We start from the raw sequence: 67764 nt of genomic DNA on the forward strand, positions 1-67764 counted from the left end.
CGAAAACAAAATAAAAAGCAGCAAGAATACGGGGCTGCCACTCAGTTCACATAGGTTGGATGCCTAAAAATTCCCAAATCTGGCTATCGTGTATAAGAAAGACTTTTAAACCACAACTTACTACACAATATATGTTAATAGAAAATATTGTTGCAAATAGCTAAAATACGCTAAACTACTGTGTAATACATTAGATAGCAGGTTAAAAATCTAAAGCACCCTGCCGAAACAAGCTTGCTGGAATTGGGCAGCCTATGCCGGATGCCCTGAAAGTCGCCACAAAATCCCAAATGTTTGACAGCACAAATATTACATCACTTAATACTTTAAACAAGTACCTAATCATTGATGAAACCTACATTAAAACTAATTAACTACGAACAAAAGCAACTATAAGAAAATAAACATCAAAAAGCTGCAGAAAATTTACATGACTATACACTAATATATTATTAACTAATAAACATGGCATAGACACATTTACCACCTAAAATATACCTATTTTAACTAGTTAACTAGCAAAATAACTGTAAAACCTAAGAGACACTAAAATACACTAAATTAATGCTTGAGAAATAAGAAACTAAACCCCAAGAGCTACTATCCATAACCAGCAAGCTCCACCTAGCTAAGAAGCACAAAACCCCCTAAATTAACCTATCAATCACTAAGTTAAACAATTAAATATAGTAAGAAGCCACTCATCCATGCTATATCACACTAAAAACATGAAAGATTATGATATAAAATACAGAAAATTAAAGGAAAATGAAAGAGAGACAATCCTAATCACAAATTTACTAAATTTACTCTTATCTATGTTAATGCAAACATTTAGAGCAACATAAAACTATAAATCCACTTCTTTAACAATGTAAACGCCTAAAGCTATACTTTGGCGCACTAAAATACAGTAAGAAAGTGTTGTCAAATGCATGAAATTAACAGGAAACAAGAATGGACAATGGTTGGAAAAAGTCAACATGATGTTCTTTGTTGAAAATTCACAAAATCCCTAATTTCTACGATCTAGTCCTTTCAATTTTAAAAAATAAATTCAAGAATCATGTCACCTTTGTTACAACATGTAATTAATAGGAAACAAGAATGGACAATGGTTGGAAAAAGTCAACATGCTATTCTTTGTTGAACATCACAAAATCCCTAATTTCTGTGCTCTAATCCTTATTCAATTTTAAAAATAAATTCAAGAATCATGTCACCTTTGCTACAAGATGTTAAAACTCAAAATAAATATAGTACAGACGCATGAAACTAAGGCAAGATAGCAGAAAACAGCCACTGCACTCACTGGACAACTAGGGAGTTGCCGATGAGTTCCTACACCTCTTTCCACCACCAAAAATTAAATCTTATCTAAAGCACATATGCATAAAAAGAATATATAGTCTACAAATGCAATTCTAGATTGCTACAACAGGAAATAATAGAGAAATGGATAGAAACTAAACTTGAACTGCCGGAAAACAAGAAGACACATGAAAAATCAGCAAATCCACCTAATAAATATTCAACCTTCCTTGATGAAAACATGTAACATAAACATTAAAAACGAAAATGCAGCATGCTTATGACAACTCAAATGCAGCTTTATAAAAAAATGACCTAAAACAAAGGTTTACAAGCTGGAAAACGAGAAATCCTAAGAACTTGTGGTTGGACAACATGTAAAATGCCTATTCTATAATATATAAGCAAAAAAATTGTGAATACCTACCTAAAACAGGTTTTGAGCTCCTTGAATTCTGGATTGGGCACACTGTCTTGCTTCTAGAATCCTTTGTTGGCATCATACTTTCAGCACCCAGCTTGGCTACTAGGTTTTGAGAGAAATAAGGCATGGAAGAAGAATGGGTCATGAGGGGTTGAGGGTTCTCTGCATAGAGGCGTCACCTAGGCAGTCAGATGGAGCTCCTCCTCTTAAGGCATCACCAAAGAAGCTCCAAGAAGAACGAGAGAGAAGAAAGTTGTGTCTCTCACATAAAACACAAGCTAGGGATATACTTCTTTATTTTTTTCAAAACTCATGTCCAATAACAAGTTTTTTATAAAAATACCCCTATTTCTTTTCTTTTCTACTCTATTCATTTAGTTCTACATAAACTCAAATTTATTATGACAAAGTGCAAAATCTAAGTTTAAATAAATGTGAGATAGGATCCAAGGGCTAAATTCAGCCAAAAATAACTTATAGCAGATTTGATTTGACGTTTTCTTGGAGCAATACTTTGTGTATAATGGTCCTACCATCAACACCATGGTGTGGCATCTTCTCCTCACAATATACTCTATTGCCATTGGATCAGGCTCTTGTAAGGAGCCATCGATGAAACCAAGCTTGTTCTTGGCTGTTGAAGCATTACAATTGCTCGACTTCAGTGAGATAGTTTTCCCATGTCAATAGCAATGAAAATAGGATAGCACCAGAACCGTCTGAGTGATGTAGATACAGTGAGTTACTGATGCTATCGTCCAAATAAAAATGTTTCTACAACAAATTGTGTTATCCACTACACCAAATATAGCTTTTGAAGACAATTGGTTCTCAACACATACACATTGTGTCAAGATTGGCCTACTGATCCACCTCCACCATATGCAGGGTCACTAATAAACTATGATTACTTATTGAGACATTGGTGCACTTTTCCTTTCCTATGTGGTAAAGATCGACTTTCATGCTTCATCACAATACCCCTCCTCCCCAAACACTTGAAAATTTTTATAGCCAATGTGGATTGTAAAGATACCATGAGCACCATTCATTCCTCTCTCCCTCTCTCTTTAATCGGCAGTTAGTCTTATCCCCTTTGGAAGTGATACACTCTTTGTTGTTTCATCTCCCAATTGTCGCTTGGTGAGCAGATAAAGCATGAGCTTTACAAAACAAGAACTAAAGGCATCCTCTAGCTACAGGGAAGGATGAACCGGTTGATTAATTAGCCTCACTCACTTTCCCGATCCCCAATAACCTCTTTGCTTCTCTTTCTTTGTTTGTCTCTTTGATTTTCCTCTCTCTCTATCGATCAATTGATAGATTTCATATGTTTCTTTCTCCATCAATCTATCAACGGATTTCATGGCTACTCTTGCTAATGATTGATCAAGATGTTTAGTATAAAAACTATGTCTAACAGGCCACATTTTCCATGAACTTTTTACCTTCAACTCATCAAGTTAACCTACTTGCTTGTTTGTTTCTAGCTTAGGTTTCAACTTTCTACTTAGGGCATTCACATGGATTATTAGGAAATTATTTTGTTTATTGTTGTGATTTCTCTTCAATTGACATATGAAACCCCCAAAAAAAATTGTGCTAAAGTACATAATTTTGTGTGCAAGGGATAAGCTCAAGCAAGGAAGGGATATTCATTTCAAACTCCAGAATTGGAATCATATGAGAAGTTTCGTCATACTTTGCTACAAACAACTAGGTGGGATGGGACTGGTTTGTCCCTCAAATGGCTACCATGTTTGTTGTTGCATCTTATTTAAGTTGGATACTGATTATCGATTAGTTCAACATATTAAAGAGAGGGATTTGTGAATAAGAGCAAGGGACTAACTCAATTTGTAAGCATGAAGCAATGACTATTCAGGATGCTAGATTTTCTTGCACAAGTTTTTCGGTTTTTTACTTTTCCAAGATTTTTATTCTAGAAAACAATGTCATGCATGAATTAATTCTTAGATTCTTTTTCTTGTTTTCATCAGGCCGATCTATTACTCTACAGTATCAAATATTTGTTTCTTGTTTAGTGAGTGTTGTCACAGTCAAAGAATGACAAAGATAAACAAATTATTAGTATTTTTTCCCATTCAAATTATGGAAGATGTGTGGGCAAGCTGAAATGATGGAATGAGTTTTGTGTTCGGCAAAGATGGGGTGCAATCAGCAAAGAAACATGGCAAAAAAAATTTAGTTGTTCCCTATAGCATTTAGAAAAAGTAGAGGTAGTAATTCATTGGAAAACTTATGGCTTTTACACATTATTGCTTTTTCTTAACTGAGGAATGTAAGCTATTTAAAAGTTCAGATTTCATGTGAATTTACTAATGTTAAAGCCTAAGTTATTTATGGATGCTGCATGTTTAGAATTGTGGGCTGGATTTACATCACATTTTAGTACATGTCCTAGACGGTTATGTATAGATGTCATTCTTATTGTATAATATATTTTTACAGTTACAGATTCTAAGCTATTCAAAATTCTCAGCTCAATCTATATTTCATTTTTCATGTCAAATATGTTTATGTTCTCAAACTGACCACAAGTGAGTAAAGCTGGCCTCTTCTCCACCTGGTCTGAAAATTCGTAGTGTAAAATATGGCCCAAATAAGCTTAGTTGGTTCAACAGATACTCGCTGTAATCACCCTAAATTTTTCAAAATCAATGTTCAGTATTTTTTCAATCATTTTATAGTAAATTTAAAATAAATTTCAAATATTTTTGTCTCAAATGTTTCAATTTCCCCTAATGTCGATCAATTTTGATCATTAGGCAAATTCAAGACTCATTTGGATCTTATTTTGGACTTTGAACCCAAACTTAGTGTGAAAACCCAAAATTTTCACATGTCTAAATGACCAATTTACTCTTCACCAAGAGATTTTCAAATTGGTTTTCGAAAAACCGAATTTCAAGATCAAAGGTCATTATTGAATGACACAAGCACAATTTTGTTTCAGCATTGATATACCTAGATTAGGATCACCTAGGTTGCCACTGCTATAAAATGACCATTTTGTACTTGCATCCTATCAGCCCGACCTAGAAAGTAAGAATTTTCACTAGAACGCTGAGAATTGTCTATCGTTTAAGTAATTAGGTCATTTCTTAGCTTTACAAGGCCTCAAGAGTTATTAGAGTTATCTTACTGTGGTTTCTCAACTCAAAACCAGCTCACTCTAACCTAATCAGCTCACTAAGACCATGCACCTGCCAATTTTGAAGCACCAAAGCTATGTCAAGCCAAACTGAGCTAAACATAAGCTCTTCTCAATACACAGAGAGTATATTTTCTTCAGTTACTTTCAGTTCTAGAATCCAGTTTTGAGTTCTAAAGCTTTGTCCTAAAACCAGAGTGACATTGTCTCACCAGCTCTAGCAGGTTCGAGCTGAAATTCTATTAACCAAAAGTCCCAGACCTTGTCAGCTCCTGAGCTAGGACCATACTTTTTGGTGTCTAATATGAGTATTTCAAACTTTGATTTTAATTCATTCATCCATATTTGAACTCAATTTTAATTTTACAAATTTAGTAATGTTGGTCTAGTTTTGAGCATCTAGTTACAATATGGTATAATCTTTAGAGCTGAATTTTAATCAATCATAGAATCAATATCTCAATTTCTTCACATCGTTGCAATCAGCAATGTTTCAAGACAGTGTTTCCAGCTTCAGATTGGATGGACAGCCCAGATCAAAACTTTCCATTTTGCACTTGTCCAGGCTTCAGAAAAGTGTCATTTTGACATCCATACAAATTAAATATTTTTTTAGTTTGGGAGGGCACGAACATTGTCATTTTTCCATCAAATTTCAAATGATGCTTTATTTTTACGTTGTGCACATCTCAATGTGGTCAGCCTGCCTACGCGACCTACTGATTTTGATTTTGATGTCAGAGTATTTGTGGTCTTTTGTCGCTATGTGCATAATATTCATAAAATCTAACTTAGGAGCTACATGAACCCAAATTAACATTTCATACATGTTAACATGAACCTAATAGGCTCAAGCACAAGCTCAGCCCAAATCAAGTTTTCACTAAATCAAGGTTCTTGAAAAGAGCAGCTAGGCTGACTCGAGTAAACTTGCGCCCAACCTAGGTCTGAACCCATTTACAAATTTGAACCCAACCCAGGTCCAGTACAAGTAATCAAGCCTAAACCCACCTAGCCCAAATTGAGTCTGGATCAAGTTCACGCAATTTTTAGATCTCAATTCCAGATCCAGATCTCATGTCCAATTTTCATGTCTGGATCTCATATCCAAATCTCATATTTGTGATTTGTCTTTATAAATCTGGATCCATTATTTTAAATTTCAAATCTTAGTACCACATCATGATCCAGATTTTCATATCATATCCAGATTCATCTTCTAGAATCTTCTTCAAATCTAGGCCAAGATCTAAGTCCCAGTATCAAACCTAGATGTGGCCTACATGTGAGCTTATTGCACATTCTATTCAATAATGCATCATGAATTTCTCAGTATGGTTAATGTCAGATCATATGAAAGGGCATGAATCATGTGAAATTTTTTTGTGAAGCACTTCGTATGAGGTCGAAATGTACATCTTTCTCTAATATGTATGTTTTAATCTATGTTCTATATTCATGCATCATTCGTTCTTCACGCTTAATGTCAATTCAAACCTTTTATCAAGAATCAAACGATACTTCTTCTATGCAAGCATTACTTTTTGTGGAATTGAATTTGAATAAAAAATGAAAGCACAATAAACATTTTTTTATTGAAAACATGTTTTACTATAAAGTTTTGCGCTTTCAAGAGGAGGAGAGGGACTAAAAGTTTAGTTACATCTCAATCTCCCTTTGGGGAGATTGACCCCCTCATCCACTGTCTGTCTCCCTCCCTCTACACCATAGAGCTGCCATAAACTACAATAATTTGATAAAAAGTTCAAAATCGTACTTGGATTGGCTTGGCTCAATTCAATTTAAATATTTTAGAGCCTTTGGTCTAAATCTTGGTTTGGTTTGCATTAGCACTTAACCTAGACCCACCAGGCTTAGTGTAGAGGTCGAAGGAGTGGGCTTGGTCAGGTCTCCAAGTTTAGGTAATTGCTTTTTCCCCTCATCTTTCTTTGTTGCAATTTGGTGTTGCTTTTCTTTTCTTTCTAGCTATTTTAGTTTTTCCTTTCGCTGTTTGCATGCTTAGCTTAGTTTATTTCTTGCTTAGCTCCTACATTTTACTTGTTTGCTTTAGTAATGCTATATTTTAGCTTATTTACTTTCCTACAATAGATTTAACTTAATGTCTTTAGGCTAATCAGGTTAGCTACGCCCCTCTGGTCCCTTCCTTTTTTTAATTTTATACTTTTGCTTAATTAGTTCTTTTAAATCATGCATATAGTATTTTCTTTTATTCTTCCACTAGCCTTGCATTGCACACATATTTCGACATGCACCTAAAGCACCTCTCACCCGCATGCACCCCTATCTAAAACTAGATTGGTCAGCCTAGTTGCATGCCTGTGGCATTAGCCCTAGCATGTGAACACCTAGACTCAGTCATGTTCTCACGCAGGGCCACTTGCAAAAACATAGTTGTTCAAATTATTTCAAACACCAACTTCTTCAAATGATTTCAAAAACGCTAGGTATTGTAGACTTGGAGTCTAACCCTACTTTTGTTCTCTAGGACCTCACTTAAATCAGTTTTAGAACCCACTACTCAAAACCCAAACCAGGCCAGATCTAGCTGATCCCTACGAAACCTGCACCTATTCAACATGAAATCTAGACTATAGACAACATGGTTGGTAAGTTTCAAGTTAGGAATGTCCCATAAACCGAGCCCCATCCAGCTAGGTTCAAACACTTATGCCTAGTTCCCTAGCCGACCTACCCTTAGTCTATTCAGATCTTTGATTTCAATTGGATCTTCATCATGAACCTTATGGTGATGTAAACCATGATACTAAACCCATGTCTAGCACACTTGGATTTGGATGTCAAGTATTGGATTTTGGATCTCAGATTTTAGATTGTGAACATTGAGTATTAGATCCTAAACCGTAGGCCGATTCTCATAAGATTGGATCAAAAATCAAAGATTTCAAATCCTGATGACCACTAAACTCATACCTATCTTATCTGAATTTAGATCAAAGTACAGAATTTATTAGAATTTGGATCTTGAAATTTGAATTGTGAACTCTAGGTATCAATTCCAGATTATAACATTTTGGATCTCTATGATAGCTCCCATTTCAAACTTAGAACAAGAATCACATGAAAATGAGAAGAATCAAATTAGAATCTCTTCAAATCATAATTATAAGTTTTTGAATTTGGATCTAATTTATCCCAGGGATAGATATGGTACATGATATGTCATAAACCCCAATAACGACAAAACTCCAAGTCTACATGGCCTAGTTTTTACAAGCTCCATTTTAGATCTAGTCTGTCATTTTGCATAGATATATGATGATCCAGACATGAATAGACATCAAACAAATTTCTTCTTGTCCATATGTCCCTCTTTGAAATCCACTTAGAATTTAAAGACCTGCATGATTTCAAAATTAGGGCGTGTTTGCTTTCTTAGGTTTGGGATGACATTTAGACGTAGAAATTGAAACATTTAGTCCAGTCATTGCTCTAATGACCCCTAGTAAAGGAGCAGTGAATGTTCGTACCTCGTATTGATAGGTCAGGTCCCATCTCTTTGATTCTCACTCATGGAAACACTTAGGACTTCCATTAAACTCAAAACCAACTTTAGTGCAAATGTAGAACTGTCTTATAATTCGAGTATAAGGCCTAGATTCAGACCCAAATCCCCGTTCCAGATCCAAAATGAGCCTTAGGTCTAGTTCCAAAACCAAATCCCAGCTCTAGGTCTAAAGCAGAGACTTAGATCTAGATATGGATACAAATCCTAGCTCTAAAGCCAAAATAGAGCCATAGACCTAAATCTGGATCCAAATACAAACTCTAGATTTAAAAATCCTATTTCAAGATCCAAATTAGAAATAAAATCGAATCTAGATTGGAACCCTTGATTCAGATCCGATTCTAGATTCAAATTCCATGTTTCTATCTTGATCCATATTCAAATGTAATCTTTAAAACCAAATCCACAGTTCTAGGTCTAGTTAAAGATTTTGATTTAGATTCAGATTTGACCCTAGATTCTTATTCAGGTCCAAATCCATGTTCCAGTTCCATATCCTGAATCTGCACTCATTTGCCAATCCAGATTCCTAATCTTCACATGTCTCGATGTTTGGATCTAGAACAAGATCCAAATGTCAGCCCCAAATCCAAACTACACTCACCTCATTGTTCGAATCTAAAATATTTTTTTCATTTTTTTAAAGAAAGCTTAATGAAAGCTCTATATGTTGACTTGGTAAACCTTTCACTTTGAGAAAATTATAGAATCCAAATGAGATTTTGCAACTTTAATAAAACTGTACAATAATTTACAAAATTTTCAAACAAGAAGTTAAATGTTCCATGAAAATATCAAGACTCTAGTCTGTCCTCTTTTGAGATTTGATTTGAGTTTTTCTAGATTGGGTAGGAAGTCAAAGAGGTTATGGAGAATTCAAAAGATTTGGAAACTTAGCACAAGAATAGAAAGATTTAGTAAGAATGCCTTGAATCTCTCAATCCTTGGAGCTCTCACCATCAAAATCTATAAAAACCCGTCATGCCAATCAATATATAAATACCCATTAATATAGTTAGCATACTTTTCCCTTTTAGGAATAGTTAGAAATGGCCTTCTTTAGTTTTATAACTATTTTTTAGTTAGTGCATTATCCTTTGTCATTAATTACTATTTAGTAGTTTAGTTCATTTAAGTTTAAATGCAGCAGTTCTTCAATTAGAGTCAGTGTTTTAGGTTGAAACTTTTGGTTCAATTCTATATGTTTCATTATTAATTCTGTACAATTTGATGAGTTCTTTTGTTTCATAATACTCCTTCGTTGTGTATTACGATTACATGTTAAATTCTACTTTAGGATAATTTCAGTTCCTTTTTAAATGAAATTATTGAAACTTTCTATATCATATGCTTACAGTTATGCTGCTAGCTATATTTTAGCAACAATGAGTAGCAACATGGTAGGTCATGTGCCTCATCCTCCTCTTACAAGTGGGTGCATCCCTGTAAGGACGAATAAGAATGTGAGGGATGTGAACAAGGTAGAGAATAATGCTTGGAGGACCAGTTTGGCATCGCCTACCATTGCATCCATAAAACAAATTCGCCTTCAAGATTGAGGGATATGTGAATTAGGATTTTAATTATATGCAGTGCCATGCAGCATATTAAAATCAGCAATTAATGGGACTACTGGACGTGTAGTGGGATTAGTTTAAGAATTACTTATTGAGGTTTATAATTAATTATACTATTGAATTATGATTAGGTGGGTTGGCACGTGAAACTACATTCAAAGACGTGCCCGAAGATCATACTAAGTAGAACATTTTCATGTCGATAAGCAGATTTTAATATAGCTAAAACTGTCATGCATTTTCTTGATTTGCTTGGTCTATTGATGGTTAGACAAATACATCAAATTTTTTGTTTAATTGTATAGCTGAATTTAGTGTATGTCAAAGATTTGTTTGTTAGTTTGGTTATAAATGATGATAATATATATATATATATATATATATATATATATATATATATATATATATATATATATATATATATATATATATATATATATATATATATATATATATATAATATATTTGATTTGGTTGATATTTTTCTTAACTTTAACTTGTTCATTTATATGCTTGACGGTGCATGAATCTATATGCTTATAGCTGAATGAGATTGTTTAGATTATCTTTTATGATTAAGTCTTGATTCTCATGCTTTTCATGAGTAGCCTATAACTATTTGATCATCTTATCTATGATTGATTTGCTCATAGCAAGAATTAGACTAAGGTAGAAGCTGGATTAGAAATTGTATCTAACTATGCCAGATTATATCATATCATGGTGGTTGACATGTTAAGAATGAGGTGTTTAACAATTGAGATAGATGTTTCTAATTAACGAAGGTTGCCATAATTCATGGTAAGCAATTACAATGAGGAGAGAAATTTATCAGAATATTAACAAAATCTTTCAGCAAGTCTCTAGGGCTGCCTAAGGATAGTAACCACCATGATAGTCCGTAAGGGATATGGCCCGCATGGGGTGATGAATGAGTCCACTAAGCATAAGATTCCATGAAGGAGCAAGTCCTTCTAGTGTGGAGCCTCAAATAAAGAGCGAGTCTCGCTTGAGGCAATAGAGTGAGCTCTAAAAAAGTACTCTTATACGAGAAGATAAGAGTTCAATAATAGATAATTGAGAACTAAGCTTAAAACAAGTTTAAAAGAATCAAGCTTGACTGTGTGTCAATACAGCGTTATCTATTGTTTGTTGTAATCATGTGTTTGTCTTTGATTGGTATGGTCATCACTGTAACCTGCTCACTGAGTCAATAGGGCACATCCCTCTTGTTTTTTTTTTTTCAGCTGAGCAAAATAGAGCTTCTAGGGAAGGCGACTAAGCATCAGCTTATATCGAGTTTCCAACTTTCTAGTGTAATTAATGGATACTAGCTTTGTTTTTATTTGATTATGTATTTGCATTGAATGTAGAAAGAGCATGGATGTCTTCTCAAGACAAAAATAGATAGTTGTACTCTTGGTTTGAGAATAAGGAAATAGCCATTACATTTTAAATTTTCAATCCATATTATAGTTTGAAATTGGAATCCTGATCTTACTAGTGAGTAGTTCATATGCAAATCCGTTCCCAAGCGGAAGATCATCTGCACAGTGGATTATGATGACATCCAAAGAGGTGTATTCTTGATCACCGCAATGCCATCATATAGGCACCTGCCAGGACGTTCTCTTCATCCACCTCATTATGGAGCTCTTTGCTAGTGTGAACTCTTCGACAAATTATCTAGAAGGGATGCTATAGCAAGTGCAAGGCGACCGGCCTCATCTAGACAATTGTCAGCATCATCGATGTGTGCCATTCCTTTGATGTCATGCACGAAGACCTCAAGCCAGATAAGTTCTCTTCATGCAAGTGACTCTAGAGGAAAGGGAGAGATCTTTAGCATAATAAGCCCTAATTTTCCAAGCCGTTTCATTTATCCTAATAGAGAGGGGTGACAAATTTTCTATTACACCATGGAAATGGATGGAGTCCAGCAAGAGCAAAGTGGTTGGATCCACTGCTAATATGCAGTGGCAATAGTTTCAACACCTAGTGTCTCCTTCCTTGTGTGAGAGGAGAATTTTTTCGGTGTCCTTTCTCTCACAACGTTGGAGGAGAAGGCATTTTCATAGGAAGATGAAGGGTCAAGCAGGTGAGTGAATATGATGAAAATTTTCTTCTTCTAAAATGTATGAGCCGACCCATTTGTTGGGTCGACCTGCCACTGTAAGACAATTAACAGAAGCAATGGATCTAGAACCGTTCCTACTACTATAATCTTTTGTAGTGGGTCCCTCTATGATTATAGGTGTATTAAGTCTCCTTCTAATCTCTGTCAAAGGAGTCCCAAAGAATTTGGTCCTTGTGGAATTTTTCAAAACTAAGGTGAGAGTACTGAATTGAAGAAGATTGATGCCTAGATCCACCAGAGGTGCTAGCCTGAGGAACGATGACAAAACAACCAGTCCTGGAGAGCATATGTGCAGTCCTCAACCATGGATGATTCACTTATAAGGAACGGGGTCAAGCCTCTGCAACACAAGCCTAACTTCTAAACCAGGATAATCCTAATCTCTGACACAAATCCCGAGCCACAGATTTGACATCCTATACCAAGGTCTCATAACCACTCCTAATCCAAACTAGAAACAGATCCAATGTCCTAAAGCTAGATCCTCGATTCAGCACACTCCAAACCTTTAGAGACTCATCCACATATCATACAAGTTTGCTACACTCTTCTTTTGCACCCATGGTTTACACAAACGCCTGCATCTACCACGTTCTCCAAAAAAACAGTTTGATAGATATCTGGATCATTGACTGTGTCATTAAAACCGACTGTAGGATATTGCAATCTCTATGTTCCAGAGGATGCATCTTGAGGCATTTCAAAAGGATTTTCATAAAACCATCGTTGTGCATTCAAATTTTGGAAATTCGTGGGCTTTAAACTTTTTTCTTTGAAATTACATCTTGTTTGATTGCATTTTTTAAAGAACCCTTGATAAAAGCACAATTTAACCATTGATCTAATGGTTGGACTTACCATTTTAAAAAAGAAAGGCGAGTTATGGCTTAAAATTCTATTTTTCTCTCCCTTGTTTTAAAGGACCTCATTCGTGTAGTTTCATGCAAGCAAACGAGATTTGATAGAGTGGAAAGGGAGAGGGGAAGGGAGGGAGGTAGGGCGAGAGGCCGACATAGCTCTCACCTCCACCAGATAAACAGAGAGGGAGAAGGAGAGAAAGGAATAAAGATTCATATACCTGCCTTCTAGGGTTGCTGAGGAGGGAGGGCAAGTGAGACATATGAATCAGAGCAAGAGAGAGGGTGACAAGATATATATATATATATATATATATATATATATATAGAGAGAGAGAGAGAGAGAGAGAGAGATTCACATACCTGGTCACTGGGGCTATAGAGGAAGGGGGGCGAGTGATACGTATGAAAGAGAGGAAGTGAGCGGTGATGACTACGTTGGCCATGATCGATGCAGCTGTTGCCTCCACTGAAGAGAAAAGGGAGGAGGGGAAGAGAGATTCATAGACCTGAGAGAAAATACAAAGGCACTGCCGAATAGCCATACTCGGTCAACAGTGCCAGTCAGTAGAGGGGGAGTATAGATGAAGGGAGAGAGGGATTAACTGCAGGGGAGAGAGGGAGAGGGAGAGATTGTGGGAGGAGGTGCGGGCTGACAGGCATTTTGTCTACTAGTGTTCCACGATATAGAATGCCTGTCACCTTTATACGTCTCATTCCCTATCAATGTAATCGAGCTGAGGCATTGGACGTCTGTGTCACATTCACGTAAAATGGAACAACCTATTCTGTTATGTGGTGTTCGAGTGGATTTAAATGGCCTCTAAGGAATTGCAAACTTGTGCATGTACCCTCATTCCGGAAATCTCATTGAATAAGGACCGGTTGAAAAGAACAAGATGAAGTAGTGCTCCTTATGAAACACTTTATCTAAGATTTTGTGCGAATTTTAATCTAGATTCACTCCTTCGTAACCCAACCCTAATAGAATCGATGTGTCACCCTTCATAACTCACACTCGATCTATATTTCCAAATCTTATAACTTTTCATGTGCTGTTTATATTATTATACTGCATTGCACCAACCACATGTGATCCATGGCACTTCAGCCTTATGATATGGTATACTTCATTCAGCATAATCATCATTTCAAAATTAACGAACTAGAATGTGTTGGTGTATAGGTTTTAATATTGGTACAACAAATAGCGAGTGTAGTTATCCATATTATTCAGTATTTTGTCTAGAATACTGCCAAAATATGTTGCCATTCAATCATACCTTCTACGACTTTGATAGTTTTGAATACCACTAATGGGCTATAGTTCAGCTGCGTCAAACAACAAAAGGGCCTTGCACTTATAGCAATATGAGAACAAAGAAAATGCATTAATGAATTCTTACTCTAGCATGCAACACTGAATCCTAAACAACAAAAGGGCCTTGCACTGTGAATTCATTGGGGATATGTCTATGTTAGTTCAAATCCAACTTGGCCGGAGAACTCATTGATCCTTAAGGATGATATAACCAATTCACACTCCAAAAGTACATGATGATATAGAGGAATAAAGAGTCAAATTGATACTATCTGTTCCTCCATGTTCTGATGCTTCTAACAATCCTTATGATCATCTTGTTGATTTTCTTTATATTCCACATCATTATTTTCTTCATTCTCATGTTTTCGTGATCCAAACGCATAAGGCGTTCTCTAGTTCTATTCTTCTTTTCCTTCTTTTCTTCTTCATTCAATTTTCCTCTTTTTTTCTCTATGTGGAATTCTCCGCTCGTTGTAACTCTCTTCACCCATTTCATGGATGCTTGAAAGATTTTCGTGACAAACATTAACCCTTTTCTGTCGTCAAAGGTAAACTCACCAGTAAAGAATCGATGACCCCTTCCTGACAAACATGTTTTCTCAAATTCACCTAACAGTGTCTCGTGTTCAGTGAATGAAGCCATGCTAGCCATAGACAAATGATAATGATGGCGTTTCTTCTAATTACATCTGAGCATCCACCGATGGTATGCTTTGATCATGAGATGACAACATATCTTCGCTATTGAGGATGGAGAACACCTCTAGTTCTCTTGCTCATCCATGTGATTTTTTACAGGATGGCAACCCTTCATCCTATTATATTTCTCATGCGCCATCATTAGTTCAACGGCTAGAGAACTCTGACTAGGGTTTGGCTGAACAAAATTGTCCACGGTTTCCGTGCAGGAAGGGCAGGTCTATCCTTCCAATATGGCAGCAGCGGTTGTGGGCCCCATCTCGAGTCCCCACCAAATGGGGACGTGGCGTCCATGGATGGCCTTCTGAATCGTTTTACTTCGATAGACCTTGTTGTTGAATCCCTCTTGCCACACCCCTTGCATCGTCTGCCGTGAGAGCTCATCCATGGCGGCAGCTCCACGTCCCTTACACTAGGCATTCACTCACACACCGGAAGTAAGAGGAGAATGGAACCCATGAAACTCTGCAACGTCCCAGGTAGCGTACCCTGCTTCCAAGCTTTCCAACTCCCCTCCCACTCCCTCGCATCCAAACGCTTTTTTCCCGCCGGGTCCCGGCGACTTCCCAGCCGTTCATGGAGCCCCTGCAGCGGATACGGCGGTTCTCAGGGGATGGTGGCGAAGAAGAGTCAGAAAGAGGCGCATGCGAAACCCCATTTACTCAGAGGAGAAGATGGAGAGCAGATCGACCTTATGTCGTGGATGCACAGCCAGGGACTCCCGCCCTGCAGGGTGAAGCTCAGGGAAAGGCCCTCCCATGATCCGAAGCACTTCCCCATTCGTTTTGTCGCTGCTAGTGAGGATCTTCAAGTATGTATTTTCCCTTCTTCTTCCTTGTCCGGTTTTGGATTAGTGGTAATATGCTTTCTTATACTTGTGTATGTTTGGTAGTCTGGGGACGTGGCTTTCTCGGTGCCAAATTCTCTTGTTGTAACGCTCGAACGGGTATTAGGGAATGAAACAATAGGTACGCCTTTGTGATTCACTTCTTTTTGATATATTTATTTTCCTTCTCTGTTTTTCTTCAACTGGTGAAGATTTTTTGGGTTCATATTCAAGGTTTTCCCCTGGTTTCTTGTCATGGATATGTGATTTTCCTTCTCTTAATGTTAAATCATTGCTTCTCTGGTGGGATTTGCCAAGTGTTTGAACATTTCTAACTTTTCCTTGCGTTGGAGATTGTTGGTTCTGCTGAATTTGGTTGTCATGCATATTTGAAGGGAGTCTTCTTCTTTTCATTGTGTCTATTGGAACTTGAAATTCCGGTAGTCTTACGTAGTTTATACTTTGAATTATTAGATTACAGGAAGCATGCGAAAGTTATTGTTCGTACAGCAGTTAATGAAGCAAAGTCGGTGAGGTAATCGGTCTCGTTGTAAAATTTTCAGTCAGAAAGGCAGTGTTTGTGTGTCACTGTCAGTTTGGTGAGTGATTTAAGTATTTCCTGGAAATGTGCGGGCAAAAGGAATCTCGTACTGGTTTTGCTGAAAGTGTATAGCATGTGCCTTTGATGTTTTTGCTAGTTGCAAGGCTGATTTTAGCATCAAAGAGAACACTGCTAGCACAGACTCACCCTAACTGCAAGAACAAGAATAATAAGCTAGACGACTCTGACCTATATGCTTTAAAAAAAAACAGAAATTCACTCCTCTGTAAAACTGTAAGGTAGATAAGAACTGACACCTGAAATTGACACCGCAAGAAAACTGAAAACTGAAAATATAGAGGCAGCTAAAGTAGTCCCGACTAAAGAAAGAAAAAACTTTAGCAGTGTATATGCTTTAAACCTGCCCTAAGCTAAACATATTCTGTTTTCTGCTCAATGTCACACTATAAAAACCTGTTTTAGACTGCAGCTGGACCTTAAACTGTTGTCTATGACAACCTAAAACTTACTATCCTGAGCTATGCAAAAAAGGAATGCCTGAAATTGAAACTATACAACCAATCATGCATTGACAAGTTCAAAAATGAGTTCTGACCAGAATTAGATGTTTCTCTGCACAACAGAAACTTAACACCATTCAAATTAATCCTAAAATATGTTATCAACTAAGAAAGCAGACCGCAGACATCAAAGAGTTCATTCCTAACCTTAAATGAGAAGGGCAGAATACTAAAGTCCTATTTCAACATGCAGAAGAAGCTGATTATCACTAGCCAGAGGACCAGCAATTATTTGCCAGAGATCTGTTTTTTCTGGTGCAAATTTAATCTAGGCCTGCTTCTAAAAACAATCTTTCTGTCATAAACAAGGTGGTTAATATAAAATAATAAAACCTAACTGAAAACAGGAAAGAAATATAAAAGGAAAAAAGCACATATATACACAAACACAACCCTGTTCATTGTTAAATTTGCCAGTGGTCACAATGGCTAGAACAACAATTGGAAACAGCGATGGATAGCTGTTTCCCTGTTGAATTCTGGCAAGATTTACAACTCAGACTCCTTACAGTGTATTCTAGCTATTTTCTAAATATAAAACTGTCAAAGCATAGCAGGAATATGTAAACAATGCAGGAAAACTGTCACAGTGACAATCTACCCTTAAATACCGACTCTTACACAACTAATCAGAGTAAACTTTTGAAGCAAGAAGTACAATATAAAAGAAATCTGATTTTACTAAACAGTAACAACGTAACACCTTAAGGAAGGTGCGCCATATGATTTCAGAATGCTAAACTTAAGAAGGTAAATATGAAAACTAAAAAAAATCACAGCACTCTAACCAGTGCAAACTGTCACAATTGTGTTACAGAAAAACACAATTGCTAACATGATTTCAAACTGAAAGTTGATTAGAAAAAACAATAAAAGAGAGAAAAGATAGATGAACATGCTGCTATGGAATAGAAATCTAAAGCAGAAAAACAAAGTTGGACTTCTTTTACTTCAAATCAAAACCCTGTCAACACACTGAAATAAAAGAGAACCTAATGTTAAACTATAAATCCTTCACCAGCACGTTGAAGAGGAGTCTCTTAGGATTCCACATCCTTGTAAAATGTGTTAAGATATTTAATGTCCTTGTAACATGTGAAGAGTCTCCTAAGATTCTATGTTGTAGTTAATATCCTTGTAATATGTGAAATCTCCTAGGATTCTATGATGTAATTAATGTCCTTGTAGCTTGTGAAATCTCCTAAGATTCTACGATTGGAGACTCTTAGAATTCTGGAAATGGGATTGTAAATAGAGGCCGTGCCAACCATTTTGGTCATGGCTTCTTCTCCTCATCTTCTTCTTGTTCACTCTTTCTCTCTCTATATTCATGCGTGAATGTTGTTTTCAGAACTCAGATATTTGTGCTTGAATTTCTTACATGGTATTAGAGCAGGCTACGTTACTTCTATCTAACGAAGTGCTCAAACAGGTCTGATCTAGTTAAAACTCTTTTCTCAATTTCTATCTATCCTATATTCACTCTTTCTCTTGAGTCATTCTTGCTTACCGAAAGACATATCTTGTTATATCGTGCCTTCTCTTTTCCCTAACATCTCCTATCTGTATACTCTCCTTTTGCTGTCATGGAAAACCTTTCGCATTCTGGCATGTCCTCGAGTTTTCTTCCTCACCTTATTACCGAAAAACTCAACCATGAGAATTATCTGATCTGGAAAAGGCAAATCATGCCTTTCATAAGAAGTCAAGGCCTCTTTGGACATCTTGATGGTTCAACAAAGGCTCCACCAATATCCGTTTTGCAGAAAATAAAAAATGAGGCAGGAGAAGTTATTGTTGTTCATGAAGACAGCAACCCTGAACATGTTGTGTGGATGAGACGTGACCAAAGCCTGGTTGCGTATATTTTGTCTACTCTATCTCAACAAGTGTTATTTTCAGTTTCTGATGACTGTATTGCAGAAGAATTATGGGAAACCCTTGCTGATACCTTTTCCTAAATATCAGAAGCTCGAATTATGTACTTAAAGAAAAATTTTCAGAATTTGAGCAAAGGTTCAACGTCTATCATGGATTATTTGGGGCGTATTAAGGCCGTCGCAGACCAACTTGCTGCCTCAGGGAATAACATTTCTGATAAGGAGAAGGTGCAGCAAACCTTGAATGGACTTGGGCATGATTATCATGCTTTTATTACAGCTCTTGAGGTCCTTCCTGTTCTGCCTTCCTTCAACGAACTACAAGGTAAACTTCTCCAACACGAAATGAATATAAAAAGAGTCATTGAAAGGACTGATCAAGGGAACTCCCAAAATGTGTTGGCCATGAATGTAAAGTTTGGTAAGAGCCATGGGAACTCCAATCATGGTGGCCGTGATATTCTACCAACACCACATAACCAAGGTATGTCTCTTTTGGATACTTCAAGAAAATACCAATTTGTTTTAGTGCAACAAGAAAGGGCACATGAAGGCACAGTGCTGGTTTAATCCTCAAAATAAAAACAAAGGGGTAAGACATGATTATAAACAAGGAGGACAAAGTTCTAAATCCACCGCCGAAGATATGCAGCAGCTATTGATGACCACATTCTCAAAGATGACTATAAAGCAAAATGAACAAGGAGAATGGTTCTTGGATTCAGGTGCAGCTACCCATGTGACAGGAAATGCAAGTAAATTGACTAACTTATCCCCTCATTACGGTAGAAGTTGCATTATAACAGGTGATGGAAAATCTCATCCCATTACACATATTGGAAATGCACATATTCCATTATCATCCTCGTCTCTATCACTGTCTAATGTTGTTTTTGCTCCCAATATCAAAAAGAACATCATATCCATTTCTAAACTCATTGATGATACAAGCTCTTCTGTTGAATTTACACCTTCTTCTGTCTATGTCAAGGACCTCCAAACGAAGAAAATGTTCGCTAGAGAGGAGCGTCAAGGGAATATGTATGTCCTCAAGGAATGTCTACCCAAGGACCTCGAATCAAGCTCTGTAGAAGATGGGGGCCAAGGTGGCAGCTTGATCCGCGTCCATAGCATGTAGGGCTTGGTTTTGGCTTGGCTCAAAGCAAAACAGGGGTACCGTTGGAATCCTATTTTGATTTAATAGGTCTACGGATAGCATATATGGACGTGGGCAAGTGCATGTAATCAAGTTCAGGGGTAAACCTAAGCCCGTTCCACTATAGGTTGCTTCAGGAAGAGGTTGAAACCTCAAATTCGATTCTAGAAACCCAAAACCGGTTCTCTAGGCCTTGAATCGGCCTAACTCTGACTGGGTTGAATCGGGTCGGAAACCCTATCCCAGTTCAGCGTTCCTTAATAACACAGTGGGGCAAGTGGACTTGGGTCCTGAATTGGGACCCAAGACCCGACCTGCCCAACCATGGCATCGGGTGTGAGCCCAATGGTTCCTATACCCTAGGGCAATGGGGCATCGGATCATGCTCGACGCCACCCATGGGCGGCCTCCCATGGGTCATTGGTGGTGCACCAGTTTGCGGCGCACGTCCAGCAGAGTCGCTGACCATTCAACGATCCTCGACGAACCCATGAACAGCCCGACCATTGACGACATGGGTGGTTGGGTCAACTAAAATAGAAAAACCCTTTCCAAGGTTAGGAGTAGTTGCTTCCATGGCGTTGGCCGGCCAGGCGCCATCCCGACAACGCTGCTTCAGCAGTGGTGGCTACAAGGAATGATGATAGAAAAAGCAGCAGGTTGATCTAACAATGGGCAAAAAGAGTTGTTGGGTACCTGGGTAAGCTTTGACAGCCAGCAAGGGTGCGGCTGTAGCGGCAGTGGCAGGAGTTCGATACCCTCTTGCGGATGAGCTGAAGATCTGAATGGGTGAGGTGCTACACTGTAAGGAACAACTTCTTAACATTCTGATTTGCTTTAGGCTTGACATTCTTTTGATCTTTTTTTTCCATTCTTCAATTTCATCTATTCTTTTTACAAAACTAGCGAAGTCTTTGTTCATCCTTGCCACACTCTCTTGCATTTGGGTCATCATGTTGATAAGCTTTATCACATGATCCTCGTTCATTTTCTCATTCTTCTCTTTTTCAATCTGTCGGTTGGAGACCTCTTATAGTATGGGATCCTCCATCGGATTCTCTAACATCACAAAAATCAAGGCAGCAACCTAGGCTCTAATACCAATCTAACACAGTGATTAGAGTGTTAACCCTAATCCTTGCAGGAATGCACCAAACGAACACAAACAGAAGGAAAATGCAGGAAAACAAAGGAAAATTTAATAACGAACGGTAATTGGGGTTTCTCTTAATCACCAATTAGTCTAAAACAAAGTTAAGATTCTTTTCCAAAGGGGCTAAACCTGAATTGGATCTCGGGTTTCAAAACAAAAAGGTCCAAACTCAAAAATAATCGAAGATCCGGGACCCAGCCCGATAAGCCTTATTGCATCACATCGTAATAATGCTATAATACCTGGTCGGGTCAAAGGTACAAAGCCCTTTGGTCCTGTATAACACAATCACCAATCCTGTTTGCACACTGGGGGTGCTGACAAGCTTACTATTTCACATATCTATCTTCTATAAGAGATCGATAGTGTACTTCTGCTATGTCAAAGTCCTTGTTTGTCAACCTCCATTCCGAGAAAGTAGGTCAGCTCCCCAAGGCATTTCATCTTGAAACACTTCTTCAACATTGCCTTTTTCTCACATATATGACTATTAGGGTTTCTAGTAATAACAACGTCATCAACATATATGAGCAACCAAATGAAAACACTCGTCTTCATATATAAGAAGATAATGATCAAGAGCACTTCTTCGAAACCCACATTTTTTAATTTATTCGGAAAAACTTTGAGACCATGATCGGTGCCTGTTTCATTCATTCCATAGAGGGATTTTCGTAATTACATGCCCAATTTGCAGGATCTCTTTCGGCATTTTTTTATGGTTGTTCTATGTATATTTCCTCTTTCAAGTCCCCATAGAGAAAAACACACATCAAGTTGGCTTAACTTCCAGCCATAATCAAGTGCTAAAGATGTAATAATGTTATAATGCATATAGTTCCAATCTTGTCTTCAAGGCTAAATGTTTCATCATAATTTTGCCCTAACTGTTGAGTAAAGCCTCTTGCAACAAGCCTAGCCTGATACATTTCAATGCTACCATTTGGCTTCTACTTAATTTTTTACATCCATTTGGACCCTACTGTTAAAATCCTTGTATCTTCTTATTTTGGTCAAAGTCTGTTTTCGTCCTTTCTTTTATTGTAATATCTTATAACTTGTTTTACTGTTTTAACCCTCATAAGTAAAGGCAGTTATGTACTTTAACTTATTTTCTGTAACTTTACTTAGGATTACGTTCTTTTCTTTGAGCCTTAGTCTCATGTGCTCTTGAGTCAAGCTTTGTACTTGTTGTGGCTGCTGCTGCCATACTAGCAGATTTGAAGCTAATGCATATTTGCTTGGGAACTTGCGTTTTAGCATTTCTGTTATGGGTCTGAAGTTCTAACATGGTATCAGAGCTTGGTAAGTAAAAACTAACCTGAAAGTCATGTATTGTGTCTTTTTCTGAGGTGACTGTTCACATTCCTCGTTTGGAAACTGCCTGCTCAGTAGAAGATTTGTTTTTGGGTCGATTTTGGGTGAGGTTTTAAGCTATTCAAGGCTGTATTTTTCATGCTGCCAACTTGGTTTTGTGCTTTAGCTGGGTACTACTTGTGATTCTAGTCCTTGTGAGGGAGTTGTTTTGTTGCTAGGAAGTTGTGTATTACAAAGTATTTACTGTAAGCTGCTGTATTTGCTATGAATGATGCTGCTGGAAGATTGATTGATTGCAGCCTACTTTAATACAGAAACTAGCTGCATTGTATCTGTTCTTGATTACCATTGGAAAGCTATTAAGTTATTCTATACAATCGTCGGTTGTTTTGCTGTTAGCAGTCAACAATTATCATTGTTGGGACTGCTTTGATTGCTGAACTATATAAGTATGGATAAAATGGATATTTTACAAATAATAGCAGTGAAGTTCGATTGGTTAAACTATTCTTATTGGGCAGAATATATGAAGGTAGTTTTGAAAAGGCTCAGTTATTGGGAGTATATTGATGGGTCTATAAGAAAGCCTGAAGATGATGATGAAGACGTGAGACAACTTTTGGTGAATGGGATAGAAATAATTCTAAAGTAAAGTCATGGTTACTTGGAGCAATGTAACCTAATATTGCTTTAAGTATAGTCAAATTTGAGTGTGCTAGAGATATTTGGGAGTATCTTATATTGATGTATGTGCAGTCAAACCGGGCAAGAAGATATCAGTTGAAGCAAGGTTTGAGAAGTTTACGGCAAGGGGATGAGTATATTCAAGCTTTCTTTGAAAAGTTTAAACAAGTATCAGATGATCTTGCTACGATGTTGCCTAATGTGAGATGTGCAAAGTGTAAAGAGTGTTCAGAATGTAGAAAACTTGAATCAAATGCGAGAGACCGCAACATGTTATTATAGACTTTCTGATGGCTTTAAGGACAGAATTTGAAAGTATAAGTGGAACCCTACATCGTCAAAGTTTGCCGTCTTTGGTTCAAACAGTGTCTGAGCTCATGGCTGAGGAGACCTAGAATAAGTGTTTAGGAGGTAAGAGTGCACTAGAATCAGTTCTCTTTGTAACCAAAACTTATGGTGGAGAAGGAGACAACAATGAGTGATCTTTCGAAAGAAGAAAAGATATGAGCAATGTTCGATGCAATTATTGTAAAAAATTGGGTCATATGAAGTTCAATTGTTGAAGAAGAAAAAAGGGGTTTATGTTGCTACTTCATATGGAGAGGAAAAGAAGAATAATGGGATGGCTGTGACAATGCTGCAATAAAAAAAGTCTCTTCTTTTGGGGATAAGAATCGTTTGTCACATGCCAACATTCTTGAGAGTATTCAACAACTCCTGGCTCATAGTGGGTTAGCTGCCTCGACTTTCTCTTTATCTCATTGAGGTGATGCTTTTGCAGGTATATCTTACACGAATTCTAACTGGCTTCTTGATTCAGGTGCCTCATGTCATATGACATCAAATGAAGACATTCTTACAGATTGGCTCTCCTGTTCTGGACTCTTTAGCACTGCAAATGGTTCTTTTATGTCTATAACCAAGTCTGGTTCGATTACTCCCATTTCTTGTCCTGGGAGTAAACTGTATATTAATAATGTCTATCATGTTTCTTCCCTTGCTATGAACCTAATTTCTGTAGGTCAGATTACAAACCATAACTGTATTGTTATATTTTCTCATGGTGATTGTGTTATACAGGATTGGCAGTCAGGGAGGAAGATTCTATCTAGACTGGTTGGTGTTGAACCCCAAAGAAAAGATAACTTGTGATGAACCCCAAATCTCTAGAAGAGGAAGGATGAGAAACATAAAACAACTTAAAGTTGTGAACAATCACTACCTTATGTGGCAATTACTTCATGAGAATACTTTGTTTAATTAATAAGCATCTTTTCCATTTTGGTATTTTTTCAAAAATACACATTTCTTGCATTTTTATCACACTTTTTTCTGAAAAACACGATATTTGTGACCAGGATTGTGGCCGATCAGTTCCAGTTTGATGTGACTTGTGGTAAACAAATATAAGTTCAACTAGATGATCGGATTGGAGTTGTGTTCAGTTAGACACAGTGTCGGGTTCAAGTTCTTCCAATAGTGTATAAGCTGTAACTTAAACATCAGACTGCGGACTGATACCTGCCACACCTGCTTTTGTCTCCTCATTCCGCTTTATCTTCTGATCAATCTGCTTACTGATAGTATATAACTTAGCAAACATAACCAAGTCAGATACTTAAACTGGTTGAGTACTGAGTAAAGTTGAACTGACTTAAATCATGTGATTAGATTTTGTATTTGCATTTTCAGGTGGACTCTTTTTTTTATTTTATAATACTAAGCATGAAAGACCTTTTGAGAATGACAGTGATGCTCATATTGCTGATCCTTGACCTTCTGATGACTGTTTGTTCAGCGGAGCTGTTAACAACCAACAAGTTGTCTGAACTTGCTTGTTTGGCACTCTATCTTATGTACGAGAAGAAACAAGGGAAAAAGTCCTTCTGGTACCCTTTCATTAAAGAGCTTGACCGTCAACGAGGAAGAGGACAACTAGCGGTAGAGTCACCACTCTTGTGGTCTGACGATGAGCTGGAATATCTTGCAGGCAGTCCTACGAGAGTATGGATATTCTTTCATTGTAGCATTGTGTATTTAGGTGGAAAATTTTTGGAGCTTGTAAATTAATTAGTCATCTAAGTCCTTGAAATATAATGATGAGTGATGACATTCAGGAAGAGGTCTTAGCAAGAGCTGCAGGCATCAAAAGGGAATATGATGAGCTTGACACTGTTTGGTTTATGGCTGGCTCCTTGTTTCAGGTGCTCTTTGTATGCATATTCAGTAGCATTATAAACTATAAAGTAACATTCCAATGTTTTCTCTGTTTTGGCACATTAAATCAATTTTGTGAAATTTTATTAGTATAATGTTAAGGCTTCTTTTGTTCTTAATCTACAGCAATATCCATATGACATTCCAACTGAGGCTTTTAGTTATGAAATATTCAAACAAGCTTTTGTGGCAGTTCAATCATGTGTTGTTCATTTGCAGGTAACAAGTTGTAATGTTGTGCTTTCTTATGGAAATGTTTTCTTAGTTAAAAGTCAAAACTATAATTTCTTTTCCAACCAGAAAGTTGCACTGGCTCGAAGATTTGCCTTGGTTCCATTAGGCCCTCCACTGCTGGCTTACAGAAGCAATTGCAAAGCAATGCTAACAAGCACAGAAGATGCTGTTCAGTTGGTGGTTGACCGTCCATACAAGTCAGGCGAACCCATTTGTGTTTGGTATTTACCTTGCTCAGTACAGATGATGAGTTTTAGGTTTTAAAAATCCTTGTCAATATCACGTATATCCTCTCATCTATGCTGTCTTGCTATTCTATGACACAATTTTTCAGAATGTGTAGGGTCCAATCTAAATATGCATATGATTTCATATACAAAATTTTCTGCAAGAATTGCCTTTTTAAAAGGGGTCAGATGTAGGTGTGGACCTCAACCTAATTCCAGATTGCTTCTGAATTATGGATTTGTAGATGAAGAGAACCCATATGATCGTTTATCAATTGAGGTAAATTCACTTCAGATTAGCTGGTTCTGGTTATTGGTAACTTCTTAAGTTTGATCTTGGTTTTGTGATTGCAACAGGTGTCCCTCAATACTGATGATCCTCAATATCAAGATAAGAGAATGATTGCTCAAAGAAATGGAAAGTTAACAGTGCAGGTTTTCCACGTATGTCATGTACAAGTATTTTCAATAGACTTATTTGTATTTTCTTGCTATTGAGTGTTGGAACTTATTCAGGCTTATGTGGGAAGAGAGAAGGAGGCTATCATGGATATGCTACCATATATGCGGCTAGGTTATGTCTCAGATCCTGCAGAGATGCACACAGTTATTTCCTCTCAAGGCCCTGTTTGTCCTGTGAGTATCACCTAATTTTTTTTTTTTCCTGGTTTGTAATTCTTACCTAGAAACAAATTAGAGGGTACCTTTATGATTTGCTCAGTGAGAGCCATAGACAGGCATATTGTAAGTTATGTTCATTTCAACCCTCCATTGGTCTAGTTGAGCCTAGGCACGTTTAAGATCCATGTAGCTTTGTTGATGTCCATGCCTAGAGTGTCAAAACCTCCTGCATGCTAACATTAGGTTGTCTATCACTTGTTAGCTACTCTTTGCTGAACTTACATTTAGATCCATATGCAAGGGGAAAGCAGTTTCCACAGCCAATCTCTAATTTATTCCTGTACTTATAGTCTATGAACTGGAGCAGGTAAGCCCATGTGTGGAGCGAGCAGTGTTGGACCAGCTAAGAGGTTACCTTAAGACTAGACTTGCTGGCTATCCTACGAATCAATCCGAGGTCGATATCCTGGTAATTATTATCGCATGGCAACTCTTGTCCTTTACTTGAAGGGTCGGCCTACTCAATTCTACTATTGTGTCATCTTCAGTTGGCAGATATCAGGGCTGACCCCAAAAGACAAGTGGCAATGCAGCTGGTTAAGCTGGAGAAGAAGATGCTGAGTGCTTGTCTGAAGGCTGTGGATGGTTTCATAAATGATTTGCCAGATCATTCTGTTGCCCCATGCCCTGCCCCTTATGCTCCTTCACTCAAATGATCCCTATGTTTTTGACTCCTGCACCATTTGTGGCCTGTTAGCCATTATAAGATTAGCTTGCATCAATCAGCGCTTAAGTTGGCTAGCACTAGAATGTGTACAGTGTTGCGATATTTGAAAACCAATTACAGATGTTGATGAAGCAGCCATTGATCCTAATATTCAGAAAAAGCATGTTGAACTCACTAGAATGTGTACAGTGTTTACGATTCATTTATTTTTTATAGCATGCCACTTTTCAATTAGAGGTGGGTGCCGGGCCGGGCCGCCAGTGGGGCCCGGTACCGGCCCATAAGGGGGCCAGGTTGGCCCAACGGGGCCCGAACCGGCCCGTTAATGTCTTGCTAACTTACGCAAGTGCTGACTAGCCCTTCGTGCAATCTTACCTGCGACTCTCCCTCACTCACCCTGTCTCCCTCACACACCCCTCACAACTTAATGATTCAACTTTCCAGTGAAGAATTCCGACAAGCAGCAATCACATCGGTGGCAATCGATAGACAAGGGGTCGTTTCCCTGCAATCGGAAGAAACAGTGTCTGATTCAAGAAACAGTGTCTGATTCACCATATCAATTTTCAGGTAGGCTTTGTTTTCTTGTTTCCCTCTCTATCTGGGTACCATTCACTTCGGATCCCGGTTGGATTTCCCAACCAAGTGCGGAATCTGGTTCCTTAGCCCCTAACTTACTGAACCAAACCATCAATTAGAGAAGAACCATGTGATTTAGGCACTTTCCCTAATGTTGGATGCATTTCCCCCTTTTTGCTGGAATCCGGCAAGCAGAGCAGACGTCCATCAGAGAAGAGGAACACGTACAAGACCCAGTGGAAACTGTGGAAGCACTCCTCCTACCGCCGCTAAAATGTCGTGACCTGGGATTCAAGAAACTTCTAGGAAAGATGTCTGCAAAAAAATCAGGCTGGGCCCGGGCCCGAGTTTTGGGCCGACCCGGCCCAATGCCCACCCTACTTTCATACACACAAGTACACACGAAGGAAAGAGGGGGACAAAAAGAGAGCGAGACAGATTAGTTCCAAGCTATTTCTTTTGTTCTGTGTAGCATACAGTAATTATGCTAGCACAATTAATTTATGTTTTACATCTTTGTAGATTAAGTCATTACTCAGTTCTGTATTTCCTAGCCATGTGGATCGTAACTATTTTCTTCGTCCTTTTAAAAGTGTTGTTTTACAAAAATCACGAGTCTCTTGGTAGGCGATATCCTAAAGTGTGGGAGCCAGCGTACTATGGACCCAATTGTGGGTGTTTATATATATATATATATATATATATATATATATATATATATATATACGCACTTACAAATGAGAAAATGTTGTATGTATAAAGGCTATGAAGAGAGGTGAGGCATTGAGCCCCTCGGTGAGGTGAGCCATTGATTGAAGTATAAGCTTAAATTTGTGAATTAGACATTATTTATAAAAACAATAAAAATTGTGTAAAAAGTAATCAAAATAATAAGCATGTCAACAAAAAAAAAAACAATATACATATGTGAGATGAAGGGACTTCATATAAAAGAACAAAATACACGTCAGGTAGACAAAATAGACCACAGCTGAAATGGTGGAGCATGGGTCCTTTGTGGCCACCTAACATGGAAATCGACTTAAAACGTTGGGCTTAATGCTAAGAAATTGCTAAGCGCAAAATCCTCGCCATCAGAAATGCAGGCACAATTTCATGACATCAAATTTTACATGTGTGGCATTTTAGGAAGGTGCATCGCAAGAAGTGAAGTTGGTTGCTGGTTGCAAGTTGCAACGGACTGTGAATTAGGTCCCCAATCGCGTTTGGAGGCACAGGAATCTAGTTCGACGGAAAAGAGTAACTGAAATTTCTTGCAAGCATTACATCAAAAAACACGTGACAGGTCCCTTAGAAAGAACTTGAGGGAGACAGTAGAGGGACCTCGACAGAGGGTGGCTGGCACGGCCACCGCTGTCCATTGCCATGCAAGAAGAGCGAGAGGGGGAGAGAGAGAGAGCAAGATGGGGGGTCGGGGCTCCAGCGGCAGCTGTCGATTCCAGCAGCGACGGTACACTTCAACGTTCGCAGCGGCAAGCCAGCAATATAGATGAAAAAAGGGCGATGGATGAAAAAGGATTTCACGGTTAAACTGAGAAAAGACGTAGGCTGTTGGTCAGGTAAAACCCTCTGCCCTTACAATCGCTGATTTGATACGTCACATATGTGCCAGAAAAAGGAAACGATACAGTGTTGACAAAGGTTGTAAGGGCTTCTCCTGTTTCGATGCAAGCCTGCAGGGAGATGAGGTCTCCCAACCATGTTATTAAGAAAAAAAAGGCTGTACAGGATATACAAAAACCCAGCTAAGACAAAAGCACTACAAGAGAAAATAAAAAAGGTAATGCTCAAAAGGCAAGAGCATATACATCATGACAACATTAATTAGAGATCCATCATCCAGCCCCGCCATCAACTGCTCTGTGCATCGAGCAAAATTCTATCAACAACCTGAATGGGAAGATTGTTATTAGCAGCATGAATATGAGAGTATAGCCTTGTTAGATTATGATATCTATTGGGGAGCCTATTTCGGCCTTCAAGCGAGTACGAAGCATCCTCTTCCATCTGCTATTGTTTGAGTAAATTTCAATTCTAGTAGGTGGGCTAGAGAGTCTTTCTAAACATTTGAGACAATATCAACACTTTAGGAAACATATGATCTACAACATTGCCTATAGCATCAATGAAAAAGGTTTCACTAGGGTCCCAGCTCCCAACAACCACCACCTCAAGGGAGAGGATGTGAATATAAGAGTCATAAGTACCATCAAGGGGCCAAGGGTTGAGGTGTGATTCTCACACACTAGGAAAAAAAGTCCACTTACTACAAGGATGACAATGGCTAGACCAGATCCATTCTCTCCAGCTTTGGCGTGGGGTGAATACATGGATAATCTGCCAAATTATCACTTTTGTTCATCTTCACTATTTTACTATTCCAAATAAGGGAATCTGAACTCTCATTATTGACCAATTCACAATTTTGGAGTCTAGCAGAGATAAAACTACTAAAATCCTTATTCCACTTCAGTGGAGAGAAAAGTCAGCGCCTTTAGTCCACAATGATTTGAATGTAAGAAAAGGCTTTACCATAATTCTCAACATGGATTTTAGATCAGGGGACCGAGTATACCATTTATCTAGCCAAAATTTGGCATGTTTCCCATCTACAACCTTCCATTCCACCAGGGCTTTGACATTACTCCAGGCTTTCAGCATATTCTTCCAGAGCCAGGAGTGATGGCTTTTCCTTGTACAGGTCCATATACTATCATCTTACAAATACTTGGCTTTAAGAAATCTTATCCACAAAGTGTGTCCAGTGCAGGAATAGAGCAAGCCAGCTGGATCAACAAGAACTGATTCATCTCAATGAGAGATTTGATGTCTACCTCTTCTTCCTAGAAAGGCCAACAAATTTGCCTCTAAATTATGTAATGAGGTCTTCTATGCTCAGGCATATCATTCAAAGAAACCTAGACATCGCCTTCTCAATGGCCTTAAAGGTTGAGTGAGGGATCAAAAGGGCAGAAATCCAATACTCAACTATTGGAGATATGACATACTTGAGCAAACACATTCTTCCAGAATATGAAAGAAGTTGGCTTTTCTAGCCAGCAAGGCACCTGAAGATTTTAAGATGGATGGCCTCACAATGAGCATTAGACATCTTGCAAGAGAAGAAAGGGATCCCTAGACAGTCTGATGGGAGTGAACTGAATAGTTGACTCATCCTCTTGGACTATTAACTAGTCGCAGGTGATTAGACTAGGTGAAGTTGGGGATACAGTCCTATATGCAGTGCAGCCATTATTTAATATGTTTGTTTGTGGACATTTTGTTTTATACGCAAGTTCTTCTTCCAATGATGTTGGCAGTCTTAATATGACGTCCTTTCGTGTCTGATCATCTTAGTTTTGGATACTATCTGCATTTGGCATAAAGTTGTACACTTTGGTTGGTTCTCAACTGTTACGTGATTTACATTTTGGAGTGATTCTATGGAGTGAATAAGGCAGTGAACACAAACTGGAAGCTATGAGTCACTATGAGGGTGTGTTTGATAGCCTTCCATTGAGAAACTCAACGTTACAGCAAAACATGGAACCTGAGATCCTCGATTTCAGATCCACCAAACTCATGCAATCCGAGGATCCTTGGATTATTCTGTTCTTACTTTACTGAAACATTGTGCAGTAAATGGCTCAAGATTCAGAAAAAAAAAGTCACAAACGGATCCCACTTACAGCATTGTGTTGAAGATTCTATTGACATATATAGCAATTAATTATGCAATTGAACTATTTGTGGTACACATTATTAAGATAAACTGATTTGACAAGACTTTTTGTGCATAAAAGATAATGTCAGGTTAATCTAAGGATGACACTACATTCAATTAAGTTGTTTTCAATGTGATTTCCTTATTTTGGATATAATTTGTTTTATCTTGCATTGTGAATACAAATATTGCTGACAGCTCAATTTGACAAGAGACGTTTATGCGTATAAGATACAGCTAAAACAAGTTAATATAGAGATAGCCATGCTTGTATTGCAGTTTGCAAGTGCACGTGCATGAAAGGATATCAGCACGAGTTCAATTCATTATTTTACATTGTTGTTTACCTGTTTATTTGTTATTTTAGTTCTTCAATTTTTCATTATTTTTATACATATTACACATTTTGCAAACTTAGTTTTGAAGCTCACAATTCAACTCCTCGAATTTTGTGTCTCATCTTGAGATGGGTTCAGAGCCTCATTTCGCCTTGTTGCATTTAATTGCTATCTATTGTTTTTTTGTGCATAGCAAGCCACCAAGACAAAGGAAAAGTTCAACCACCTCACAAAAGCTTCAAGCAAAAAAATCATGTATACAGGTCCTAACAGCATTCAAAATTTTCCAGCAAAATCCTGTATGAAAAGTAGGACACCGCTCCATCATGTTCAAACTTTGGAACAGTAAGCACCAGCAATTTCTGAAGGTGGGTGCAGACTACATAACCATGCCTCCATCAATCGTAAAAACCTGGAAAAAAAAAACATCTGATATCAAGATTGTGTTTTACATGCTTTAACTAGGTAGATTGTGAAAGAAATCTTAAAGCAATGCAAAAATGTTTGTCAAAAATACAAAAAGGTACTTATCAGGTCTCAGGCTCAAGACAGAGGATAATCGTGAACAGATAAGCATCACATGCAAAGTTTGAGTAAAAAACGCAATTCAATATGATCAGACGTGAAAGTAGCAATACAAGAAAATAACAGCATTATCAACTGCATCTCGTTACCTGTCCAGTGATATAACTAGCTGCTGGACTAAGAGCAAGGAACTTGATCAATCCTGCAACTTCTTCAGGTTGTCCATATCTCCCTGTTGTCAGACAAAAGAATGTCATTTTGTTGCATCTAACAATGTAGAAACCAAAGCATAATGACAAGATCAAAAGCATTATTATAGAAATTTGCAGTAAGGAATCCATTGACATTTAATTGCTTTGAAACAGTACCACTTACATTAGACTCATTCTAGCCACAGGTGAATACAGAAGCTTTCCAGTTTATTTATAATGTTGTAAGAGAACCTTTTTTATGTAATCATCATATTATCAGGAAAAGAGTGGCTTTTACTCATAAGAGTTCTGCACTAACCCCCAATTAATTTCCTCACAATTGAGTTGGATCACGCAAAATCATAGGGATGTGATGATCCAAGATTGCTCACCTAGAGGAATTGTCTCCAAAATCTTTTTCTCAATATCAGCTCCAAGTTTTGCAGTCATGTCAGATGCAATGAATCCAGGTGCAATAGCATTTGCCTACATCAAGGAGAAAATGTCATGAAATAGAGGCACATCTATCCATTTACCTAACCATCCACGTATCTTACTGTTATATTTCGGCTGGCATATTCCCTTGCTACACTCTTGGTTAATCCAATAACACCAGCTTTTGCAGCGCTATAGTTGGCCTGTCCTGCGTTCCCCGTTAGACCAACAACAGAAGATACATTGATAATTCTTCCCTGCACAACCAAAAAGAGGACAGAGCACATCACAGATAATCAAATTAGGCCATCATTCATGTAAAATACAAAACTTAGATAAACGCCGCTCAAGACCATGTCAAGATAAAAGCCCTTGCCAATTACCCAGTCATTGTGCCAGGTATTAGATGACAAAAATGTTAGGAGGAACCTTTAGCAAAAAATCTTTGTTATGCATGCCCAAACAGATCGTCAAATTGATGATGTTCAGCCTATCAAGGAAAGAAAAGGGAGGACTCTAATCAGCATGTACCCCTATCGTTCAGACAAAAAAAATATTCAACATACTTTATCCTTCTTCAAACATAAACACTTTTGTGCATGATACATCAATGGGACCCCACCTCACACACCATGAATAACTTACCATGGCATTTTCATCCATGGTGCTAATATCTGAGCTTCAACTGGAGCCTACATAACATGCTAATCCATTGCAGGCAATTATGGAACCCCTGTTCACGAGCCCTATTAACTTCTTTAATTAGGCCAGTGGGAAGTCAGACTTTTCAGGAAGTTCCAAGGAATAAATTTCTGTCAGACTTTCATTTTTTCAAGACAAGTTCTTGTTTTGCAAACATCAACTAAACAATAGAATTTGATTAAAGTTTTTCTCGCCATGCAATTATCAAAGAGATCAAAATGAGACAACCATCAAAAGCAAGTCCTTTCTCAAAAGCATTAAGATCAGATGCACCTAAACATTAGACGATTTTGGATCATCACATTAGATTATTCAAAACCCAAGAAGAGCAAGAAAAAGCATGTCTGGTGTAACAGCTGTTACGTGATGAAGAAGGGAAGAACGAGAGTGGGAGAGAGAGAGAGAGAGGCGAGAAAACTTCACTTTAATCTCGTGCTCTAATCTCAACTTAAAGGGAGATTAGGGCACGGCTGAGACAGTTACAAGAGAAGGACAAATAAGATATTAAAAGGACAAAAAGGAACCCTAACTCTTAAATAATCAAATAACTACCACATTTAAAAACAAACTTTCTAATTTCAACACTCCCCCTCAAGCTGGAGCATAGATATCAACCATGCTCAGCTTGTTACAACATCTAGAGAAATCACCAATTGGAAGAGCTTTAGTAAACATATCTGCTGCTTGGTCTTCAGAAGCAACATGAACAGTGGACACCACACCTTCTTTTATAAGGTCACGAATATAATGACAATCCACCTCAATGTGCTTTGTTCTTTCATGAAATACAGGATTGTTTGCAATGTAAGTGGCCGTACATTTTCATAGGAAGAGGAACATGAATACTCATATTCGTTAGCATAGATTTAACCCACGTAATTTCAGTCGCCGTTTGAGCCATTGCTCTATATTCAGATTCTGCACTTGATCTAGAGACTACATTTTGTTTCTTGCTTCTCCATGATATGAGATTACCTCCAACAAAGACACAGAAGCCAGTTGTAGACCTTCTATCATCAACAGACCCTGCATAGTCAGCATCACTATAAGCAACAACATCAAGAGATTCACCCTTCTTAAAGAAGAGGCCTCTGCCTGGGGATGATTTTAGGTATTTCAATACCATCATCGCTGCATCCCAATGGACTTTTCTAGGCTTTTCCATAAACTGGCTTAATTTTCCAACAGCAAAGCTTATGTCTGGCCTTGTTACAGTAACATAAAGTAGTTTCCCAATGAGAGACCTGTAAGATCGAGAATCTACTAGTTCTGATTGATCATCATGAAGGTGAATACGTGGGTTCATAGGGAGATTAGCCGGCTTGGTCCCTAGCATCCCTGTGTCCTGCAGTAAATCAAGGACATACTTCCTTTGAGACAATGCTACACCTTCTTTGTTTTCCACAACTTCAATCCCAAGAAAATATCTCAAGTGACCAAGATCCTTTGTGACAAAATGTTTTTGAAGAAAGACCTTAGTAGCAGATATTTCTCGACCACAATCACCTGTCAAGATAATGTCATCAACATAAACTATCATGACAACTATACCTGTGGAGGTCTTCTTGATGAATAGGGAATGATCCAACGGAGATCGTTCAAATCCACATTGTGAAACCACCTCTGATAATTTGTGGAACCATGCCCTAGGACTTTGTTTGAGTCCATAGATGGCCTTCTTCAACCGACACACTTTACTACACTCCTCCTGTCTTTCGAACCCTGGTGGTTGCTGCATATATACAGTCTCCTCAAGATCACCATACAAAAAAGCATTCTTCACATCAAGCTGATACATAGGCCAATCAGAGTGTACTGCAACAGAAATAATAAGGCGAATAGTGCCCAATCGTGCCACTGGAGAGAACGTCTCAAAGAAGTCAACCCCGTATGTCTGAGTGTAACCTTTAGCTACTAATCGAGCCTTGTATCGCTCTAACGACCCATCTAAATTATATTTGACTGTAAATACCCATTTGGAACCAACTATGTCACAATCTTTAGGTGGATCAACCAACTCCCAGGTACCACGCTGTACGAGAGCATCCATCTCATCTTGCATAGCTGTTCGCCATTTACAATCTAGTAAGGCCTGTTGATGACAAGTTGGGACAGTATGAACTATCATAGCCTTCAGAAACTGTTGTAAGACTGAGACTCAAAAAAAGTGACATCCGCACTGATATACTCTTTGTGAGTTACCGGCTCAAAACACTTGTACCCTTTTTGGTTTCGAGGATAGCCAATGAACACACACTTAATGGCTTGAGCAGCAAGTTTATCACGTTTAGGCCCAAGAATGTGTACAAAACAGGTACAACCAAAAACTTTTGGTGCAACGGAAAACAAGCTTCGATTGGGATAAACAAGTTTGATAGGTACTTTGTGGTCAATGGAGGATGACGGCAAACGATTGGTCAGGTGACAAGCCATGAGTATGGCATCACCCCATAAGTATGCAGGAACATGATTATGAAGCATGAGGGTACGAGCAACAGTTAGAAGTTGCCGATGCTTTCGTTCAGCAACTCCATTCTGTTGTGAGGTATGAGGACAAGTGAATTGGGGAGAGATACCATTTTCAGCATAAAAGGTCATTAAGATAGATGATTTGAACTCAAGAGCATTATCAGTGCGGATACACTTAACCACAGAACCAAATTGAGTCTTTATTTCAATAATCAAGTTTTTGAGAATACAAATAACTTCAGACCTTTCCTTCAAAAGGAATACCCAACTGACTCGAAAATAATCATCAACAACGACAAGAAAGTACCTAAACTTATTTCGGCTAGCAACCCTGCTAGGCCCCCACACATCAACATGAAGAAGATCAAATAACCCTTGACTGGAAGGACTAAGACTCGAAGGAAAACTACTACGTGTGTGCTTGCCTAGTTGACAAGCCTCACATTGAAAAGACTCTGGAATAGAGAGATTAGGAAGGAGAGAACGGAGCTTGGGTGCTGAAGGGTGACCAAGCCGGAGATGCCACTGGAAGACTGTAGACTCTGATGTAGAGGAGGTAGCAGCAAGGCCCATAGGAGTCGACAGGATGTAGACACCCCCTTTCTCATAGCCGCCACCAATCGTCTTCCCAGTTTGCAAGTCCTGAAATGAGCATGAACCAGGGTCAAAAATAATACGACAGTGTAAATCAGTAGTCAATTGTTTAACTGAGAGTAAATGAGATGGAAATTCAGGAGCATATAAAACATGTGAAATAGTCATAGACTTAGAGAGTTTCACATCTCCAGAACCCAATATGGGTGACAGTCTACCATCTGCAATTTTTACATGACGTGGCTGGAGAAATTTATGCAGAGTAGTAAAAGACTCGGGTCTGCTGCAGAAATGTCTCGATGCTCCTGAATCAATAATCCACGAAGTACCTGAGTCAGACGTGGAAGGACCCGCTGAGAAGGCTCGATCAGTCACTGCTGTAGTAGCTGAAGCCAGTGAGGCTTTGTGTGCCAAAAATTGCTCATACTCAACTCTGTCAATGCTAACTGTCTCTGGAGCTATACTAGGCGAAGAGTCCTCCGCTGTAGGAGTGGCAGTCTGTGCAGAACCCATAGACGAGTAAGTAGAGCTCTTGCCCTGTTTGGTGACCATATTTCTTCCCTGTGACAAAGAGGATGGGCGACCATGTTTATCCCAACAGCGATCCTCTAAATGACCAATCTTACCACAATAGGTGCATTGGAACCTCCCACGGCCCCCAGTTCCACGACCTATACCTCTTCCTCTTGTACTATAGGTGGAGCCATGACCACGACCACCCCCCACAGCAAGTGCAGAGGCAGGCGTCACACCAGCTGGTTGAGACAGACTAATAGCAAGACGGCTAAGTCTGTTGTACGCATCAGAGAGGTCAGGAATTTCACTTCCAGTGAGCATCTGATCCTTAGCAGCAGCATATTCAGGAGAGAGACCAGCAAGAAACTTTGCAACCATAGTAGGTTCAAAGTGTGACTTATAACACGATTTGCACGGAGGACGCAAGAATTTCAAACGTTCATAAGTGGCTTTAACTGTGGCAAAGTATTGAGATAAATCCTGACTTCCCTGTCAAAGATTGTGCAACTCTTCTTCAACTTGAAGGATTTTACTCACATTCTTATCTTGAGAATATGTCTGTCTAAGAAATTCCCACATCTCCTTCGCAGTAGTATAGTACGTAATAGTAGAAGCAATCTGAGGTTGAACACTATTCATAATCCACGACATTACCATGCTGTCGTCCTCTTCCCAGGTTATGTACTTCCCTGATTTGTTAGTAGGCTCATCCTCTTCAATTATGTGTCTCTTCCGATGACCTTTAACTGACAACATAAAGGATCTGGACCACAGTTCATAGTTGTGTCCATCTAGTTTAACTGTAGATCCATAGGAGAAGGGATTTCCACCTCCTTTGTGATCGTTACCACCCTCGGAATTGCGGCTCTTAGCCATAATAAATCACAGCAAGGATAAGAATACCACGATAAACTGTATATAAGCAGCAACTTCACGTGGACAACAGGAATAACACGAAACAAAGGAACATGCACACGTTTCTTTCACATTCCCAAACAGCAAATAAAAGTAGCCTGCTGAAACCACACCAGAAACGGACAGGGAATAACTTGCTGAAAATAGTGACTTGCTGAAAATGGTCTGCTGAAAAACACACCAGAAAATAACAACTTTCTGAAAATAACTTGCTGAACAAACACGCCAGACAAGAACAGGGAATACAGCCTGCTGAAAAACACGCCAGAAAATAACTTGCTGAAAAAAAAAAAACCTTACAAACAAGGTCTGCCACTGCTTCTACTATTCCCAACCTCAACACTTAAACAGCAGGTCCATATCTTTCGTAAAAAAAATAGCAAAACCTGTTCTGCGTCACCAAAACTGCTATCATACCTTACACCGCAGCCACTAACAGCATAACGTTCCACTCAAATACTCTCAACAGCGTCCATCAACAGCCCATAACCTTGTCCACGCACTATCCATCAACAGCCCATAACCTTGTCCACGCACTCCACTAGAGGATCTGATCACGCCTTCCACATAGGCGAGATCAGGTCCTCTTCCACGCAAGAAGAAAAATAAGGGAAACCAGCGATCACGCCAGCAACAACTTGAGATGCTCACGTACGAGAAATCTGAGATGAATGGTTCACACCAGCAGACTTGAAGGTTCACGCCAGCAGACTGAATCAATACCGCAAGGAAGGCACGAGAGGATCACGCCAGCAAACTTGAGTCGATCACACCAACGTAGGCTCTGATACCATGTTACGTGATGAAGAAGGGAAGAACGAGAGTGGGAGAGAGAGAGAGAGAGAGGCGAGAAAACTTCACTTTAATCTCGTGCTCTAATCTCAACTTAAAGGGAGATTAGGGCACGGCTGAGACAGTTACAAGAGAAGGACAAATAAAATATTAAAAGGACAAAAAGGAACCCTAACTCTTAAATAATCAAATAACTACCACATTTAAAAACAAACTTTCTAATTTCAACAACAGCCAGCAGAAAGATGATGACAAATAGCCTAATGGGACAAAAAGGTCGCATAGGCAAGGAATATACTAACCTCTAACTGCCAAAAGAAAAACAAAAGTGTCGGTACAAAACAAAGGCAATGATCGCTAAAATGAGAATAGTTGTGGGCAAGAGAGTATATTATGAAGAAACTTTATGTCATGAAGATCAACTTTCTGTTCTCACAAATACATATTCTCACGTTCTGTTTTTAGTATACAAAAGTGGTATGTTCTTGATATAACAGCCACAGGCCTTGGCTGTTTTCTCACATATAAAGTTATGTGCACACCCTGTGTCTACAAGTATACTGACTCTTCACCCCTTGACCCTCCCTTCCAAGCGCATTAATTGGACTGCACAGCTCCGTGTTAAAGCATGAATGATATTTCTGGGGTCGCTTCATTTTCAGGTTCTTCTTCTTCCTCACGTCTCCTTCCACCTCTTCCATGGCTGCACCTTCATCTCCTCTACTAAGTACATGTATAATTTCTTGCCAACGTGGCCTAGTGCCTGCTTGTCTTCCCATTGGAAACACAATCCCCTCTTCCTTCTGCCTTGGATTTGATCTGGACTGAGACGCTTCACTAGTAAACCTTCGATTGACCTTTGTGTTTCTGGTCACAGGAGGTGGTTCGCCCGCCTCTTTAGTAGCAGTCGTCATCTTCGCATACTAGGTTCTGCTGACCCGCCATTCTCGAGTTGTCCTTCCCCACCGTTTGGATTTTTCTTCTGCCGCTCTAGCAGGTTCAAAGCGTTCCAGTAGAGTTTGGGGACGAGCAGCCTGGACCTCAATCTTGATTTCCTCCTTCAGCCCTCCAACGAAGGCCCCTATCAATGTTCCAATCGGTCAACCATGAACCATATTGCTGATCTCTTCAAACTCGGCCTGGTACGTGACCACATCTCCTTTCTAGCGTATTTTAGAGAGTTCAACATTATAGTTGAGGTAAGCAAATGGACCAAACCATGTACAACGCCTGTACAATATTCCCCAATCTGGCCTGCCCTGCTGGGTTACTGGCCACAGTTACCAATGTTGTAAAAAACGTATCGTAAGTCGTATCAGTCTAGCCAATAGATAAAATGTATCATAAAGTATCGTAAATGTTTTTTTTTAATTAAAAAAAAAAAGAAAATATAGAGAAAAATCAGATAAATCAAGAAAAAAATAATAATGAGAAAACATGTTATACATAATGGCAGGCTTATTATAGGTATGAAGTCACGTCACAAACATTAATAAGTGGTCATAATATCATATAGTAACACAACATAATCTAAGACATCAAGAAACATAATTTATAAGATGATCTACATAATAACTCATAAGTCATAAGATCCATGACACATCAAAAACCAAGTTTTGTGTACACTATACATTACATCACAAGACAAAACTGTTCAATGTCAATGCAAATAACAAATGAAAACAGCTTCATTCATAATCTTTATCATCTCATTCTCATCTTCATAGAAGATATAAACCCTCTTTATCTAAACAAGAATCAATCATTCATGCATAAATCTGCCCTCAAATTGAAGATTTCATGGTGAAACTTATTATTCTTTTTTAAAATTGCCACAATCTCCCCCTCCTCCATGCAGCACGACTAGGTCCTATCCTCTTACCACCTCCCTGTTGGTGGATAAATAAGAAAAAGTCAAGAAGAGAGAGGCAACGAGGAGAGGAAGAGGAGCGAAGAAAGGAAAGGAGTCGCCGAAAAAAAAAGTCACCGGAGAATTTACTTGGCTGCTGGCGTTAGGGAACCCTGGGCTCTGATACCACGTTACGACCATAGAGAGAGAACAAAAACTTGATTGAAGTTACCCTAATCTCATACTTAAAAGAGATTAGGGTTGGCGGTAACAGGAATTACACTTTCAGTCCAAATAGAATAAGATAAATATAAAAGACACACACTTCAACTTCCTAATATTTCAGAAAGACTCTAGCCAACCATCTAAGATATTTAACAGGAATCAAAATTGAGGAACCAATGAAGATGTATTGTGATAACAAGTCTGCAATCAACTTGGCCAACAATCCGGTGTTACATGATAGAACAAAGAATGTGGAGATTGACTGTCATTTCATTCGGGCGAGAATTGATGCTAAAGAACTTGTTTTGCCTTACATGAAGTCTGAAGATCAGGCAACTAATGCACTGACCAAGGCTTTGTCATCAACTTCATTTGAGATAAATGTATCCAAGTTGGCTATGCTCAACCTGTATGACTTGAGGGGGAGCGTTGACGTATTATGTATGTTTGGATCCAGATCTGGACCCTATCCGACCCGCAGTTCATGTTGAGTTCTATTTAAGTAACATTTGTAACCCTAATTGAAAGAGTGAATGAAATTTGAGAGTGAGAAAGACCGGCTACTAGTGGACGTCGGAATTGTCTCCAACATCGTGGTTTTTTCCCTCGTTTTGAGGGTTTTCCACATTATATTTGTGTTCTTTGTATTTTACCGTTCAACAAGAGGCAACTTAGTCTCTTGGAGAAGTAAAAAGCAAGTTGTTGTGGCTCGATCTAGTGCAGAGTCAGCGTATCGAGCCATGACTCAAACTGCCACTGAGATCACCTGGGGTGAGAGCCATGCTAGAAGGCTTTGGAATTCAGATAGAATTGCCTATAAAAATGCAATGTGATAATAAAGCAGCCACCTATATAGCCAATATATCCGGAGCAGCCACCTATATAGCCAATAATCCGGTCTTCCATGAAAGAACTAAGCATATCAAGGTAGATTGTCAGGTTCACGCAAGGACTATCTCTACTGAATATGTTGCTTCAAAAGATCAAGTTGCAAAGCTCTCCCTATATCAGATTTCATGAAATGTGCTAGTGTGAGGATTGGAACTTTATTATTAGGTAGTTCTTTGAATTTTTAATTATTTATCGAACTCTTTATGTAAAGGGTTAGACATAACCCTAATTAGAACTTCTAATCTAATCGAGGAGCTGTTGCCGAAAGCTGAAACTTCCTTTTCTCTCTTTCTCTCCTCTCTAGCTTCTCTCGCTTATCTCCTGTCCCATCTTCTTCATTCTTGCTCGTTTAAGGTTAAGAACAACAGAAGTCATTGTTCAACTTTAGGATTCAAGTGAAATCTCATCTGACAAAGAACAAAGGACAAAAGAACTGAAGGATAACAGAACATTAGCATCATTGGAATGACATCCAAATATACACTGCAATGTAATAGAACATACAAGTATGTGGTTTTCAACTATGATCTACAATAATTCTCTTGAGTCACTAAAAGTTTAAAAGCAACACAAAGAAAACAATCAGGTTGGCTGATACCTTTCTCTTTTTCATCATGACCTTTGCAGCCGCCTACACAAGTGGAATAGAAAGAATAAGCAATAATTTCCAAGTAAACTTGAAAGGAAACAAGATCACATCATCTATACCTGTGTGCAAAGATATACGCCAGTAAGGTTCAAATCAATAACTTCTTGCCACTGGGTTTTCTTCATTCTCATCAAAAGTGTGTCCCGAGTTATCCCTGAAAATATAAGGCAGCAAGATTAGAGTTTCCAGAGGAACAGCAGTGACGAATTATAAAATCAGAGTAACATTTTTCCTTTTAATGAATGACATAACGACCACTGATTTACCTGCATTATTTATCAAAATGTCAATTGTTCCCCATGCATCAACTGCCTGTAGAAAGCATAATTTCCATGGCTTTAGATACCTATACAACCATCAAGTAATTAACTATTTACAAATTTCTCACAGTCTTGATCATAGCTTCAACATCCTCTTCCTTCGAAACATCTCCTCCAAAAGTAAGGGCCTGCCCTCCACACTCTACAATCTGTGATAGAGTTCAATTAATGTTAGTGTTAGCAACAATCTTTGCTGATACAAGGAACTGAAATGAAAACAATGAGGTGATGGCATATTCTAAATTTAAGAAAACCAAAATTTCATCAAATGGTATATTCAAGTAATTTAGAATTCATATGTTAAGTAACCCGTTTGCTTTTCTCTCTGGAAACTTTTATTAACTATAAAGAGAAAACATAAAACTTAAGAAGCATAACCTATTGTATTCTATAAGGAACAAAGAAGAAATTTGAACTATTGGCGAGCTGGGCATTCTTATCATTTGCTAGATCCAAGTCCATGGCCTATTTTGGGTCCACTCGGACAACGAGCGGCTACATAATGATGTCACTGTCTGTTCACAACGGCGACTCAAACTACCAACCACGAGTAGGGCTGTTCAATGAGTCAAGCTAACTCGAGCTCGACTCGAACTCGCTCGATAAACTTGACTCGAACTCGATTCGTTTATTAAACGAGTTGAGTTCGAGTTAACAAATGAACTCAACAACCTAAACGAGTCGAGCTTGAGTTAAGTGGGCTCAGCTTGGTTAAACTCGTTAAGCTCGAGAAAGAAAATACATAAAATACGTCTCATAAATTTATCAAAAAAAATTGATTGCTCAAATGGGTATACACGTGTCTGGTATGTGAGAGGTTCCATGTTCAAGTCTATATGCTCCCTCTTCCTTTAAAAATAAATCATTTAATGAAATGCTTGGCTCGGCTCAAGCCAATCTTCGGCTCGAGCTGAATCGAGCCGAGTTCGAGTTCCTTTCAAGACAAATGAGCGAGTTCGAGCTGACTCAACTCGCTTGAACTCGCTCATGAACAGCCCTACCCGCTGTTCTGCACAAAGTCTGATAGACTTATGAAAAGATGGATCATGTTCACTTTGTCTAAGTCGGTTCTTGGACTGATTGTGGGACTCATACGTCCAAGCAAATATGGGATACCTTTTGTCAACACTGAATACTGGAAAGTTGGATGTTGCATTGCATAAAAGTCAAACGGCATCACCTCCTAATATTTTCAAGTGGTCATTGTTGCTATCCAACAAAAGATCTTGTTACAAACTTTTCATCAGATAATATCTTCAAGGAAATAGGACAAATCATGAACCAGCCAACTCCAAAAAAAATGTAAACCGCTTCCATGTCACACAAGTGCAGGGAACTTGTTGCAGGTGCAGGACTTCTGAAAAAAACTTGGATGTGTGTGTGTGAAAGTTAAAAGGGAAAGCCTCTTGTTGTAATATGTGTGTATAGGTCTCTTATGTATATGCGTGTATAGGTCTCTTATATATTCTTCTTTTCCTTTTTATGTATTTGTCTGCTTCTTTTTATTTTTATCTTCTCCTATTTGTAAAAGGGAGAAGAATAAGCTGTTGGACGAGCTTCCAACGACTAGAAATCTAGCCATTGGAGCTGACCCAACAGCCATCTTCCTCTTCCTCTTTTCCTTCTTTTGAACTATAAATAAAGGACTGTTGTCCCTTGTTTTGATAGGGCTTGAAGGCCTTTTTTTTTTTGTAGTATCCCAAGGTTCAGCAATACAAGTTTATGCACCTCTAGTTTGAGGTTTTTCCTATACTCAAGCTTGTGATATTGAAGGATCTCTGTCCTCTGGTCCAGCTTTGGGGTACATTAGCGACTCCCAACATTCTCAATCCAAACATATCTCTCAAAAGTGGACCTGACTCCTCCAAATTACTGCCAACGTGAACATCACTTCTTATGAAAGGTAATAATGCCCTATGTCACCTAGGTGCAGGGTGCAGGTGCAGGTGCCAGTGCCGGTGCCGGTGCCGGTGCCGGTGCCGCACATCCCCAAAAATTTAGGTGCGGCGGTGCGGCAAGAATATTTATTTGTTATTATTAATTTATTATTATAATATATTGTTAAACCATGTAAAGTTGGGTCTTGGGACCGAGTCTGGATCTAGACCCGATCCAGCTTGTAGCCCTTGTTGGGCCTTACTTAAAGACGTGTAACCCTAATTTTTAGAGAGAATGAAGTTCTAAGAGAGAGAGAGTCTGGCGGCTAGTGGGCACCAAACCTCCTCACCCGTGGTTTTTTCCCTCTCGTTGAGAGTTTTCTACGTTACATCCGTGTTCGATCTTTATTTCTTCTGTTTCTACTGTTTCTACATTGTATCAGAGCAAGATTCTAGTTTGTGAAATTTTTTGCCGGCCGTAAAGTTCTGACCCTGACCATTCCATTGCTCGCTGCCCTTGTTCTGCCGCCGCCGCTGCCACCGCCACCGTTTCCATTGTTGCCACCAATTCTGGCTGCTCTTATTGCTGGTTTCTGGCTGCAGCCCGGCATCATTGCCTAGCTCTGCCGCTGCTAGTGTTCTGGTTAACGCCGCCGGTGGTGGTTTTCGTCGTCCAGGATATTCCTATTCTTAGTCGGATTGAACGATGAATTCGAAAATGTAAGGAGTCAAATTCTTAATTCTGAAGAAGCATTTAGTATTGAAGATGTCTACTCCCGTGTGGAAGCTGAAGAACAAAGACTAGTCATAAGTGGAAGAAAGGGGGAACACATGTCACATAATGAACGGTTAGCTTTGGTTAGCCGTGCCTCTATGGGAATTGCCTGACCTCCTCGGAAATGTACTCACTGCAAGAAACTAGGTCACACCATGGAGTTTTGTTGGGACCTGTATCCTGAAAAGAATAATAGTAAATGGAGGTTTTTTGGTGGGAAGAAGCCTATTTTTGATGCATCAAACCCTAGTGGAGGCAAAACTTCTATCTCTTCAGAACAGATTCGTGAGCTTCACGCGTATTTGAGTCAGGGTTAGGCCGAAGCATCAGATGATGTGAAGGTCAATCATGCACTGGCCATTTCGGGTGAGAAAGGTAAGTCTTGCATGGAAGAGTGGATTGTTGACAGTGGTGCCACTCATCACATGACTGGCAACCCTAAGCTCTTTCACGAATATAAGTTGTCTTCGGGAAAGGAACGTGTCCCTCTTGCCGACGGTTCCTTTACCTCTGTGGCCGGAAAAGAGAGTCTTTCCTTGTTAAACAAATTTTTAGTGCATGAGGCCTTACATGTTTCATCTTCCCTTGAATCTTTTATCTGTTAGTAAGATCACAAAGGAGTTGAATTGTGAACTTATATTCTTTGCAAATCGTTGCGTTTTGCAGGACTTGATGACAGGGAAGAAGATTGGGATTGGTTTGGTGTCTGAAGGCCTATATCGACTTCCTATCCGCGCGACCACAGCTCTTATGACAGCAATTAGCAGGACCGTGAAGAAGAGGGAAGAGAGTATTCAGTTATTTTTGTATTGGCATGAACGCCTTGGACATCTCCCTTTTGGGATTTTGAAGCAATTGTTTCCTGATTTATGTTCTAGTTTGAACATTTCTATGTTATCTTGTGATGTGTGCCAGTTTGCTAAACATGTTAGGGCTTCGTACCCAGTTTCTAATAGTCGTGCTAATAAAGCTTTCTCCTTGATTCATTCTGATGTGTGGGGGCCTTCGGGAATTCATTCTCATAATGGTTTTCAGTATTCTATAACTTTCATAGATGATTACTCAAGGAGTACCTTTGTTTACCTGTTCAAAGATCGTAGCGAAGTACCTCATGTTATAGAAACTTTCATCCTTCTAGTGCAAAACCAGTATGGTGGCTCTGTCAAGACCTTTCGGTCTGATAACGCCCATGAGTATATGTGTCAAATTGTTGAGGAGTTTCTTCGAAAAAAATGGATTGTTCATGAGACGTCGTGCAGCTATACACCTCCTCAAAATGGGGTTGCTGAGAGAAAAAATCGTCAGTTGCTTAATGTTACCAGAGCCCTATTGTTTCAAAGGAATCTTCCAAAACATTATTGGGGAGATGCGGTTATTACTAGTGCATACTTGATTAATCGCATGCCTAGTCGTGTGTTAAACGGGCGGTCACCACACTCTATGCTTCCAAGGAGTGGTCAACCCTTTCATCTTCCCCCTCGTGTCTTTGAATGTGTTTGTTTCATTCATGATCACAGCCCCAATGTGAAAAAACTTGATCCCAAGTCAATTAAGGGAATATTTATTGGGTATTCTCCTACTCAAAAGGGGTATAAATGTCTAGATCTCACTACTGGTCGTCTTCATGTTACCAAGGATGTCATATTTTTGGAACATGTCTCCTATTTTGGTGAGAATCCTCTTCAGGGGGAGATGTCAAGGGAAGAGTATTCTACAAGTCAGGAAATTCAGTTTACAGATTTTTTGGACTACAAGCGCGAAGAAAATCCATCTGTTGAGGTGCTTGAAAAGGAGAAAAATGGAGAGTCTACCGAGGTGCTTCAGCAGGAGAGGAATGGAGAGTGTTCTACTGGGACGGAAAAGGAATGCAATCGTTTGTTTGGGCAAGTGTACTCTAGGAGAAGAGATTGTACAGATAAGGTGATTGATGGTGAGAAGTCTACTCTGAATCTCAATCCTACTTCTTCCCTGGATGACCCAAGTCGTGCTCAGAAGCAACCTGTTGAGGAGGATAAATAGAGAGGAACTGAAAAGGAGGACCTTCTCATTGCCCTGAGGAAGGGTGTCAGGTCATGTACTCAACACCCTATTGATAACTGTGTCTTATTCTAGATTGAGCACTGATTACAAATGTTTTGTATCCTCTTTGTCTTTGGTGTGATTCCCAGGAATGATACAGAGGCTCAAAATGATCCCAAGTGGACTCATGCTATGCAAGAAGAGATGGAAGCCATGGGCAGAAACCAGACATGGGAAGTGGTAGAGATCCCTGAAGCAGCTCATCTGGTTGGGTCCAAGTGGGTCTACACCATTAAGTAGAGACCAGATGGGAACGTTGAGAGGTACAAAGCTCGTCTGGTGGCCAAGGGGTTCAGTCAGAAATATGGGATCAACTACTTAGAGACGTTTGCTCATGTAGCGAAGATGAAGACTGGTAAAGTTATTATTTCTTTAACAGTGTTGAAGGGTTGGAAGATGTGTCAATTTGACGTTAAAAACGCCTTTCTCAACGGAGATCTTGAAGAAGAAGTGTATATGTGTATGCCCCTAGGTTTTGAAAGACCTGTAAACTGAAAAAGGTTTTGTATGGGCTTAAACAGTTCCCCGAGCATGGTTTGAACGTCTTAGACTTGTAATGAGAAAACATGACTACAAACAAGGAAATGGAGATCATGCCCTGTTTGTAAAGAGGATGGAGGGTAAGGTTACTCTTTTGTTAGTTTATGTTGATGATATGATCGTTATAGGTGATGATGAAGAGGAGATAGCAAGATTAAAGGGTTTACTGGCTGCCGAATTTGATCTCAAGGATCTTGGTAAACTGAGGTACTTTCTTGGTATTGAGATTGCTAGGTCCAGTACCGGCTTTGTGTTAAATCAACGGAAATACACACTAGATCTATTGGAGGAGACCTGTAAGCTGGGGTGTAGACCAGCTTCTACTCCTCTTGATGTTGGGCACAAGTTGAGCCTTAGAGATGGGGAGTTGCTCTATGAAGAAACCAAAGGAAGATATCAACGTCTTGTTGGGAAGTTGATTTATCTTACCCTCACTCGACAAGATATCACTTTTGTTGTGAATGTACTGAGTCAATTCATGCATGCCTCTACTGATGCACACTTGAAGGCTGTGGACAGAATATTGTGCTATTTGAAGAGGAATTCTGGCAAGGGGCTCTTATATGTGAAACAAGAGCCTGTTGAGATCGAAGGGTATTCCGATGTTGACTGGGCAGGTTGTACTGATACTAGAAGGTGTACCTCAGGGTACTGTGTCTACTTGGGAGGAAACCTTGTTATCTGGAGAAGCAAGAGGCAAGATGTGTGTTCTCGATCTAGTGCAGAGGCTGAGTATAGAGCTATTGCTATGGGAGTGTCAGAGTTACTATGGCTGACAATATTGCTAGCTAATATCGGGATAGAGATTGGAGGACCTATGAAGATGTACTGTGACAACAAGTGTGTAATCAACCTAGCCAATAACCCTGTACTACATGACAGAACAAAACATGTTGAGATTGATCGCCACTTTATCCGTGAGAGGATTGATGCTAAAGAGTTAATCTTACTTTACATGAAGTCTGAAGACCAAACCGTTGATGTTCTGACTAAAGCTCTATCTTCAACTTCTTTTGAGAGGAATGTATCCAAGTTAAGCATGTTTGATATGTATGCCCAACTTGAGGGGGAGTGTTGAAGCATGTAAAGATGGGTCTTGGGACCGGGTCTGGATCTAGACCCGATCCAACTTGTAGCCCTTGTTGGGCCTTACTTAAAGACGTGTAACCCTAATTTCTAGAGAGAATGAAGTTCTAAGAGAGAGAGAGTCTGGCGGCTAGTGGGCACCAGACCTCCTCACCCGTGGTTTTTTCCCTCTCGTTGAGGGTTTTTCACGTCATCCGTGTTCGATCTTTATTTCCCGTGTTTCTACTGTTTCTACATATATATATATATAGACACACACACACATATAAGAATTAAGAAATTTAGAGTATACACTATAGTCTATACACTCTACAGTACACACCTTATGGATAACATATATATGAATATTATATATTACATACTTATAAGTTATAATGTATTGTGTATATGAATGTCACATATTAAGCATTAACATACTTACAAAGTACAAACATTAAATAAGTAAACAAAAAACAACAAAACCATGACAGAACACAAAAATGAAAAAAAAATGATAACCCTCCTTTTAACGTTAAAAATTTTTAAAATAAAAAATATCAAAAAATGACAAAAATAGGCTTGACGAGGTTTGACCGCACCCAACTCAAGTCAAACGCGAGTCGGGTACGTGTCCAAAATGGACAAAAATGATCGGGTGCGGTCAGCCGCACCTAACTCTTGTTGACCCGAGTCGGGTGCAAATCCAAGCAGCACCCGCACCTGAGTCATGTCGACACGGGTGCGGTAGTCAAATTGCAGCGTCCAGGTGACTTAGATAATGCCTCACAGATGGAGTTACAAGGGCTATGGGAAGATGTTTCTGCTAGGGTGCCTACGAAAATCCTTAGAAGGCCCTCAAGGTGTAAAACATTAATTTTCTCTTAAGCATAACCTCCCTTAAGCGGCTGAAAATCAGTGTCTTTAGGTAAAGCCCACAGTTCATGGGGTTTCTGTGCTTCTAGGCATTCCTTTGTTGAACGTCTAGACAACATAGGAATTCCATGATGAACTCGAGCAAGGCAGTTCCTAGCTGACTGAACTGACCCTTCACATGGGCGTTTAGCTACATTAGTGGTGGGTTTTAACCGCCTGAAATTTTTTTGTAATTTTCAGTCTTGTGTTCCCTTAGTCACCTCAAGAAGAAGACTTTGAAGGGCACGAGGGACACACCGCCTAAGGATCACGTGTCTGGACTTTATACTAGAATCTGAGCAAAACCCAACAAATATGTGCTCTCCAAAAGAACCACCATCGACATCCTGAAGGAATTCCGACAAAAAAGCGAACATAGTGATAGGCAAATCCCTCTATTCTATTGTAACCCCTGCACCCAAAATCCCCACTAGAGTATGCCTTGTCTCTACCTCTAATTTCTCATCAACTGCCTCTTTGATCATGATTTCTAAGGCAGTCCTCTTCAGAAGCCAAAAAACTGCTCCCTTCCAGTTCATCCTGCCAATTGCTCGTGCACCCCATGAAGCCTCTCTATCCATCCTACAAGTCCCAATCCACCGCTCTATCCATCCTACAAGTCCCAATCCAGTTGAGGGTGGCTGCACTGGTTCGCATAGAAACTTGTCTAGCCTGAGGAAAGGAAAGGAAACGTACCTTGGATGGCCATCTTCATATGCTGCTGAAATCCTACTTCCACTCATTTTAAGATCTTCCATTATTATGTGGCAGCCTGAAGCCATGGCTCGATTCCATGCAGGTTTCTCTGGCTGCCTTAATGATCTCCCACTCCAACCTCCATTGTTGCCTTCTTTGGATCCTATAATCAACTGCAGCTTGATCCCCCCACAAAACCAAGCACGGCACTACTACTCTGGCACAGTTGAAGGCATATGACATGATCCCCCACAAAACCAAGCATGGCGCTGCTGCTTTGGCACAGTTAAAGGCGTACAAAGGAATATTGCCATCGTATGACAAGCCAAAGAGGTGATCTGGTGTTAGCATGATTTATCCCAACTTTTTCTTGCCACAACCCCACTCCTCCTGTCTTTCGGTAGCCAGCCCACGATCGACGCCTTTGTGGTTTGCATTCCCCATCAGGGTTGAGTTACGAGCATCATCTTCTTTTCCATGCTTGCGACAATCTTTGTCAAGGGATGTGCCACCTTCTTCCTTCCGCTCTGTTTGCCCACATTCTTCTAGATGCCTCCAAATTTGATCGACCAATTGCTGCTTGATCTCCAACGTGGGTTTGCACTTAGAAGGTGCCCAACTTGGTCCTGGGAACTGCAGTTGACCCCCTTCCCCTTCCAGCTTCATGCCTAACAACCAACAGTCATTATCCAGTCTCTCAAATTCTTCTTCCATCTCCACCATGGAGGGTTGTTCCTTGGGCCAGATTGGCCAGAAGGCAATTCCCTCAGTGCAGCATAATTCCTGGTAGAGCTCTTTGCCTAGGAAGATGAATAATTGCCTCTGCAGCCATAATTCAAAACTCGCGAGGCTGCGGATGTAGTCGTCATATTCTTCAACCGGTTTTGGGCTCCAAGAGTCAAGGCTGGGGATGCCATATACCTGTGACCCAAGCTGCACATGTGTGTAGTCCCTTGGAATCTCATCTTTGAAAGAGTCAAATAGAATGCAGAAGTCGAATATCAAGATGTGAATGAGGAGTCGAAATAGCGTATTAATGAGTATGAGTTGCTAAGCAACAGGGCTGTCAAACATCCATCTTTGACTACTCGACCATCGAAAGAAGGACGAATAGTGGATGCTTTTCAGTGCTCATGACGTCAAAGTGACGTTGGAGCAACTAGTTTTCACGTATATAAATGCAAAAGAAACGGTTTCGTAATAGATCAATACACAGGCCATTCCAATTGCCCATCAAACCTTGATGTCCTGAAACAACCACTATCAGAGTCAGTTTCGCATCTCGGGCAAATGAAATGAAGAGACCAAAGGCTTTGATTCCACTGTGATGTGAGTGGTTCAAAGGTAATTGTGTACTGATTGGTAGGGGATCAAAAGAAGCTATGCAAATGCTATGTGAGGATTTCCACTTTGATAGTTATTCTTGGTGCACAAGATCGCGTCACAACCATCTCTTTTTTATGGGTTCTACAGCCCGATGCCTACTGCTTCATCTAGGAGAAAAGAAGAAGAGATATGTCGGTAATTAAAAGGAAGAACCACCATAAAAATCTTCCTTGTGTATCATCTGTAGTGAGTGGATGAGCTATGAAATCCTCACTCATTAGACAGGATAAGTGCAGTTAAACGTTTCTTTCTCTAGACTCCACTCTCGGTCAGACTTCTGACCACACACTTCTTCCTATTCACTAGTATAAACCATAGAAAGACTAGATAGAAATTCCATGCCGCCGGCCTATGGGAATATCGATTATGAATTTCCACTTGTAGTATTTAGACGCTATCCATCCTTCCAGCACACCTCGACTGAGGGAGGGGGAAAAACTCGAAAAAAACCCTCTCCTGGTGATTATTGCCCTTGGACTATGCTAGGCCCCTACTGATTAAAGCAAGACAAGACCCATCAGGCGAATCAAAAGGCTCCTTTTTGGCTGCGCTAGCAGGTACTACAAGCCCTCTGCCCCACGCATCTAACCAGCTCTCACGTGGTTCACCAGTTCCACTGAAAACTCTCATTTGTGGCAGTGAAGCATAATGCGCTTGAGGTGCCGAGCGAGAAATTGCTAAAGTGCTTTGCTTTCCTGTCTTGTCTGTTCAAGCCCCTTTTTTTTAGAGTTCCGTCTGTCCCACTTGCAAAGCGTAGGGGTTTGCTCGTGACGTGACGTGATCGCACAAAGCACTCGCTTTTCAGTGCTCATGACGTCAAAGTGACGTTGGGGCAACTAGTTTTCACGTATATAAATGGAAAAGAAATGGTTTCGTAATGGATCAACACACAGGCTTCTAGTTGAAGAGGCCCATGGATAATCGTCCATGGCGACAAACTGCTGAAATTCGGCTTTGATACCATTCTCAGCAGCCACCTGCTAACTTCCACCTCCTACAAGAAAACTCACCCACACGCATTGCACTAACCTAGTTAGAGCAACCCTTACCAGAGGAGAAACCCTATTACATCGATAACCCCCATTACACTCCCAATTCCCTTATTTACAACCCTCTTCTAGGTCAGTCCAATAGACCTGATTCAGGCCCAATCCCAGATCCAAACCCTGGACACTAACACCATGGCACTTAATAAAAGGACTCCAAGCACTAAAAATGCTAAAACCTCTACAATAAGCAGGAATAAAACCAACAGCTAGAACACATAATTCACATAATTAATCAAATGGCCCAGCTCCAAGGCATCTATAATGATGAATCCACATGGTGCCAACTGCACCAGACTCCCAAATAAAATAGGAAGCGAGCCTCCATGATTCAGCAGATCCCTTCCTCATCACCATTCACCTCAGAATTTTTTGCCCACTCCATAATTTTCCCCTTTCCTCCTTTTACTCCTCCTCCTGCACTTCTTTAGTCTTTCCTCTCCCATTGGGGAAATGAGCAAATACGACATCCCTTGTCAACCTCCATAACCTACCCCAATACCCATGGAATGTCTAAGAAATCCCCTCAAAACACCAAAACTAGAAAAGAAGATCACCAAAAATCTTCAATACTCCTTGATTTTCCCAACTCCTTCAACCACTAGAATTGATCGGCATACCCATTAGAGCTACTACGCCTAATCACAAAACAAAAACAAACACAAAATATTCCACAAACTTGTCGACTTCTTCCTCCTATTCTTCAACCTTCCATTAGAGAGAAAGAGAGATAGGGAGGAAGGGAGACCTACCTGAAGGTCTTTGTCGGTTGGCATCCGACGGACGATCGATGCTAGTAGATGGTTGGTGTTTGTGAGTTCCATGCATCCTCTGTCGTTGGTAAAACCCTCACAGAGAGAAAGGGGGAGATGAAACTTCAGGCGGGAAAAGCAGCTTATATTTATAATCGGTTCAAAAGAACCGGTTCATGTCTAAACCCGGATTCAAAAAGGTTTCTGTGTGTGTGTGTGTGTGTATATATATATATATATATATATATATGGTTTATTTCAGGTTTTTTAAATAAATCAACAATCAGATTCAACATAAAAAAAAGTACAATAAATAATATACCAAATATCACTCAAATTGTGGTGATATAACAAAAAATATTTTTAGATTCACTTGACCATTTCCTCTTGGACCAACTCAAACCAACGAGCCTCAACTAGTCTCCACTAGTCTTTTAGAATTTTGGTGGTTGACCAACCTGAATCCAATCTTACCTCAGGCTTCAATAGTCATTGAATTTCTGTGGATCAAAAAGATGGCAAACTGATAAACTAGTTAGTAATTTAAAAACTTTGCTCGTACTATTATCATTAGAATCACATGAAGAAATAAAACAACGAAGCATTCATCTTGTATGAAGGGGAAAAAAAAGAATTCAGAAACTGACAGATACTTCTGACCAAAAGAAAAATCATAACCATCTAAGCCACTAGGCTAACGAATAGTTCATTAAGAATAAGAACTAAAACAGAAACCTCCACCCAAATGGCCAAATCACATGCACAAATTCTCATGTTTACAAATTTTCTGGGCAATTAACTGCAAAATGAGGTAAAAAAAGCTAACCTCTCTGGAAACCTCTTCGGCTTCTTTTGAGGACCTTGCATAGTTCACAAGGACCTGAAAGAAATAATTAAAAGAAAATGAGGAGGGAAAAAAAAAAGTGAACCAATGCATTGCCTAAATGTGACACTTAAAGAAAAAAATGGTCTTTAAAAACTAGTTGCTTTCCCACTTAATTATTTACAAAAAAATACATAACCAAAAAAATATTGACATGACTTATCTCAGATTAAAACACTTCCTGAACATGATGAACATATGCATGCACATGGACCCACACAACTACACAAGCACAAAGATATGCACATGGACACAGGCATACTCACTCCACTGCCGAAGAACTTGATTTTTAAATATAAAAAAACTTTGAAGAGACAGAAAAAAAATATTTGAGATAAGCTTTAATAAGCATGCTTACAAAAGAGGATGTGAACAGTAATATGAGGTGGCCGAGGTTTATTGCCAACTCCAAGGTGAAAAATATATAATGGACAGTACTGTAAGCGAACAACCAAATTTTCACTAGAATTTTGCAGAGTTATGATAATTTTGTTCCATAGTAATATTCATAAGGCTTGCAACATACCACATAAGATTCAATAAGTAAACTAACTACAGGAGACAGTGAAGCAAATGAAACAGTGCAAATTGCCTTCAGTTCCACTATGATATATAATTATCCTTGTCTTAAGACATCTAAGATCGATATTTCTAGTCACTGAAATGCAAACCACGTTTGGTTTCAAACAACAATCTTTAATATTACATGAATTGCCTTCAGGAACCAGCTCTCAAGGCATGAGGAACTCTAACAACTATTTTGTAATAACTTAAATAGAAGTATATGAAGCACAAATATTGTAATTACCTGAATTTTGCCCAAGAAGTTGAAAATAAACAAAATAAGCATACTAATAGAAAATATAAGATCTCCAATAGCAAGCCCTCATAAGAAGCTAGACCTTTCTAAGTAAGGCTATGTGTTACCCTTATTTCCAAACAAGAATTATCTACTAGCTTTAGTCACTTTTATCATAACTTTAGTTAGCTTCACATTTCCAATGATGCAGGAGAAGTGAGTGATATAGAGAGAAAGGGATTAAACCCCATCCCAAACATTTGCATGCATATTTTTCAGTATGAAACTTTAATGTTTGCCTTCCTTTTCATGAAGGAGCATCGCTACTGCCCCAATTGAAGTTCTAATGTTGTCAATATAGCATAAAACAATAAAACAGCATATAACAAAGGATATAGTAATATTTATTTCTGGAGCTTTTCTTGGAAAAGACACTCTGTGTACCAAAAAATGTCCACACACCTTGCAGCCTGCTCTTCCTAGGGCCAATGCTGTTGCCTTACCAATTCCCCTGGAAGCTCCAGTAACAATGGCTACAGGAGCTTCTACACCCAGAGGAACTTCAGTTTGTGCTTGCTCTATGGTGGACACAGCTCTTATGCCTATACATCACACTTCATGAGTCTCACAACAAAAATATAAACAAAGTAAATGCAACGAGAAAGAAAGCCTCTAAGAACTTTTTTAAACAAGAGCAAGCAAGGAGCTAAGCTACATTGTGCAACCAGGCACAGGAGTTGTGTCACCAAACATACCAAGCACAGAATAAGAATACTCAATGAATAGGGCAAGCAACACAAAAAATTTAAGGCACTTAAATGGAGAATAATATGATCATCTAAACTGTGTTAGATTGCACTTCCAATCAACAGTAAACCAAGTTAAGAATGAACGTTATGGTTTCCAGGGCATGGGCAGAACCTGGATCAAGGATAGTTAACAAAGAAAGAAAGTGAGGTCCAAATATAGGAGAATCATGCCACGATGATTGGGATATTCAATATATATCGACAACCTAATAGAAAAAATAATTACCTTGGCCAGCGAAGGAAAATCAGTATATTCCAATACTGTGGCCACATGGGAAATAAACATATTTAATTAACAGGAAATCAACACAAGCGAGACCCTTGCTCCCCAAAAGTTCACAGTGCATATTTTTAAAAAAAATATTGTTTAATTTTCAAAAATAATTAACTATATCTTATCAAATGACCAAGACTTCCAAACAAGGTGGTGCATCATATATCAGTCTCATTGTAACAGGATGACGCACTTCAGGCATAAGAATCTCTACTAGTTAGCAAGGAACTCATTGTCTGTTTGAAGCAAACTATAATCCAATAGCAAAGAACCCCTTCGTTTTCCTTATCAGCTATGAATTTCTCCTTCCCACTTAAAAGGGGAAAAAATGTGGCAGAAAGATTAGGCGTGCAAGAGGACAAGTAACTATTCATACATCAACGAACACTAACTCACATGATCCTGGACCAAAATCGACTTTTTATTTCCCACTAATGAACCGTAAAGGAACACCCAAAGCGATTTCTCAGTCACCTAATGCTAGATGCATGCAGCTTTAGAACCAGAAACAAAAAATGGAAGAGTCAAAGGATAATTTATTTATTTTCATCATTAGACACACTTTCCAACATGATGTGATGTGACACTGATACACAAAGGGATCATGGTCACGATACTAAAATCTCAATGCAATTGTAAACTAAATTTGCGTACATGATTCAACATAAGTTTGGTAACACTAATTCCACATTGTCATATTGTTGGAGATATTTATCAGGCAAGAATTTTAGACGTTTAGTGAATTTGATGATCTCTAGTATTTCTTCCTATTCCTCTCCATGTCATTAGAATGGATATATTGACACTGAAAGAAGCCGAATAAATAGTTCAGATCAACAAATTCACGAAACGTCTAAGGTATTGCCTTAGCAGTTAGCACACATCTCTTTCAATGCAGAAATGAGGAATTGGTTTCACCAGTAGTAATCAAACTTCCCAAAGAGTATACAAGAGAGATGGCAGTGGCCCTATATCTCAAGATTCTCAACCCAAAAAGAAGATCTAGTCGCTGTCCTGCTCCATGTTCGTGATGTGACCATTAGCCCAAGCCAAACATCGTTTGAGGATATGAGAAAAGGTATTTTCAGACCACTTCTCTTTGGATTACCCTTGAGATAAGCAACTAACCATTGAATTTCAATTTGCATGAAAAAAAATAGCAAGTAAAACCTCGTTACAAACAGCTTATGGTTGAAAACGGAAAACCAAGTGAGAGTAGCCAAGTGCGAAAAACAAAAAGCAGCTTTTGACGTACAGTTCTATTTTTATTTGTCTTTCCCACCCTCAACTTTTCTTCTCGTATATTGGTTTTTTTCTTCAGATCCGAGCTGCACTTTCTTTTTCCTGGCAGCTAATATACGGAGAAGAAAAGGTGAGGGTGGGAAAGAAAAATAAAAATGGAACTGCATGTCCAAAAGTTTTATATATATAGAGATCCAAACGAGATCCCTAGGCTATACAAAAGGACCAATCATCCTAACACCAGAAAGGGCAGTTTGATCACGCCTACTCGAAAACTAACTGTCATGAGCATCAAACAGAAACCAATAAGAAGATTAATGTCATCGTAAGAATCCATGAAAAGCGCCAAAACCACAGAGTTCCACAAAAGAATCAAGCACAAACACCGCAAGTACCGGAAACTCTAGGAGAAGAGATGGGCCTGCGGCACGATATCGGCAGATGATGAAGTTGGTTTCCTTGAAATGGGATCCTAAGATGGAAAGGAGCTAGCACGCGAGCCGGGACAGAAGATTTGGAGAGGACCCCTGTGGGCTTGAAGACTGAGGAGGAAGCGGCGGCAGCCATGGCTCTGGAAATGCCGCTGTGGAGAGTTGCCAGGTGGGAAAGAGGCGCCAAGAAATGATGAAGTTACGAACGTCGATACGGTTTTGTCAACAGCAGTTCGTCAAGAGACTGACCAGGTGCTTGCTGTTTGCTTTCAAAGGAAGCAGAGGAGAAGATGCAGGGTGTGCCCGTCGATGGAACCGAGGCTTCCTGTTTCTATGGTTTTATCGCTACACCCTCAGTAAAAGGAGGCGCCATAATGCCGTGTGCTGTAATTAAAGAAGCACATGGTCGGTTCACACGAGTCGTCATTGCTCCCTAAACTAGTTCTTCAAGTTTGGGCTACAATAATTTTATTTAATATTGAATTAATCATAAAATAGCACGAAGGGCATTCACGATCCAATTTTAACGGGATCATCTTACCAAGTTTTGTATTTTTGATGAGTTTTTAAAACTTGTTTACTCAAAACTTGGTTTTCTGTGAATTTTTTTTTTCTATGTATAATATTGAAACGGTCAGGCTTTTCACTTTTTCTTTAAACAAACGTTTGTTTGACTAAAATTGAGTTTTTCTGAAACTCAATTTCAATGACACTCAAATATTTCACTCTAAAAATTTTGTTTTAAAAAGCAAAACCAAATTTTGCCTCCAAAAACTGATTTGGGGTATCATACAAACCCCCCATTAACATGTTCATTTTAGACAATTAAGAAAAAAGAAAAATGGGCTCTTCATATTCCAAAATTAACGTATTTTAATTGTTTATATATTTACGGGAAACTTTTCAAGTCATATTTAAGTTTCTGACCAACTTTTCAATTACCCCACCCAACTGATAAGAGATATTTTTATAATGTCCTCGTCTTACTAGATATTTTTGAAGTTTTTTCCGATTCCACTCTTCCTTTTTCATGCTTCGACCCTTCTTTCAACGGATAATAACACTTTCTCTTAACTATACTTTAATAGCAAAATGATTTAGTTGAAATTTTTTATATCTTTTGAAAGACCTTCCTGCACAAGTGTGATTTCATGACCAAATGTGTACCTTAGATGACCTTTCCTAAACTATATATCTCAAATGCCATAATCAAACCGTTTTATCAGAACGCTTGGCAAGGGAAAATTTCAAGAAAAAAACTCGCGGCATGGTAAAGAAATAGGGGGGATGCAGAGTACTTGAAACTTCTCAAGAAAAAGAGAGTTTTTGTTTCATTTTACTTGAAAAAACCAAGGGGAGGAGCCAAGGAAAGGCCAGCAGAGGGTTCCCACCCACCCCCACCACCCCCCCCCCAAAAAAAAAAAAAAAAACCCAAAGGTACTTCCCTACCTTATGGTCATATGATGTTTCTATAAGAATAAAAAAGCTAGTGTCTATAAGATTTAAGGGTTTCTTTGGTAGCATGAACACTCTGTGAGTATTTTATGAATCTAACCTAAAAGTTTGGGCATATTCATAAAACACTTGTTTTCATGTTCCATGAATCTGCCTCAATCTTAGAGCCAGATTCATGGAACAATTATTAAATGTTCCTTCTGCCAAACCACCTTCAAAGCATGAGACAATAAGTTGGAAAAAATCATAAAAATCTAATAAACAAAAAAAATATTTTGAGTCTTTTTTAGACCTTTGATGGATGAGTGTGCTATGATAATAACTTCTCCAATGAAATGTTTTTCATGTTCATCAAAACACCCCATAAAGGTCTTCATTTTTCATTTCAAAAATTTGGTCACTTTTAGTGTCTGCTCTTAGAGAAGCATTTAGTAGGAAGTTGCATACCTCCCTCTTCTTTTTTGTTGGCCATTGTTTATTTAGCAATATAGTAACTTGAAGCATCCATAGACATTATAGTCGGTTTATAAAAGACTTGGATCATGCCAATGACTTTACATGTTTTGTAGTTGTTAGTATACTTATATAATTGTGTTAATTTACTTGTATAGAGAGTTGTAGCTCCAAGAAATCAAGTGTTCACTAGTGTGAGAAAAAAAGTGCCAATAAATAATACCAAGGATCTTGCTTGAGTGGACATTTTTCTACAATGATGTGTTGCATTGAGGAAGCACAAGTAAGCCCTATGCATACAGGTAGTAGTCACCCAACAACTTGACCAAGGAGATCTCCCTATAGTGTAGGTAGAGTCACGGCTATGCAGTTTTTGGTGAGGGATCGACTGTTAGGAGACCTGGTTCTATAGCACCATGTAACACTAATGGACACAAACATCGAGAAAATGTAAAAAAGGATCTCAAGGTTGTTATGAGTGCAGTCAGGACACATCAGAAGGAACTGTCTCATTCATTTGGGAGGCAAAATAGAGATTTCACCTTATGGGAGCTGAGCCAGATGCAGCTACTCTGAGTTCTAGCGGGTCTACAGTTTGGGCATTGGCCAGTCAAGGACATGCCAGCTCGTCATAGACTAAAACTTGGGGTAGTGCCCAGGTCTTTGCCAGGCTAATTTAGGAGGTTGTATCTTTTCCATTTGTTATTTCAAGTAAATATTTCTTTTATGTTATGGAGATGTATGTTCTCATAGATCAAAGGCCAAAAGATTTTATATCACTTAGAGTTGCACTCGAAAGCCCAACACTTTACACCCATGTTTAGTAGTTGTCTCGCCTTCAGGGAATGTGGTGGTGGTTGAGGAAGTCTATCTAGTGCGTGTTTTTTCTTGAGACGTGTCTCTGATTTGTGTGGATTTAACACCCATGCACATTCAAGAATTTGACATTATTTTGGGCATGGATTGCTTAGCCTCGAGCTTTGATATACTGCAATAAGAAGGAAGCCACCTTTTATATTTCAGATAATGGTGCTGCAATGTTCTGAGGTGAACGAAGAATTCTACCCACTTCCTTGGTTTCTCGCCACTTAAGCATAGAAGATGCTAAGAAAATGGTTTGATGCCTTCTTTGCATCAGTAATTGATACACCGGTTCTAATACAAGAGGCTAGAGGTGTTCCTATATTTTGCGAGTTCCAAATGTATTCCCAGAAAATTACATGGATTGCCACCTAATTGTGAAATTGAGCTCACAATTGAAGTCATTCTAGGGCCTCAACTGATTACAATTGATCCCTATTGAATGGCTTTACCGGAATTAAACGAGTTCAAAGTTTAGTTGCAAGAGTTGGTGGATAATAAATTTATTCAACCTAGTACTTCACCTTGAGGTGCACTGGTATTATTTATGAAAAAGAAAAATGGCAGTCTCAGATTATGCATTGATTATAAACAAGCAAATAGGTGATTATACATTACAAGTATCATTTTCCCTGCATTGATGATCTGTTTGATCAACTTAAGGGTGCATGTGTATTTTCAAAAATTGATTTGAGATCATGGTATCATCAGTTAAGAATTTAAAGAGTCAGATGTGTCTAAAACTGCTTTTTGTACTCATTATGGACATTTTGAGTTTCTGGTCATGTCGTTGGGCTAACAAATGCTCCTGCAGTTCCATGGATTTAATGAACCGGATTTTAAGTCTTACTTAAATCAGTTTGTTCTTATTTTCATCAATGACATTCTAATTTATTTGAAAAACAAAGAAGAACATGAAAGACATCTCACGATGGCATATGACAGTTATTATTTAGTGTGTGTTGAGCCTTATTTCATTAGAGGAGTCACATGTTTTTTGAAGAAAAATCAAATTTTTTAAAAGCTGACCTAGTTTTAGCTGATTATGGTTTAGAGTCAATTATTATAAAGTCGGTCAAATCTTGAGGACCAAATTATCTTTTTCTTCAAAGCCTATACTTGCTTGTTGGACAAAATGGGTATAGATTGAATTTATGCTCCTTATGCAGATTGATGGAAAGCAACATCCCTAATCACATTGCCTTGCAGCAATTTTGTTGGCAATAGTGATACCACTGAATGACTGGAATGCATTCTTTGAGAAACTTGATACTTAAAAATGCTGCTGGGAGAAACTCACTTCATGTCCGCAGCATCTTTGCGTTCAGCTCCGACACCAACGACTCCATAACCTACTGCTTCGGCGCATTGCTTACTTGCGACCTCCACAAGTTCACCGACTACCTCATCCCCGTGTTTGCTGGACAGCTTATGGTGTAGAAATACCTTCTTCAATTTTCTTACATTCTGTCGTTAATTTTCTAAGAATTGACCTATAAATGTGATCCGAGAATGTCTCTTTAATTCACCAAAATTCCAGCATTTTCATGACTGTTGATTTTTGAAAATTGCTATAAAATGTTCTGTCCATGCTTAAATTTTTGGAACTACTTCAAACATTGTGATTTGAATATCATGTACTAGAAAGACAACTGGAGAAAAGCCCACCTCCTAGTCAAATGCATGGAATTTCCCCCTGCATGGAATTCCCCCCCCACCCGCAGCTTGCTTTTCCAAAACCTTAGAAAATTAAAAGTAAGCGGAATAGAATCAAATGAAGACAAATTATCATTGCGGATGTGTACGGGTATGTCGAATTTTTAAGTTATGCACGTGAATCACAGTCCTATAGTTAATTAACTCAGAAACTGCTTGCCAGCTAACAATTGGCAGATACATTGTCACTAGCTTTCGTTTAAATATATATATATATATAGTAACGACTGGCGGATACATTGTTGCTAGCTTTCTTTTAAATATATAGTCTAACATTTTTTTTTTCTTACATGTGCAGGCTAGATATTATTGGTCAAGGGATCGTAAGTTTAAACAATTAATGCATGTGACCCCAAAATTGGCGAATTTTTGCTATCAAAGTCTTCACATTGTATTAATGTAAGTGACCGCAGCTGCAGGTTTCTTGTCCCGGACGGAAAGATGCCCATGAGCAAAGCAACTGCAGGTTTGCTGTCTAATGTATATGCACACATACATGCTCATTCTATTAAAACAAAAGAAAAGAATATTGAAATGTCATTTTGATTCAAAGTGCATTCTTCTATTATTGAGCATTTTCTAAAGTCCTTTTGTTTTCTAAACCATTGATCATTTGCTATGCAGGTGCAGCTTTGGGCAATAATTTTGCATGTACTTCTTTTGAATTTCATGAATAGCCAATGCAAATTATTCTAAGGGTGAAGGAGGAAGTTTCAAGCCCTTGTTGTAAGGAAAAGAATAGAAAGATTCTTTGTGTGAGAAGCGCGGATGAGTTCAGTGACGTTGAGGAGCTTGAGGATTAGGAACGCTATTTGCCTTCCCAATCAAATATATATATGCTAGAATCTAACATGAAAGTGCTATGAGGAGGAAGCGTGAGTGTACGTACTGTAATACCCAAAATGAGTGTTGAAAGGTAGACTCCGAACTGGCGTGTGTGAATGAATATCTTCCGACAATTCTGTACTGATAATATTGTGTTAAAGTGGTTGTCGCCAAGTTCATAATTAAGATTGTCATTAGAAGGACGCAGCCACTTGGTTAGAAGTTCATGCTTTGTTCAAAAACTTTGGTTAAAATCCTTCTGAACATGGTTTTGGTTGGTGAAAACGAGTCAGCTGGTCCATTCAATCACATATGATTTGTTCTGTGCTGGGAATTTAGGGCGATTTGGAGACCTGGGTAACAAGCTACCTACAACCCTCAAAACCCCTAAGATCCAAGGAGTTGAAATTCGAAAGCGTTACGCAGTTCTTGCTAATCTTTACTAACTTACACATTAGGTCACTGGAAAGCATCCACGGTGATGATTGATTTTTTTAATAATATATTCTTTACCCAAAATTATTATTTCAAGATTTCAGTTAAAGCCCACAAGCTTGTAACTGAAAAGGAGATGTTAAAAGCCAAGAAACTCATTCGCGGCTAATGGAACCAGGGCAGCGGTTAGGCCCGTTCATCTCCTCTAATCCTCACCTTCACCCTCTGGGTTTCGGAGGATCTGCTGATCAATGCCGATGGTGAGTTCTCTCTCTCTCTCTCTCTGTTTCGAGATGGCGAGAGATCGGAGGATGATGAAAATTTGTTTTTCTTTAAACTTCATTGCGCAAGGGAAATATGCTGTGTGGAATTTCTTTGTGGGTGGGCTTTCCTCCACTTCCTCCTCGTATCTCATGGTGAGGGAGATACGATCCCCATTTGGTTCGATCTGATTCCTTCCGATCAACCGCAGGATGATAATGGTCAAAGCGGTGAAGTGGGTGGATGAAGTCATTCCAGATGCTCCTTACCCTGTAACGGAAGAATGCATGAACAAACTTTTTTGTGAATATAAGATCGACTACATAATTTACGGAGACGGCCCCTGCCTTCTCCCTGATGGATCCCATGCGTACGCCCTCGCCAAGATGGCTGGCCGATACAAGCAGATCAAGCAGACTCAAGGAGTTTCAAGTACGAACATTGTCGGTACCGTTCACATCTCCTCCTCTTCTGCTCTTGCTATTGCTATTATTTTTGCCTTCCCCCGTGTTCCCGTTAATTGGTGGTTTTCATGGTCAGCTTTTGTGCTCGACTAGTTTCTCTGGCTTGCAGCAGCATTTCAGGCATCGTTAAACTTCCCCGTCTTGCTTTCTGGATAGGCAGTATGCTTCTTTGTGTGATCACCCAGTGATAGCCATAATCATGCATCTATGCAACGGCAATTCAGCTATGGGCACACCCATAAGATTGAAGGTGTTGAGGTACTGCAAGTTCGACACAGATATCGCATTTCCTGCCTACATCTAGAAGGATTGTACAATTCTCCAACGGCTAGGTAACTATTTCCCTTGCTCCTTGCCAGAATTTCAATTACTTATATGCATTTGCTATTTGGTGCTCGAGCAACTATTGTTAGTATACAATTGTATTAATTATTTTAGACTTGAAAAGTTATTTCTTCTAGTCGGGTCATAAGCTTGCTCTTTGGCATTATGTGAATTCGTGGTAGCTTGTTTTCCTGATATATTTGAGCTGAAAATGCAACTTCAATTTGGGGCTTATTATCACAAGGTCTTCAAGACCATACGTACAGGACATTCAATCTTCAGGATATGATGAAATTCTGGTTTTTGATCATTGTACTGTCCATCCGACTGATGGACAAACTAGTTTTTTCATGAAATTCAAAAGTTGCTTGACATTGTCATTTCATCAGGTTCTACTTCCAAAGTACATATTTTCTCATGTCGTAAATGCTACCGTGGAACATGCCATGAATAATATGCTTAGCTAAGTACGTGGTGATGATGTTATGAGCTTACTGAACCTGAACATATATATAGATATCTAGCAAAACAGTAACATGGCTTGGTCAAAAAAACTGTTGTGTGTCAAGGAGAATGAAAACGTTAGAACTTTCATATGCTGATGTTTTTAAGATTCTTGTAGTGAGACCAAGTTCTCAGGCTCTACTAAGAGAGTCTCTTTTATCGAGAAAACTTTTAGGATGAGAATTTAGGTTGCTGATATGAAAACATTGTTCCTGAGAAATGGCAAATATATCAGTCTCTCTCTCTCTCTCGTTCTCTCTCGATAAACACACACGCACACACATATATATACATGTGTGTGTGTGTGTGCCTCTGGTATGGTGCTCTTGGAGTTTCTCCAGTCATGTTGTGAAACATCATCAGTAGAAGTTCCATTATATGCAATCAGTATGTGCCCAGTATGCAACCAACTTGGTTTGTTTGATAGGACTATGCCTTGGGTAATGCAGTTTAGGAATAAAAGGCAGAAAAACTCTTTTCATGATTGACATATTGTGAGTTCATTGATTTCTCAAGCTATTGAGGCACCCATTTGTTTGCTAGAATTACACGATCTCAAGGCTGTGACTTATTACAAACTATAGATAGACCATATCGATAAGGTTTGATGATGAAATAAATGTATCCTTGATGAAAAATAAATGTATCATTCACAAAAACATAAGCTTTCTATTAAGTGGGTTTATGTGCTCAAATACATACATATATATACATATGTGTGTGCATATATATACGTGCATTTTATACTGCAATTTAATCCTCCTTTTCATAGATTTGCTGTTTATATTTTGGAATTCATGCCAGCACTTTGTGGAGATCTGGCACCACTCACTGTGTGAGTGTAACTAATTTACATGTTTATATATATTATATAGTATATATATATAAAAATATATTGTCTTAATTTTAACAATCTTCTCATCCTGACTGCTTAATCTAGTTCTTTCTTCCTTGAATGCTCAAAAGTGGGATGTAAAGATAGGTTCAGTTGTCTAGGCTATTCCAATTGTGATATAACAATTAATTATATATTTGATGCATATGTCAGATCTTATAATTAAAAAGTTTTGGGCTTATAATCTGGCCTATGCACCCAAAATTATGTCTACTTGTCGGGTGATAAAGTTCATTTTTGTGGTTTGTCAGGTCACTTTAAAACTCCAGAGATTAACTCCAGAGATTACGGAATGCATTTTTTTGGATGGCATATTCTACATATCCTGTATATGTCTATGTGTTTCGTTGTGTGCATTCTTGTATTTTAATTTTGTGGTATGTGGGTGAACAAATTCTGCAATAGTATCCTTGACTATGAGGGCTCATTGATAGATCAATGTTGACAGCATTTTCACAATGTATAAATTATATTGAATGGAGCAAAATATTTACAAAAGTGAAACTATTGAGTGCTTCTTTTGCTTAATATGTATAACCTATATTACATTTTACAATGAATAGACACATTTTTATTTGGTGTTTGAACCATTTAATATCCTTTTTTCTCCTAGTCTCTTCCTTATGATGAAAAATTACATGCTCATATATATTTCTTGATATATTTCTTTTTTCCCCGTCTCTTCCTTTTTGATAAAATTCTAGTTGTATGTTTGTTGAAGGCTTTGCTGATGGTGTTCCCTTATTCTCTTTTTGTTTTCCATGTACAAATCACTTGAGGATCTTTGTGCACTTCTATGTTCTATGGTGGTGCTACTCATGTGGTTGTCTGCCTGTATGAGAAGAAGACTAGCAAACCATCTGTATGGTTTTCGCTTCTACACAATTAGAAGTTCCTACATTATCTGTTAGTTTATTGATGGTATGTTGCTTTTGCTACTGTTGAATTATTTGTTTAATCATGTGACAATTTTTGGATCAGATACGTTGCTGATGTAGACTAACAACTATATCTAAATCCAGTAATTTCTAGATTAGATAAGACAATTGATCTAG

At 38.8% G+C, this 67764-nt stretch overlaps 2 protein-coding genes and 1 long non-coding RNA gene across 4 annotated transcripts in view; 2 read left to right on the plus strand and 1 right to left on the minus strand.

Annotated features, from left to right (window-relative positions):
* The first annotated feature begins 15368 nt into the window (after positions 1–15368).
* On the plus strand, positions 15369–27389 carry LOC116248173 (ribulose-1,5 bisphosphate carboxylase/oxygenase large subunit N-methyltransferase, chloroplastic). Of its 2 annotated transcripts, none has more exons than XM_031620818.2 (11): positions 15369–15862; positions 15944–16019; positions 24988–25193; positions 25307–25393; positions 25533–25625; positions 25707–25861; positions 26063–26147; positions 26225–26311; positions 26384–26503; positions 26856–26945; positions 27037–27389. In XM_031620818.2, exons 1-11 carry the CDS (start codon positions 15500–15502, stop codon positions 27202–27204), a joined length of 1530 nt encoding a protein of 509 aa, XP_031476678.1. In that variant the 5' UTR covers positions 15369–15499; the 3' UTR covers positions 27205–27389. The 2 variants fall into 2 exon arrangements, with proteins under 2 accessions (XP_031476678.1, XP_031476677.1); XM_031620817.2 differs by having other exon boundaries at positions 15371–15862; positions 26856–26957.
* A 4701-nt stretch (positions 27390–32090) lies between these two features.
* LOC116247867 (3-oxoacyl-[acyl-carrier-protein] reductase 4) lies at positions 32091–58876 on the minus strand. Its single transcript, XM_031620265.2, has 11 exons — positions 58481–58876; positions 56223–56362; positions 54905–54958; positions 43019–43099; positions 42897–42942; positions 42690–42784; positions 42580–42612; positions 33151–33285; positions 32986–33079; positions 32552–32634; positions 32091–32289 (listed from the first exon to the last, which is right to left on the minus strand). The coding sequence occupies exons 1-11, from the start codon at positions 58650–58652 to the stop codon at positions 32257–32259; spliced, it is 966 nt and encodes a 321-aa protein (XP_031476125.1). The 5' UTR covers positions 58653–58876; the 3' UTR covers positions 32091–32256.
* Positions 58877–64261: 5385 nt separating this feature from the next.
* Positions 64262–67764, plus strand: part of LOC116247495 (uncharacterized) — a 5940-nt gene continuing 2437 nt past the window's right edge. The window contains exons 1-3 of the long non-coding RNA XR_007572550.1: positions 64262–64521; positions 64734–64969; positions 65063–67764. The exon at positions 65063–67764 is cut by the window's right edge and continues 2437 nt beyond it. This is a non-coding gene — a long non-coding RNA (uncharacterized LOC116247495). The remainder of the gene's footprint in view (positions 64522–64733; positions 64970–65062) is intronic.

The sequence above is a fragment of the Nymphaea colorata genome, chromosome 2 (assembly GCF_008831285.2).
Source record: "Nymphaea colorata isolate Beijing-Zhang1983 chromosome 2, ASM883128v2, whole genome shotgun sequence".
NCBI lineage: Eukaryota > Viridiplantae > Streptophyta > Magnoliopsida > Nymphaeales > Nymphaeaceae > Nymphaea > Nymphaea colorata.

Bases quoted from the DNA above. Each gene is read 5' to 3' on its own strand.
- LOC116248173 (XM_031620817.2), top strand. From the start codon at position 15,500: ATGGAACCCATGAAACTCTGCAACGTCCCAGGTAGCGTACCCTGCTTC. The intron at 26,504-26,855 runs GTGAGTATCACC...GAACTGGAGCAG, and splicing joins CTCAAGGCCCTGTTTGTCCT to GTAAGCCCATGTGTGGAGCG. The intron at 26,958-27,036 runs GTAATTATTATC...TGTCATCTTCAG, and splicing joins AATCCGAGGTCGATATCCTG to TTGGCAGATATCAGGGCTGA.
- LOC116247867 (XM_031620265.2), bottom strand. From the start codon at position 58,652: ATGGCTGCCGCCGCTTCCTCCTCAGTCTTCAAGCCCACAGGGGTCCTC. The intron at 42,785-42,896 runs GTAAATCAGTGG...TTATATTTTCAG, and splicing joins CATTTTGATAAATAATGCAG to GGATAACTCGGGACACACTT. The intron at 42,613-42,689 runs GTATAGATGATG...CCACTTGTGTAG, and splicing joins GCGTATATCTTTGCACACAG to GCGGCTGCAAAGGTCATGAT.